The 72089-nt window shown below is 45.2% G+C and overlaps 1 protein-coding gene across 2 annotated transcripts; it reads right to left on the bottom strand.

The window, feature by feature from the left end:
- Positions 1-33548: 33548 nt before the first annotated feature.
- LOC137435190 (caveolae-associated protein 1) lies at positions 33549-49774 on the bottom strand. 2 transcript variants are annotated; one of them, XM_078785149.1, is made up of 3 exons: positions 49629-49774; positions 48623-49283; positions 33549-35429 (listed from the first exon to the last, which is right to left on the bottom strand). In XM_078785149.1, the coding sequence occupies exons 2-3, from the start codon at positions 49049-49051 to the stop codon at positions 34470-34472; spliced, it is 1389 nt and encodes a 462-aa protein (XP_078641275.1). In that variant the 5' UTR covers positions 49052-49283; positions 49629-49774; the 3' UTR covers positions 33549-34469. The 2 variants fall into 2 exon arrangements, with proteins under 2 accessions (XP_078641275.1, XP_067984862.2); XM_068128761.2 differs by lacking the exon at positions 49629-49774 and having other exon boundaries at positions 48623-49472.
- Between the last annotated feature and the right edge of the window lie 22315 nt (positions 49775-72089).

The following is a 72089-nucleotide window of genomic DNA, read 5'->3' on the forward strand; positions in this document are numbered from 1 at the left end:
TGAAAATTTTGTGTCAATCGGACCAACGGTGGCCGAGAAAGTGAATTTTAAAATGCATACATACAGTCATGTGAAAAAGTAAGTACACCCCATGTAAAGTTTTGACTTTTTCAACATATTTCAACATACAGCTATTTGATCTTCATTTAAACAATATTGATAGATAAAGGTGATATAATATAACAAATATCATGAAACATTTACATTTTGTAGTCCATTGTATAATTTAAATAAACACAAATGCAAATTTCGCATGTGGAAAAAGTAAGTACTCCCTTGGCTCTAATTGGTGGTATTGCCCCCTTTGGCAGCAACAACCTCAAGTAGGCGTTTCTTATAACTGTCTACTAGTCTCTGACATCGACTGGGAGAAATTTTTGCGCACTCCTCCATGCAGAATTCTTTCAGCTGTGCGATGTTTGAGGGGTTTCTTGCATGCACAGCTCGTTTCAAATCCACCCACAACATCTCGATGGGATTTAGATCCGGGCTTTGACTTGGCCATTCCAGAACCCTCCATTTCTTTTCAGCCATTCCTTGGTGGATTTACTGGTATGTTTAGTGTCATTGTCATGTCGCAAGGTCCACTTTTGGTTGCGCTTCAACTTTCCGACAGATGGCCTCACATTATCCTCAAGCACCCTCTGGTGCAATGAAGAATTCATCGTGGATTCTATGATGGTGAGCTGTCCAGGCCCTGATGCAGCAAAGCCACCCCAAACCATAATATTTCCACCACCATGCTTTACAGTTGGTATCAGGTTCTTGTGGTAAAATGCTGTCTTTGGTTTTCGCCAAAAATGTCTTCTGATACTGTGGCCAAATAGCTCTACCTTTGACTCATCTGTCCAGAGCACATTGTTCCAGAAGTGCTGGTCTTTGCCTAGCTGTTCATTGGCAAACTTTAGTCTTGCCCTGATTTTCTTTCTGGACAGCAAAGGTTTCCTCCTGGCACACCTCCCATGTAGATCAAATTTGTGCAGCCTCTTTCTAATGGTAGACTCGTGCACTTTGACATCAACAGTGGCAAGAGCTACCCGTAGGTCCCGTGATGACATTCTGGGGTTTTTAGAGACTTCTTTCAGCATCTTGCGGTCTGCTCTCGGGCTGAACTTGCTGGGGCGGCCTGGCTTGAGCAAGTTGGCAGTTGTTTGGAATCTTCTCCACTTGTAGATGATCTTCCGGACAGTCGAATGATTGATTTCAAATTGTTTGGAGATATTTTTAAATCCCTTCCCAGACTCGTAGGCATCTATAACCTTTTTTCTGAAGGCCTCAGAGAGCTCTTTTGATCGAGGCATGGTGACGCCGCACACTTCAACAACAAAGAGCAAACCAAACGAAATGTCTGAGGTTTAAATAAGACAGGTTCCTCCAAGATCCTCTCTAACGATGTTCTAATCATTTGCACCTGAGCTGGTGCACCTGATTCTAATTTTAGTTATTTGAAGTAGTGATAAATGTAGGTGTGTACTTACTTTTTCCACATGCGAAATTTGCATTTATGTTTATTTAAATTATACAATGGACTACAAAATGTAAATGTTTCATGATATTTGTTATATTATATCACCTTTATCTCTCAATATTGTTGAAATGAAGATCAAATAGCTGTATGTTGAAATATGTTGAAAAAGTCAAAACTTTACATGGGGTAAATTTTTTTACTTACTTTACTTACTTTTTCACGTGACTGTACATACGCACCCGATCGCTTTATCCTTCTTTTGGCTTCGCGAGCGTAGGGTAATTAATTAGACAGCCAATCAGAAGTCGTGCACTGTACACTGATCTCTGGCACTATATCGCTGTACATTTGGGCATTGCCCCGGCCTTGTTTCTAAATCCAGAGGTGGTGTTAGGGGCTTGCGAAGCAAGCTTGGTCTCGCACATGTGCTGGGGTGTGTTCCATTACTGTACATCTCAATTGTTACTAAGCTTTGAAATATTGTCCATCAGGATTCAGGATAGTTTCCTGTGTCAAATATCGAGGCTTTATTTATTTAACCTCATGGTGGTTTCAGCTATTTTTCTCCAGTGTGGTTTTAAGGGGAATTTAATTTCGCTGGAGGGCGATCCCCCGGGTCAAAACGCAATGAAACTCGCTTTAGAAGGCGCATGTTAAATAAATAATGGGGATGGGGCCACAGGAAGGAAATAGAAACCTGATCAGCACGCTTTACCCCGGATCCCAGACGTTTCCAATGGTTATCCCTAAAGGGGAACCCAAACGCAAAAATTGTTTTCCTGAAAACCATTGAAAATCATTAATCACAGTCTAATTTGAAAGGAACTCAGCATGTTTAAACTGAGCAGTGGTATTGTGAAGAAATTGGAGACAAAATTAATGATGGAAATGCTTTCGGGGGAATTGTGGAGCCGTATTGTTTTGAGCCTTGTGCGAGCGATTTAGACGAAGATGGCGTTGGTGAAGATGAAAATACAGGTCGCATGTTCACTACAGATTGGTAGGTTTTGTTTTTCCATTTAATTGAGAAATCAGTTATATTAATACTCCAGAAGAAATACGGCATGGACTCAACTCGGAACAGACTCAGCACGTACATGGCACAAATTAGCACGTACACGGCACGACTAAGCACGTACACTGCCCAGGCACACTCGGACACTGCCGACCAAATGGGCGATGAATGCTTTGTCCCACCTTCACAGGCTGACCTGGTTTCCTGTATGTTACAGGATCGTCTAGTTTCATACTTTACCAAGACGTCATTTGTGTCTGTGGTCATGTTGTGTCGATGGCCCGCGCCAGTGGAGGGGGGAGTGGTGCCATGGGGGAGCTGTGGGGTGGTCGTAGGTATTGTAAGCTATATAAGGTGACAGTTGATGGGGGGGTTGTGCGGGGATGGTGGAGGGGAGGTGTGGGTGGTCGTGGGTATTGTTAGCTCTATAAGGTGACAGTTGATGGGGGGTTGTGCGGGGATGGTGGAGGGGGATTGTGTGGGGATGGTGGAGGGGAGGTGTGGGTGGTCGTGGGTATTGTTAGCTCTATAAGGTGACAGTTGATGGGGGATTGTGTGGGGATGGTGGAGGGGGATTATGTGGGGATGGTGGAGGGGAGGTGTGGGTGGTCGTGGGTATTGTTAGCTCTATAAGGGGACAGTTGATGGGGGGTTGTGCGGGGATGGTGGAGGGGAGGTGTGGGTGGTCGTGGGTATTGCTAGCTATATAAGGTGACAGTTGATGGGGGGTTGTGCATGGATGGTGGAGGTGTGGGGTGGTGTGGGGTGGTCGTGGACTTTGATAACCCTAAATTATACGCTGTAAAGGACAATGTGTTATTTGAAGGATAGGAGAGGATGGAGGGACGAATAAGCTCCGAGAGTATGCACCAGTCAACTAGACTAGTGCCTTCTCGAAAATGGCACGTAAATTACCCGAAATGATACCAAGGAGGGTATACAAGGCGCAGCTTTGAAATCAGTGCCGAGATAACAGCAGTGCAATGTCCGACAGGTAGGTTTCATGAATAAAGGGAGTTCAGTGAAGAATACTTCACAGGGCATGATACAAGAATCTCCACAGACCAACGCACAGCGAGTTAAAGTTGATGCATCATGGTCAGGAAACACAGCCTGTCCTCACTTAACGTTGTCGTTACATTTTTTTTTTTTTTTTTTTTTTTTTGTATACAAGATCGAGGCTCGTGAAAGAGCGAACATTAATCACACAGAAAGACAAACCGACACATAAAACATATAACATCGGGAGCGGTAGACAAGATGGGGAGAGAGGGGGAAGGACACAAACACAACATTTGAGAGCAGGGACCGAGAGACATGGAGACATCGAGAGATCTGAGAGAGGGCGAGGGCTTTGGGGGGGGGGGGCATGGGAAGGGGGCGGTGGGAGAGGTATAAAACATATGGACACTGCCAGGACTTCCAGGAAAGAAGTTGGAATTTCAAACAAGGTGGATCTGGGGTGAATTAGCGGGGGTAGAAAAGATCAAGGTTTTGGATGGGGGAAGATAAGAGATGGTGGTGAACAGCTGTTTTAAAGACCTGGAGGGAGGAGTGGGATTGAAGGGAGTGAGGGAGTTTGTTCCAGAGGCGGGAGAAAAGAGGAATGAAAGAGTGAAGGTGAGCAGAGAGCCGAGATTTCGGCAGTTTAACCATCAGAGGGTTGCTGGCAGATCTTGTGCGACCTGTAGGAATATTTGGGGGACAGAGCACAGAGAGAGCTGGGGGTGCAAGGCCGGAGAGGAGTCGGTAGAAGACAGAAAGACCACCTACCTGCCTGCGGTGAGTGAGTGAAAGGCCCTCAGAGATAGCTTCATCGCGGGAGATTCCAATAATTCTGAAAGCTTTGGTTTCAACAGCGTGAAGCCGAGCTAGGTGTGAGGCAGGAGCACCGGCCCATAGGGGAGAACAGTATTCCATTGAGCTGCGGATGAAAGCCTTGTATGTGGTGAGGAGCTCAGGTGTGCCGAGGAAGGACTTCGCACGACGGAGGACGCCCAGTCGGCGACTGGCTTTGGAGGCCAGCTTGGAAATGTGGTTTTCCCAAGAAAGATCATGGCAGATAGTGAGACCCAAAATCTTGAGCGACAGAACTTCTTGGAGAGGATTGTTGAGAAAGTAGATGGGAGGGTTGTCCAGTCGATCTTTTCGGAGAGACATAGTAAGAGTGTGAGATTTGTCAGGATTGAAAGACATGTTCCACTTGTTTGACCAGTCTGTGATTTTGTCCAGGTCTTCAGAGAGTGAGGAGGCAGCAGACTGCCGATCTGAGGGAAGAGGAATGGAGCGGCAGAGAGTGGAGTCATCAGCAAAGAGATAGAGAGGATTTTCGAGAGAGTCAGAGAGATCATTGATGAAGACCAGAAAAAGCACGGGGCCCAGAACACTGCCTTGGGGAACTCCAGCCTGAACAGGAAGAGGAGATGAGAGAAACCCATTCAGGGCCACACGTTGACGACGACTAGAGAGGAAGTCCGCCAGCCATGCGTGGAGATTTCCATGGATACCAAAGGAGGAGAGTTTGGTGAGCAGAGCGGGGTGCCAGACCGTATCGAAGGCACGTGATATGTCGAGGCAGACAGCTCTAATTTCCTGTTTGGCATTGAGGACCTCCATCCATTGTTGAGACAGCAGAAGCAGCATGTCCAGAGTAGAGTGTCCAGGTCTGAAACCAAATTGATGATCAGAGATCAAGCCATTGGAGAAGAGGAAAGATTTCATATCCGAAGCAATGATGGATTCCATGACTTTGCTGATAATTGGGAGAAGGCTGATTGGTCTGTAGTTGCTAGGATCTGTTTTTGCACCTTTTTTGTGCAAAGCGGTGATGTTGGCTGATTTCCAAGCAGATGGCAGTTGACCTTGAGTAAAAGAGAGGGTGAAGAGAACAGAGAGAGGGTGAGATAGAGCAGCAGAGCAGGATTTTAGGACCCGTGGGCTGATGCCGTCGGGTCCAGTTGCAGAATCAGAGTCGAGGGTTGACAGAAACTTTTCCACTTTGTCAGGAGGAAAGGACACGGAGTCCAGGAGCAGCAGGGTACGACTGGGTATGGTGGGTACAGAGAGGGATGGGTTTGGGACACAAGATTTAGAGGCAAACACAGAGTTGAGGCATTCAGCTTTTTCACGTGCGGAGTCAGCTGTGTAGCCGTTTGAGGTGAGGGAGGGGATGGAGGGGGAACAAACACCAGAAACAGATTTGACCAGACGCCACCAGGATTTGGAAGAGGGAGACAGATAAGAGAGTTCGGTCCTGAGAACGGAGAGATATTGTTTCCTGGCTCTCCTGAGCGTGGACACACACTTGTTTCGGGCTTTGTGAAAGGAAATGAGATTTCCTTCCGTTGGATTTGCTTTCCAGGAGACGAAAGCAAGTTGTTTCTGGGCAATAGCCTCACCACAAGATTCCGTGTACCATGGACGGGAGGAAGGGTATGACAACAGAAGACGAGATGGGATAAATCTGTGCATGAGAGAGAGCAGTTTGCTTTGGAAGAATTCCCAGGAAGAATTTATGTCAGAGGCAGTAGAGATGGGAGACCAGTCCAGATGATTGATGGCTGCTTGAAGACCGTGCCAGTTGGCCTGAGTGAAATGCCAGACTCGTCGACGCTGAGGAGGCTCTCTGAGAATGGTCAGAGAGATGTCCACTTTAACAAGCACATGATCAGAAGAGCCGATTGGAGCAGAAGAAGAGCAGCAGACATTTTCAGGGAAGTTAGTCATAACCAAGTCCAGAAGAGAAGATGCTCCGTTGACTGAAATCCGGGTCGGGAAATTGACAGTTTGTGTCAGTCCCAGTGAGTCACAGAAGTCCTTTGCTGAAGAGCCATGGCTGGTGAGAGAGGTACCCACACCCAGCCAACTGGCATGGTGACAGTTGAAATCACCACATATGAGGAAGAGAGAGTTGGGATGGGTAGATAGAAGTTGGTCCATATTCTCAGACAGCGAGATGTAGATGGAGTCATCACTGTTTGGTGGACGGTACAACACACATATGAACAAAAGGTGGGAGCGAAGGGGAAGCCGTAGCCAAAGGTATTCCTGGGGGTGAGGTGGAGAGAGGGCAGTGCAGGGCGAGTGAGGAAGAGAGAGTTTTTTATAAAGATAGCAACCCCACCTCCAGGACGAGGCTCAGGTCTATCATACCGGAGTAGGGAGTAACCTGGGAGAGATACCAAGGAATCAGAGACATCGTGAAGGAGGAAAGTTTCTGTTAAGCAGATCACGTCTGGTTTGTCAGAAGCAACCTGTATGGAGAGATCAGACATGTTTGAGCGAAGGCCCCGGATGTTTGAGGTCCATACTGTTAAGGAAGAGGAAGGGGGAGCATCGGATACAGAACAGGGGGGGGGGAGCGGTAGGGTAAGATGTGGAAGAGGAGGAAGAGGTAGGGAGAGCTGTTGAAGGTGTGTCAGAGATTACAGAATAGCTCGGAGAAAGGGAAGGATGGGGCAGACAAAAGGTTGTTTTTTTTTGTTTGTTTTTTTGTTTTTTTTGTATACAAGATCGAGGCTCGTGAAAGAGCGAACATTAATCACACAGAAAGACAAACCGACACATAAAACATATAACATCGGGAGCGGTAGACAAGATGGGGAGAGAGGGGGAAGGACACAAACACAACATTTGAGAGCAGGGACCGAGAGACATGGAGACATCGAGAGATCTGAGAGAGGGCGAGGGCTTTGGGGGGGGGGGCATGGGAAGGGGGCGGTGGGAGAGGTATAAAACATATGGACACTGCCAGGACTTCCAGGAAAGAAGTTGGAATTTCAAACAAGGTGGATCTGGGGTGAATTAGCGGGGGTAGAAAAGATCAAGGTTTTGGATGGGGGAAGATAAGAGATGGTGGTGAACAGCTGTTTTAAAGACCTGGAGGGAGGAGTGGGATTGAAGGGAGTGAGGGAGTTTGTTCCAGAGGCGGGAGAAAAGAGGAATGAAAGAGTGAAGGTGAGCAGAGAGCCGAGATTTCGGCAGTTTAACCATCAGAGGGTTGCTGGCAGATCTTGTGCGACCTGTAGGAATATTTGGGGGACAGAGCACAGAGAGAGCTGGGGGTGCAAGGCCGGAGAGGAGTCGGTAGAAGACAGAAAGACCACCTACCTGCCTGCGGTGAGTGAGTGAAAGTGAGGTTTGATGGTGATTGGGAGAGGTGCAGTGAGGTGTTATTTGACGAGGGGGAAGAGCGAGGCAGAAGGTTGAGGGAGATGAAGGTGAAAGTTGGAAGGGGGAAGAAGCGGGGAGGACGCTTTGAGGGGGAGGGGTGAGAGGGGAGTCTAGGAGGGGAGGAGTGAGGGAGAGTCTCGGAGGGGAGGGGTGTGGGGGGAGATTTGAAAGGAATGGGTGATTGGGAAGATTTGGAGGGGAGGGGCAAGGGGGAAGATTTGAAAGAGATGGGTGATGGGGATGATTTGGAGGGGATGGGCAAGGGGGTAGATTTAGAGGGGAGGGGTGATGGGAAATGGGATTTTGGGGTGATGGGATTTTGAAAAATGTACGATTAATGGGAAACGAACATTTATTGCAAAATGAGTTTCTTGAGACATTCGAGTCAAAAATACGTTTGAGGACGCTGGAGGGAGGATGGAGTGCTGGAGAGTTTAGGGAATGAATGAAAGATGCACTATAAGAGATGGAATTTTTTTTTGGAATGAATGGATTTGGTGAGCAAGTCGAAAGCATCCTTTTATAGGAGAAGAAGAAAAAGGTGTTATAGAATATGACAGAATACAGGTCTTCAGGGTTCAGATGAGACATTTTTTAACAACGTGATCACAAACAGCATGGTCGAAGAATGAACGAACGAACAACTAAGAACGAATAAACGAATAAACATTCTTGAAAAATACGTCTTTAACTGAAACGACTTTACGCGAATTCTATTTCTCCATAAGAATTAATGTAAATAAGGTGGGGGGGGGGGGGGGTAAGGTTCCAGGGGAAAAAATTACCGTTAGACAAAAGGCAATATTTACATATCGAGTATAATTTTATAAGAATATTAAACAAACAGTTGAATATCATCATTATCTAGTTGCTTTTTACTCATCATCTCGAGATGCTTCAGATATTCATCGGTTATCTCTTGTGTGTGTGGTTGCGGAAGTTGTGTAACGTCAGCTTCTTCCACCTCATCAAAATCTGCTTCATTGGCCATGCCGAGGATGCCTTTCTTCATAGCGGGTACAACATCTTCAAATCCTTTCTAGTCATTGACACCTTCAGGTCACAACTTCCTCCACACACCATTCATGCACACCCGAGTAACTTCGGCCTAGGACCCACCGATGTTGTCAACGCACAGCTTGGTGCATACAAGGCCGATACTGTACGTACTCTGGGTGGGCTTGCCTATTTCATGTTACAACGGTATTTATGGTACAGCTTATACACCGGTATTCACAGTATGGTTTATACAGTAGCTTTATTAAAACGTGGAAAACCATGAGTTTGATACTAAATTAAAGGTAAAGGACTTTAAAACGGAACAGTTTACGACTTTAAATGAGTGTATTCTCCAATCGGTCAGCGACTTAATAACGAAGCAGTGTTAACTGGGACGATGTTAAGCGAGGACTGGTGGTGGTTCATATGCAGCCAGTGGCTGCTTGGCTGCATCATTTTCTGGGGATGCGTCTGTGCCTCTGATGCAACATCCCCAATCACCAGTACGTTGATACTCATTTTGCCGGCCTCAGATAGGATGACAGGCTGAGTCAACCCACCTGATGTAAATTCAACAGCATGACAGGGGCTTGAACTCAGGACCCTAAGGTCTCAAGCTAGCCACCTTAACTGTAAAGCCAACATCAGGCTGAAGCAAGGACTTACTGTGGATGGGTCACTGAATCTTCCCAGGTTTGCATCCAGAAACCACCCTCCCTCAACCCCTGATTCCTCCTTCTCTGGGTATGTCGGTTTTTAAATGATACGCACCACTTGAACAGAGCGTGGCAGCTCAAGAGGGTGTGTCCACTCCTTATCTCCTCTTCGTCCTTAACTCCTTCGCTTCCCGTTCTCAAACTCTTTGCCTTTTTCTTCTGTTGGTGTTTCTAGTGGGGTCACCCGTGGGAATCCCACGGGCATGGAGGTGTATCGTTGTGATCGGTGCAGCCGTTTTTGCGGTACCCGGGACAATAACGTTAGGCGGGAGTCCAAAGTCCAAACCCCAAAAAAGTGAGTCCAAACCTGAAAATGCTGGAGACCAAAGCTGAAATTGGAAAAACAATACAGCCTGTTTTACTCCTGGGGGTCCCAGGATTACCCACCGAAAATTTCGTTGAGATCACTTAAGCCGTTTTTGCGGTACCTGGGAATGGACGGACGGACAGACAGACAGACGGATGGACATTTGGTGAATTATAGTAAGAAGATGTGGCATTCTCTCAAGCAGGGCATTTACCACGGAGGTTAAGCAGGTCCTTGCTATTGTTACGGATCTCCGACGTCGGCTCTCCCCTTATCAAGGGGGGGGGGGGGGTGGGTTAATCCCCTTGTCCTTTGATCTGGCCGACGCGAGTCCTGGAAGTTATAATGTTCCTTCCGGTCGGTGGTAAATAGGGTTGTTGGTCGATTTTTAGTCCTATTACCTAATTACTACCACCGACCGTAAAGCAAGGGAATAACTCCCGCCCGAATCACGGATATTGTTGGAATATTGCCGAGCGGATAGCAATCCGCGACCCGAGCTGTTAACAAGTGATTAGACCCGATTGTAGCGGTCCCGAATCGTGCCACGCTTACCCAATTGAGAAAATACTAGGGCAATCGAATTAAGAGGAAACCAAGAAAATAGGAAGAACAGATGGGTTTATTAATTATGTACAAAGAAAGAAGAGGAAACGAAAGAAATGTACATGAAAGAAAGAGGAAGGAAAAGTACACAGGGCAGCCTTAGACAGTCTTACTCTATTCCCTGGACAAACGGGTCCGTCTCACACACAGTCACTCACACGGATTGCAGATGAACAGGTTGATGGTCACCAGCACGTCCAGGCTCCAGTCCAGCTCCGGTCCAGGCGATGAAAAACCCGGCAGGCAGCTCTTCGTATAGCGAAACGCGGGCGGACAATTGTAATGACTGGGGGGAAAGCTGGTATATTCGCGTACGTAATATGCGCACGACCCACGCCAAACGCCCCCTCCCCAATGTCCTGCTTTGGAATCCCAATGCCAGCGAGCCCTCTGTAATCACGACAGTCCTCAGCGCTTTCCACAACGATCAGTGCTGGACAGTCCTCTCAAGCCCTTCAAATCGCAGCAGTCCTCTCTAATCAGCGCCAGTGAGTTCTCTCCGCACAGTCCTGTCAACGGGCTTTGTGCGCCAGCTTTTATAAGTCAGCCAGCGAACCCCAAAAACCCACGCTTGTCAGGCGATGTCACTCCAGCCCTGGTTGGCTGGTTATTGCTTACCGGCCCCGCCCTGACGGCTGGGTGACGTGGCCACACCTTCTCCCTGGCGCTCCGCCCCCTTTTTCCGGGCCTCACCTCGTGGCTTATGGTGGTGTTGAGCAAGCTCAAGGGCAGCGAAGGCTGCTGCTGCTGGCCAAGGAGCGTACCAAATTGGGAGGGGCCATGGGGCACAGACTGGGGAGCGTGCTTAATGGCGTCGCTTGGAGGGAGGCTGCAAAATGGACGAAAGGGCCTACTTCTTATTTGATTGACGCAACGCAGATCGACTATGGGGAATGGCCTTATCTAACACATATTATGAAATAACTGATGTCCGATGGTGACCTACGTGTTGCTTGTGGCCTATCTATGGGGTGCTACCTTTAACCTTTAATGATGTTATATTTATTTACAGTCCTGTCAACGGGCTAACCCCCGCTCTAGCGGGGAAAATGGCCTTTAAAATGCATGTTGTTGTTGTTGTTGATGTTATATTTATTTACAAGTGTCGTTTCTCAAAACCGCAACACTATTATTTCCGACTATTTTCTCTTGAACGACTCGACCAGGGACCATATATAAAACCCGTGTCATTATGAAGGTCTTTGTTGAGGACTTCCGGGAATCTTGCAACATTGTGGAAGAAAACCTCTGTCATCATTACCTCCGCCATCGAAGGTGGACGGAGGTTATGTTTCCACACCTATCTGTTTGTTTGTCCGTTTGTCTGTGAGCAGGATATCTCAAAGTTATGCAAGGATTTGGACGAAATTTAGTGGATGCAGGATGGGAGTCTAAAAATGACAAATTCGTGAGATTTCAGTGAAGATCCGTATCCAGATACGATAATTTATTGAAAGTGATTCTTCACCTTTGAGGGAAAGGGTAAAACCGATATAATGAACCGCCTTTGGAGGCTATTTTTCCCCACAGAGCAGTGGTTGGCACTTTTTTGGGCACCGTGGTCCCCTTTTTGAAGCAATTACCTTAACCGCTAAGTCAACACCCTAACCGCTAAGCCAATACCCTAACCGCTAAGCCAATACCCTAACCGCTAAGCCAATACCCTAACCGCTAAGCCAATACCCTAACCGCTAAGCCAATACCCTAACCGCTAAGCCAATACCCTAACCTCGAAGCCAACACCCTAACCGCTAAGCCAATACCCTAACCTCCAAGCCAGCACCCTAACCGCTAAGCCAACACCCTAACCGCTAAGCCAATAACCTAACTGCTAAGCCAACACCCTAACCTCTAAGCCAACACCCTAACCGCTAAGCCAACACCCTAACCGCTAAGCCAACACCCTAACCGCTAAGCCAACACCCTAACTGCTAAGCCAACACCCTAACCGCTAAGCCAACACCCTAACCGCTAAGCCAACACCCTAACCGCTAAGCCAACACCCCAACCGCTAAGCCAACAACCTAACCGCTAAGCCAACACCCTAACCGCTAAGCCAACACCCTAACCGCTAAGCCAACACCCTAACCGCTAAGCCAACACCCTAACCGCTAAGCCAACACCCTAACCGCTAAGCCAACACCCTAACCGCTAAGCCAACACCCAACCGCTAAGCCAATCCCCTAACTGCTGAGCCAATACCCTAACCGCTAAGCCAATACCCTAACCGCTAAGCCAACACCCTAACCGCTAAGCCAACACCCTAACCGCTAAGCCAACACCCTAACCGCTAAGCCAACACCCTAACCGCTAAGCCAATACCCTAACCGCTGAGCCAATACCCTAACCGCTAAGCCAACACCCTAACCGCTAAGCCAACACCCTAACCGCTAAGCCAACACCCTAACCGCTAAGCCAACACCCTAACCGCTAAGCCAACACCATAACCGCTAAGCCAACACCCTAACCGCTAAGTCCACACCCTAACCGCTAAGCCAACACCCTAACCGCTAAGCCAACACCCTAACCGCTAAGCCAACACCCTAACCGCTAAGCCAACACCCTAGCAGCTAAGCCAATACTCTAACCGCTAAGCCAATACCCTAACTGCTAAGCCAACACCCTAGCAGCTAAGCCAATACTCTAACTGCTAAGCCAACACCCTAACCGCTAAGCCAACACCCTAACCGCTAAGCCAACACCCTAACCGCTAAGCCAACACCCTAACCGCTAAGCCAACACCCTAACCGCTAAGCCAACACCCTAACTGCTAAGCCCACACCCTAACCGCTAACCCAACACCCTAACCGCTAAGCCAACACCCTAACCGCTAAGCCAACACCCTAACCGCTAAGCCAACACCAGCCTTAAAGGGTAAAACCGATATATAGCATGATATTTCAAATCGTTGTGGATGGATTCGATAAAACTTGGTGGATGAGTTGGATAAGTGACAAGAATAAGCCGATTAGATTTTAGATCAGGTCCAGATCCAGATCCAGGTCTGACCTATCAGTGGGATGCAAAACGTAAACTGTTCAGCTTGGCGGAGGTATCCACTCTATCTAGTGCCGTCCTCGTTGTTTTTGCTTGTCTGTCTGTGAACACAATATCTCAAAATGTTATCGACGAATTTGGATGAATCTTGGTTCAAAAGTTGGGTGTGTAACAAGGACAAATTGATTAGATTTTGGTGAAGATCCGGATCCAGGTACAATTAATTTCTGAAGTGAATCTTCACCATTGGGAGATGGGACCAAAAACGATACATAGCAGGATATCTAAAAAAGTTGTGGACGGATTTTGATGAAACATGGTGGACCGGTTGGGTGTCTGACAAGGACGATTCGATTCGATTTTGGTGAAGATCTGAATATGGATTCGGATATGAGAATTTTTTTTTTAAAAGTGATTCTTCACCATTGGGAGATAGGGCCAAAACTATACATAGCGGGATATCTCAAAAAGTTATGGATGAATTTGGACGAAACTTGGACAGTTTGTTTGTGTGACAAGGAAGAATCGATTCAAATTTGGTGAAGATCCGGATCCAGCCAGTAAAAATTTTAAAATGATTCTTCACCATTGAGTGATATGGTCAACCAGGTGGAGGTATGCTCTCTACTGAGTGCCGTTCTAGTAAATTATGTATTGACTAGCAGAAGTACCCGGCATTGCCGGGCGGGGGAGGGGAGGGGAGGGGGAAGAGGTGGGGAGGGGAACGGGGGGAGGGGAGGAGAGGGGAGGGAGGGGAGAAGAGGGGGGGGGAAGTACCTGGCATTCCGTGTATAAACGTGAGGGAGAAGAGGGGGGAGGGAGAAGAGGGGGGAGGGGGAGGGGGAGGGGGGGAGGAGAGGGGGGAGGAGAGGGGGGAGGAGGAGGGGGAGGGATGGGAGAGGAGAGGGGTGGGAGGGGGGAGGGGGAGGGGTGGGAGGGGGGAGGGGGAGGGAGGGGGAGGGGGAGGGGGAAGGGGGAGGGGAGGGGGAGGGGGAAGGGGGAGGGGAGGGGGAGGGGGAAGGGGGAGGGGAGGGGGAGGGGGAGGGGAGGGGGAGGGGGAAGGGGGAGGGGAGGGGGAGGGGGGAAGGGGGAGGGGAGGGGGAGGGGGAAAAGGGAGGGGGAAGGGGAAAAGGGAGGGGGAGGGGGAAAAGGGAGGGGGAGGGGGAAAAGGGAGGGGGAGGGGGAAAAGGGAGGGGGAGGGGGAAAAGGGAGGGGGAGGGGGAAAAGGGAGGGGGAGGGGGAAAAGGGAGGGGGAGGGGGAAAAGGGAGGGGGAGGGGAGAAGGGGAGGGGGGAGGGGAGAAGGGGAGAGGGGGAGGGGGTAGGGTGGAGGGGGAAGGGAGGGGGGGATGGAGGGGGGAGGGGGAAGGGGGAGGGAAGGGGATGGCCAGTCAACAATGACGTTGCAGTTCTCATGGTCGGAGAGCAGCACAACAATCGGACATAGTCCTGCATATTCGCAACAGCACGAAGCGGATTTTGGAGACTCACCGATCCTGTGACGTCCTCCAGTACCGGCGTTGCCGGGCGAGGGAAGGGAGACCCTACATTCCCAACCCGTACATTCGCCCTCTCGACTCAAGCTCAATCGGACAAAAGCCTCGCACAAATTACACCGTGAAGGCCCAATGGTCATGTCTATGCCACAAATCACGGGCGCACTGAATTGAAAATATATAGAACGCTCATACTCCGTGAAAAGTGAAGCCGCCGTGTCGCCATCTTGGTCAGCACGACTCGACCAACTCGCGTCGCGGATCTCGTTTTGTGCGGCAAGAAACCGCTCCAATCGGTTACGGAAGGGTTGTGGAAAGACGTTTCACAGCTGTTTCAAAGACATTTAATTCATATCGCACAAAATCGATACAAAACACGATCGCATAAAAGGTGAAGTGACGTGTGACGGGATGGAATATCACGTGATCGCTCTGAGCGAATCAGTCTGGCGGCGGGAATGGAACATCACGTGATCGCTCTGAGCGAATCAGCGAGCTGCTCTGGAACCAGCTGAGATTCGCGGGTACTTCGCTGAAATGCGCTGAGGTAAATATGAATAAAAAATATGGATCGTCAAATATTTTGAGTTCGGCCATGTTCGTCCCACGCTCAATGGCCATGTCTATGTCAAATATCAAGCACGTAAGCCTCTCCGTTTAGGAGTCTATCGGTAACATTACACACACACACACAAACTGTGTTTTATATATATAGATATAATTAATGAAGTAGTTTATAGTCACTCTGCGTGCTCCGTCCTGACTCACTCATCATTTGTGAGTGTGTTGTATTGCATTTAGAATATACTTAGGCAGTTAAGACCGAAAAATAGGGCGTATCGTTCATTTTTTCAGGAAAGCACCAAATTTGGCACAGATGTAGTATGGACCTATACAATTGTTTTCCTGAGGGGCGCCAAAAAATTCAGAACCCCTGGTGGTCGCCATATTGAATTTCAACATGACCGCCCTCTGTGACCTATTTCCCTCAATAACCTCTATACTATGAGCGATAACACCACAGTTCCCGTGCCTTACCCCATCTTTTCATGGTCTCTGAATCCAATGGGATCAATTGCATAAAGATTGGCATCCATCATCTTTAATTTCAAGATGGCCGCCATGGTGTTTCCATTTTCCTTGAATCTCTCATAGTATTTTAGGTAGAATTTCAATTCCAAGTGATACACATTGTTTTATTGGTCTCAGATAACAATGGAATGGTATTAATTAATCAAAGTTACACAGTTGCAGTTTTAACTTAAAATATTGTGGGCACTTGAAAGGTGGAGGCTCTCGCACAGACACGTAGTATGACAAGCACTGTCCATCGCAGTCACACAGTGATGTGCAGGGCAGATTTGCCCTGGAGCATTTACAGTTGCCTTTACAGGCCGACTTACAATGGCAGCTTGTAAGCTCTGAACATGCCTCCTGTATCAGTGGTATTGTGGTCCAAATTGGTGTCCAAGAGGTCCCTGTTTTCATCCAGCCCCAATCAGCTGGTGATGGAAGTTCTGGGTAGGGCACAAGTGCCTGACTCCATACGTGTCCAGCCTGAAAACATGCACGTTTTGGGTGTTGTTCGAAGGCATCTGCTGTTGGGGGAATGTGATCAATTGTTCTTGCCTTCTTCGTGAACAAGTGTCGGCACATGTCATTCACTGTCTTTATCTCGGTAGTCCGGTCATAGAGGATGGCAACATATCTTTCTATGCTCTGTAGTTCCATAGTAATAGCGTCCACAGATGGCCTATAAGCGAGAGCATGAAAGGTCTGCGTGATGCTGGGGTATGCCTCCCAAGCCTTCCAGGCTGTCTTTTTCCCAATTTGGGCAAAAAATGACACTCTGTCGCAGCCAGTGAAGGCATGAAATAATGGCAAAGACTCGGACTTCCTGCGGTCAAGGCCGGTGGCAATTTTATGGATGGCAAGGTAGCGGTAGCTTTTACCAGTGCCAATGGCAATCCAGAGTTCCTCCACACCATGTGACTGGTAGGTAAAGTAGTGTGCTATTGCCAAGACCACAATACAAGACCAAGACCACTCATAGTATAGAAGTTATTGAGGGAAATAGGTCACAGAGGGTGGTCATGTTGAAATTCAATATGGCGGCCACCAGGGGTTCTGAATTTTTGGGCGCCCCTCAGGAAAACAATTGTTTAGGTCCATACTACATCTGTGCCAAATTTGGTGCTTTCCTGAAAAAATGAACGATGCTTCCTCTTAACTGCTCTGCTAATAGGAATGATATTGTTGCGGTTTTGAGTTTTGTACAATAAAGGTTAAATTTCCCCCTCATAGTTTAGTCACACAAACAACAAGTAGCCTCGCGATAGTTCAGTTATTTCATAGTATGTGTGAGAATAGTCCTTTTCCTGTGTTAGTCTTGCGTTGAGTAGAATAATGAGAGTAGGTCCTCCATTGCCTTATGCCGCTCCATTGCCTCCATTGCCTTACGCCTCCTTGTGCTGCCTTTGGCTTTTTGGCGCGAATTAACACGAGGCAGGCCTGGTAGGTCGAGTCGGGACCGAATGAGGGCGGCGAAGAAGCTGACGGTAAGCCCAAGCCGCCAATCAGGGCTCAAAGGGAGTGGCTGCGGCAATGCATCACAGGGCTTAGTTGGAACGTTTGAGAGGGCTCAGGGTGTGTCCATATAACCCGTTGCACAAAGCCCCCATGGGCAGTTGAGAAGAGCAGCGGTTCGGTAGCAGAGCATTGAGTTACGAGCAGTTGAGTGCGGCGAGTTCGGTGAGTTATGCGCTATTGGAGAGGCGCGTATTGATGAGAGTTACGAGATCGGAGAAAGACACGCATGAACCAAGTATAAGCGCTCGTATTAAAGTGATGCTCGGTTGAGCTTGAGGCTGAGCCTCTATTGCATTGGGTTACGTGAGTGAAAACACGCTGGTAACTCGACGCGCTGTGGAAAGCCGCCGAGAGACGCATACATTCCTTTCCGCCTTCCTGCCTCATCTGCTGCCTTTTGTTCGAGAGACGCGCTGCGAGGATCCTTCCCACCACCTGCTTGCCATCTTCGCAGGACGTGCTGGGACCGTGGAGAGCACGCCGGGCCGCCGATCCTGGACGACCATGGCAGCGCGTGGACACCATTCTACCTGCAATTCCCCTTTTGTGAGTGTGACCGGGCCCGTGTCTGTGAATTAAGCATAAGACTGATTAAGTTCTGCTCTGTGTCTGCTTTCTCCCAAATTGTACATACTTGTGTAAATAATAGTAATTAAATCCTGTTATTCCTTTATTCGACCGTCTCGTGTTTTCCATCATTGACTAAGCGTGGTACATATAGAACCGCACGAATCAGGTTCAAATACAGGAAAACTGCACGGACCACGTGGTACGCAATCCGCTCGGTGTACTGAAATTACACGTGGCTCGTGCGAGGCTTGCTTCCCCGCTTCCGTGGCAGCGCAGGTATTTAGTACGTGCGAGACTTGGTCCCGAAACCCTACCTTGCGTTTGCCCGGAAGGAGCGTTTCAAGCCTCGGTTACGCCGGCCCAGAAAGAACAAGGGGCTTAATCTCCCCTTGGTAAGGGTAGGAAGGGCGGCGGGAAACCGTAACAATATGTTTCATATCTGTGCGTGCATGGTTTGTGTGGTAATTAGACTGTTTAATCCACCCCTGCCTCTAACGAGTGCGTTATAGTAGTTTTCTCTATTTTGTTGAGACTATATATCTCGTGCTAGTGCATGCAAGTGTAAGGAATAACCCACCCAAAAGCTTGTCATTGCACCATTAGAGTTTCTGTAACTTCACCAATTAAACTATCCCATTTTATTCATCAATGAGGAAAAAGCCCATCAAAAATGACGGACTGGAACAGTTTATTCGATCGTGCAGCTACGTGAGCGTGCCAAAGTCTGAAGCCTCGGCCTAGTGTCAGATGTGCTTAAATATCTTCTTTATTTATGAGACATACTACAGATGTAAATGAATATCTGTTTTACTCTGTGAACTTTGCACATCATGTGCAGCGAATTTCACCTCCATGCGCCTTGGATTTTATTGTTATTTAAAAAAACCGCTTCTGTACACCGCCGTTGAGGCTCGGATTGCAAGCCACCGTCTACAGTTCCAATAGAAGAGACATAATTACCCTTCTATAGAAAATGTTTTTCGAGTTTGTTTTATCCTCAGAAATAGACCGTAGTGAACACACATTCGTGTTGAAAGATTGGCCTTTAAAACCTACCTTTATAAAGGGGAACAGACATCTGTACAAACACACAAACTAATATTGTGTTTTATATGGGAGATTGCAGAATTGATGTAAAAAAGAGAAAAATTGGGCATTGTTATGGTTACATGGCTTCATCTCTGACTTGTTTAACTTCATTGGATCTTTGATTAGTGAGCGGGTCACTTATCTTATTAATGTTCAATGCAACACAGCGGACCCTGCTGGTATAGTATGGGAATGTGTGTCTGGTTTTCATTAAAGGGCGACAACAGAACTATTATTGTGTAAATCCGGCATAATGCCATATCTCCAAGGCTGTGTCCAGGGTTCACCCAAGTATACATAGCTTGACAGCCGAAGCGAACCCACCGTGCTCCCTTCTCCCTAACAGCTGAAGCCTTTTTATAAACAGATTTGTCATCGGTTAGCTCTTGTGAAGTTTCAAACACGACGTTAAATTAAAACTACGTTTTCTACCGATAATATCACATCAACAGTCAACACGGGTGCTCGCCAAGCCAGGCGTTCCTTATCAACTGTTTCATCATGGAGTGCTTAAGCCACTTGGCGAGCGCTATACAAGCTTCTTGGTAATGGAACACACCCTGGAAGCCTCACCTATTGAGTCGAGGTGGCCTTCTTCGTGATAGGCTGAAAGACCCTTTTGAAGACTATCCAGAGGAAGAAGAAGAAGGAGAGGCCTACCAGGTTGTGTGTAGGCCTAATTAATGAAACAGGTTTGAAATGATACAACACATATGAGCAACAACATTAACGTACTTGTTGAAGTAGTTTAGGATTGCACTCTGTTTCATGGTCGGAGAGAATAATCCAGAAAACGTTGCCTTTCACAAATTAGAGCCTGAAGATATTGATGTCGTTTTCACATAAAACTCGGCAAGGGTTGGGATAGCATGATATACCAATTATTCAATCATATATGTTGTGGTGTCAAAACATCCCAGCCCCAGCTAGGTGACAAATACTTCATGTTTCTCTACAGTTGATATCACCCTACCCATGGAACACTCGGATGACAGTTTATAGCTAGGCCGAGATGCAAACCCAATTATGTGCTACTATGTCAATGTCTATAGCCGACACAATCGGCAAATAATAGCGTCTGCCATTATGACATAGAATATTTGTTTCTAACATAGAACATTTCTGACAAAGACTGGAACTTTCTATAAAAGGGTGAACCTCACCTCCATCTGAGGAGCAGCTGCAAGCGGTGCCCCCTTTTGGTCAATACTTTTGCAGCAAGTGCTGCTGTGGCACTTCAGTTTGTGGTTATGTCAGAATGAAGAGTAGGTATTTGGATATATATATATACAGTGCGTATCAAAAAAAAAGGTAATCCGAATTCAAGGGGTTAATATGCAAAGGTTATTTAGTTTGACAATTTACATGTGGTTTACCAATTAAGAGGAGATCCTCAGCTTTCCATTGATGCCTTTCATGCATCATTGCTGTCACACATGACCGAGTACATGTTCATTGAAAATGACAAGTTCAAATCGCATTTTTACAAGTTTGGCTAATCGGTGCAAGACAGTTTTAAATGGACGCATTACTTGTCGACTGCCAAGTTGATTATGTAAAATTGTTAAGCTGGTCTGGTAATCGTCAGTTGCGTCATCCTTTGTTTAAGATGGGTATTTAAGATGGGCCTACAGTGTGAGACAGTCTGAGTCATTGAAAAGATGGTTCAAGTTACGACTGAACAGCGGACCTTCATGGTTACAACCTTTCACCAAACTGGAAGTTTGCAGCGAACTCATGATGTGGTCAGGGAACGTTTCCCAGAACGGGAGCCTCCAACAGCCAAAACCATCTGGGCGAATGTTAGAAAATACCAAGAGCATGGCACTAGCCTCAACCGCAAAAAGGAGAATTGTGGTAGGAGGTGCACTGGGCGATCGGAAATGAACATTGCAGCAGTAAGGCAGCAAGTTTTGGAGCATCCTAGGGATACCAGCGCAAGACGAAATGGGACGGGATTGCCTTTGGCAACATTCAACCGAATCACAAGATTGGACCTCCACCAACATCCATATCGGATTCACATCCAGCATCAACTTACGCCAGGGAATTTTGCCAGGAGGCTGGTGCTTGCCAGATGGTTGATAGCACGTTGCAAAGCAGATGTCAATTTCCTGTGGTATTAGAGGGGTCAATATATGGTTGAACCCCCAAAAAATTGATACAAAAGGTTTTTCAATGGATTCTGGTACCAATGGGCATGCTAAATAACATACTAAAAATCTAGTAACATCTGACTTCTGGAAAGGGGTCATTTTCAAGATGGCGTCCAATATGGCCGCCGGGAGCTTAAAATGGCCATATCTCAATTATTATTCAACCTAGAAAGGTGGTTTTGGTGTCTAATCCTAGGTTTTAGGGCCCAATGAATCCAATTGAATCAATAAAATTACCATCAGTTAATTATTTACTGACAAGTCCAAGATGGCATCCCAAGGTGACATCCTGATCCACTAAAATGGCTCTGTCGAATAGTAGTCAACCTAGAGAGATATTTTCAGTGTGTATACCTAGGATTAAGGCACCCAGGAAATCATCAAAATTACTTAAATAAGCACAAAGTAATCAGGTAATCCAGTAAGCCAGGTTTACCAGCCCATTAGGCATTTGTTGTCTTATACAGTTAGTCGCTATTCATCGTCATCCTCCGACTCACCAGCTAATGAACCAAGTGTGTGTTTCAGATTGGAGATAAGAGTGTAATGTGTCTACACCACTGCCACCTGTGACTCCAGTCCACAGTATTCAGTGATCATTACAGACAAAGGTTTGTACAAAGCTTGAGAGGTTATGGCAAGGGACAGACTATTTTATATTGGGGAGGGGAGGGGACTGAAAAATCTGACAAACAATTTATTTTCATCTCAAAAGGAATAAGTATATTATTTGGTACATGTATGTATAAACAAAATCCATATTATCAGCCTTCAAAATGACATTCAGTTGAAACTTAAGGCAATCTGTCACAAATTTCTGGAGTCTCATGGATACCGAAAAGTATAGAGGGGTCAATATATGGTTGAACCCCCAAAAAATTGATACAAAAGGTTTTTCAATGGATTCTGGTACCATTGGGCATGCTAAAGAAGAATGTGACAATCTACATAACAAGTTTCTTCCAGAGGAGTCGGAGGATGATGATGAATAGCGACTAACTGTATAAGACAACAAATGCCTAATGGGCTGGTAAACCTGGCTTACTGGATTACCTGATTACTTTGTGCTTATTTAAGTAATTTTGATGATTTCCTGGGTGCCTTAAACCTAGATATACACACTGAAAAAATCTCTCTCGTTGACTACTATTCGACAGAGCCATTTTAGTGGATCAGGATGTCACCTTGGGATGCCATCTTGGACTTGTCAATAAATAATTAACTGATGGTAATTTTATTGATTCAATTGGATTCCTTGGGCCCTAAAACCTAGGGTTAGACACCAAAACCACCTTTCTAGGTTGAATAATAATTGAGATATGGCCACTTTAAGCTCCCGGCGGCCATCTTGGACGCCACCTTGAAAATGACCCCTTTCCGGAAGTCAGATGTTACTAGATTTTTAGTATGTTATTTAGCATGCCCAATGGTACCAGAATCCATTGAAAAACCTTTTGTATCAATTTTTTGGGGGTTAGGTGAGTTTTTTTCGTATATTGACCCTACTATATCTCGTTATCGGCGACGAAGCTGCTTTCGCCATGGATGGCAAGGTCAATACCCATAAAGTTCTTGAATATGCACCGACAGGACAACCCCCGGAATTAAATTTTGACACCAACGTGAATCGACAAAAGTGGACTGTTTGGTTGGGACTTTGTGGAAGTGGTCAGGTGATCAGACAATTTTTCTTTCAAAGGAATGTCAATGGTAACACGTATCTGCAGATGATCAATGATGAAGTTTTACCGCAGCTGGAGGAGAACTTTAAGCGACAGGATCGTGGTGATCCAACTCAACATTCAACTCAAGATCCAACTCAACATTTCCTCCATCTGCAGCTCCCTCTAGGCACACCTTACACTTGAATGTAGCTGCCACACTGGTTAATGACCCTCTCAAACCACTACATTTTTGATGAACCCACTCAGCGCACATTGTACATTGAATGGAATTCACTACGACACCCTTCCTGCACACAGCACACGGCCACTTCCCAGTTCTTTCCACCTCACCACATGCTTTACCACTTGCCATCACCTTCGTCTTTCCGATATTCACCTTCAGTCCTTTTGTCTCCATACATTCCTTCCACTTGTTCATCTTCTCCTTCAGTCCATCCATACTTTCTGCAATCAACACCAGATCATCTGCATACAATAACTCCCACGGTAAACCCTCCTTTATGTTCCGAACCAGCACCTCCATCACAGCGACAAATAGTAGTGGACTTAGTACCGACCCCTGATGCACTCCCACCTTCACCTCAAACTCAGCACTGTTCCGGTCCTTCATCCTTACAGCTGTGCACGCTCTTTTGTACAATGCCATCACTACTCTGATCAACCATTCCTCCACTCCTAACTTCCTCAATGCCCATGTCACTACTTCACGTGGAACCCTATTGAATGCTTTCTCCAGATCAACAAACCCAAGAAACAACTTCTTCCTCTTCTCCATGTACTTCTCCTGCAACTGTCTCACAATAAAAAGCACATCAGTCGTTCCTCTTCCTGGCATAAATCCAAACTGCATTTCATCAATCTTCACTTTCTTCCTTATCCTCCTCTCCAACACCCTTTCCAATACCTTCATTCCATGCTCCAATAACTTTATCACTCGATACGAGCCACAGTCCAGAGGGTCACCTTTCCCCTTGTAGAGAGGGACGAGGGTACTCAGTTCCCAATCCACCGGAATGCGGCCTTCTTTCACCACCAGATTACAGATCTCTGTCATTCTCTTCACACCCCAATTTCCCGCTGCCTTCAACATATCTCCCACAACTCCCGTCGGCCCTCCCGCTCTTCGTCGGCACCTCCTGGTGTTGGCTTAGCTTAGCGGTTATGGTGCCAGCTTGGGATCCTAGGATCTGAATCCCGGTCGATCGCTGAATTAACGCCAGGGGGGTTGACTCAGCCTGTCATCCTTCCGAGGTCGGCAAATTGAGTACCAGCCTGCTGGGATGAATGATCCCGGGGTGTACCCTGATTTAGAATAGGTACACCGTATCCCTGCACATCGTAAGAGGTGACCAAGGGTTGGCGTCAGGAAGGGCATCCGGCCATAAAAATATTGCCTCAAACAGGGAACCATGATTGTCATGGGGCCCGCAAGGCCAACCCCCGCTCTAGCAGGGAAAATGGCCTTTAAAACGATCATTCATTCATTCATTCATTCATTGCTTTTATCGCTTCCTCAATTTCCTTCTCAGTTATCTTCTCTGCCGGTCCTAAAACTGGGTTACTCTCTTTGTTGCCATCCCATTCATTCTCTGCATTCAACAGTATTTCCATATATCTCTTCCATCTTCCTTTAAAAAAAAAAAAAAAAAAATTCTATGTATTCTAATAAGGAAGTCTGCATGAAGCAACCAGGAAAAGCTACACAAGGTAAGCCCTTTTCTGTTTCAAACCCTACCTTGGTTCCTCTACAGTCGACATTACCTTGCATGTGAAACATTGGGATGACAGTTTATAGCTGGGCCGAGATTCAAACCCAAGTTTGTGCTACTTGTGAATGTCAACCTTCGAGGAACACGGGTCTGGATTTTTGTCAGTTATTGCTGTATTATCTCAACTAGTGAGATCACCCGTGGGAATCCCACGGGCATGGAGGTGTATTGTTGCGCTCGATGCAGCCGTTTTTGCGGTACCCGGGACAATAACGTTAGGCGGGAGTCCAAACCTGAAAATGCTGGAGACCAAAGCTGAAATTGGAAAAACAATACAGCCTGTTTTACTCCAGGGGGTCCCAGGATTACCCACCCAAAATTTCTTTGCGTTCGGTTCAGCCGTTTTTGCGGTACCTGGGAACGGACGGACGGACAGACAGACGGACATTTGGTGAATTATAGTAAGATACAGCAATAATTAACAAAATACATTCATCTGCAAGTGGAAGCTGAACATGTGAGTAACAAACAATTTTGCTCGTTGAATCCAAGTGTGCCTGCAGCGTAGTGGTGGACATCGGGAGCATGTACTCTAACCTCAATCAAATCTATGACATTAAATACATCCATCTGGAACTTTCCATCATGATCATGCATCAGGTGAAACAAATGTGAAGCAAAGAACGTATCCTTATAAAAACAAAGTTCTATTAAATTGTATGGGTACCGTTTTTCTTTTTGATCACATTGTGAATACCAGATGTTTTCCTTTTCCCCTGTAATCATTACTTTGCTCTTTTTGACATTTATTTTGACACCGTTTGTTGCAGAAGTTCCTTCTCTAATGTTAAATCTATCAATTGTTCTCCTTGATAGCACAATCAAATCGATGTCATTCACATATCTGAAGCTATAATTTTTTCCTTCTGCCAATAGATAGAGTAAGTTTAAAAAAAATTTTTGGACATCTCCCATAAGTTGTCCCATAAGTTTGAGCATCTCCATTTGGGCATAAGTTGTTCAAAGTAGCATATGACGTTTGTCTCTCCTGGAAGCTGTGGACTCTTAAACTCTGAGCATTATTGAAATCTCCGGCGATGAGGCCGAAGCACAGGGTCAATTGCTCTCACATCACAGGCAGGTCAGTGGGCCCTCTGTTTTACTGCTTCTCCAGTCAAACTCCTTTGATCTCTCAGCCTTTATTTAACTTGTGCATTTTTCATCCTGGTTAAACTTCCAAATCCAGGCTTTCTACTCACCTCCACTCTTTTTTGTTTCTTTTTTTCTCCCACTTGTGGAACTGCCTTATGGACATGGGGCAATCGCAATCCTTCCACTAGGGCTGCAAGCAAGCAGTGCACCCACCAGCCACCATGTCGCCATCTCCCATCCCTACTCACGATAGTTTTTACCCCCATTAATAGTACCGAACCTAACCAACTCTTTCTTTCGGGTTGCTTCGTCTCATCTCTTCCTTTCATATTTTCCAATTTTTCCATTACCTTGCTTGCTGTTTCCAAATGTGGTCCAGCTGCCCCCACTGTATCATTACATTGGCTTTTTATCCATCGTGTCCTCACTCTTCCATGAGCCTAGATGTTGTATAAAAAAGGGTATATTGAAGAGAGATGGTGAGAGTAACCATCCTTGTCGCATGCAAACTGTAGAGTAGAGTACGTCATTTTAAACCAGTTGCTAAATGTGTTCTGCATGTGCAATGCACTTCTTGAATTGTTGAAGAGAGATACTGTGGTTTATACTATTCTTGAGTTTACGACAAATTTTCTCATTATTGCATGTGCACCTTGCTGCCAAACTAAAGAGTTTCTTAAAGTTAACAACTCTAACTCTAATCCTAATACTATATACAGCATAGCATTCATGAATTTCCTTACTAATTAGATATACTTTATTGAAATTAAAATAACGTTCGTTTTTTGGACTATTGCAAATATTTCATTTGTATAACCATTTGAACACCTGGCACCCCTCATACTGTTAGTTGTTTTTCTTAATCCTTTAACATGTATCTTGTAAAATATGTAACTTTTTTTGTATACAAGATTAAGGCTCGTTTAAGAGCGAGCACACCAAACACATATGAGCACATAAAACACAAAAAACATAAACGGACTCATAAAACAATAAAGGGAGGGGGAGACAATATGGGGAGAGAGATGGAAGCACACAAGCACAACAGTAGAGAACAGGGACATCGGGAGATCTGTGGGAGGGAGTGGCTGGGGGGAGGGGTGGGGAGACGGGGAGGGAAGGGGTACACGGTACAAAACAAATTGACACGACAAGGGATTTCAGGAATGACGTCGGAGATTGAAAGATGTGGATTTGGGGTGTATTTCTACAGGGGTAGAAAAGATCAAGGTTTTGGATGGGGGAAGATAGGAGATGGTGGTGAACAGCTGTTTTAAAGACCTGGAGGGAGGAGTGGGATTGAAGAGAGTGAGGGAGTTTGTTCCAGAGGCAGGAGAAAAGGGGAATAAAAGAGTGAAGGTGAGCAGAGAGTCTTGATTTTGGCAGTTTCGCCAGAAGAGGGTTTCTGGCAGTTCTTGTGCGTCCTGCAGGAATATTTGGGGGGGTGGGGGGGGGGGGACAGCACAGACAGAGCTGGGAGAGCTGGGCCGAAGAGGATTCGGTAGAAGACAGAAAGACCACCAACCTGCCTGCGGTGAGAGAGTGAAAGGCCCTCAGAATGAGCTTCATCGAGGGAGATTCCAATGATTCCGAAAGCTTTGGTTTCTACAACGTGAAGCCGAGCTCGGTGTGAGGCAGGAGCACCAGCCCAGAGGGGATAGCAGTACTCAATTGACCTGCGGATGAAAGCCTTGTATGTGGTGAGGAGCTCAGGTGTGCCAAGGAAGGACTTCGCACGACGGAGGATGCCCAGTCGGCAACTGGCTTTGGAGGCCAGCTTGGAGATGTGGTTAAATTATGTAATTTCTTCCTCATCAATATTTAAAAAGAGGATTTGGCATATTCTGATGTCACCATATTCTGCAACAGAGCACAGGTGCTGCCGAAGCAGCTTCTTGGCAAGGGTGATACTGGGTGGTTTACCAATGCATCCGCACCAGTAGGAATTTTAATATTTAATGAATAAATATTTAATTATTTATTAAATACAATAATAATTTATTTAATAAATTCAATAATATTAAATAAATAATAATCCTCATTGTCATCATCATCAAAGCCAACATTAGTCGGATTAGTTAAAAACAAATTCACGCATTCACACAAACAATGAAAACTTCAGAAATGACCATCTAATTGCATAGCGCATCACGTAGTTCATAAAAATATAGTCACTCATAAAAAAAAAAAACCCCGTCAAAAATGACGGGTTGGAACAGTTTATTTGACAATGCAGCCTCGTGAGCATGCCAAAGTCTGAAGCCTGGGCCTAGTGTAAGATGTGCTGATATCTTCTTTATTTATTAGATATCTTACAGATGTAAATGAATACTTGTTTTACTCTGCGGCGTTGCACATCATGTGCAGCGAATTTCACCTCCCTGCACCTTGTATTTATTAGCGCTGAGGAAGCGCCTCTAGCGAATGACTTCCAGCCAGTGTAACGCGAATTCCTGTCACAGGAATTCTGAGATCATATAAGTGTGACGTGGCAGTTCCTGATTGGTTCGTGTTGGGGAACCCCTTCTCGCTGCCGACGTGACGTAAATTCGCGCACGCGCACTGGTGAAGCGCGAGATTCGGCCCAAGGTTCTTATTATTATTTATTATTATTATTTTTGTATACAAGATCGAGGCTCGAACCATGATCGAGGCTCGAAATTCCATGCCCGAACCTCAGCGCAATCCAAGAGGATTCACTTGTTATTTTCAAAAATGCTTCTGTACATGATTCAGACGATGCTCATGATGCAGACGATGGGGGAGATGTGAATTCTAATTAGTATGTTCATGATGCAGACGATGGGGAGAAGGAGATGTGGATTCTAATCAGCATGTTTATGATGCAGACGATGGGGAGAAGGAGATGTGGATTCAAATCAGTATGTTCATGATGCAGATGATGGGGAGAGGGAGATGTGGATTCTATTGAGGCTCAGTTTCTAAGCCACCATCTACAATTCCAATAGAAGAGACGTAATTACTCTTTTATGGAAAATGTTTTTCGAGTTAGTTTTATTCTCAAAAATAAACCATAGTGAACACACATTCATGTTAAAAGATTGGCCTTTAAAACCTGTACAATTTTGAAGGTGGCCAGACATCTGTACAAACACATAAACTTGAAGGTTGCGACTTCGATGTCTGCACGGCATCAAAGTTTTAAGTATTTTTCCAATTTTTGTCTTTGTCAAATTTCTGCTCGTTATTTTATTGCGTAATGTGTTACTGTGTGTTTCTAGTTAATCTTGGTTTGCAATTCGCAAACCTGTGTATAATTAAATCGTTTTCTTCTCGGACCACGTGTGTGGCCTGGTATCTTGAGGCTTCCCTCACCCAGGTGGTGTTTTGTGTATTTAAGTTCTTTCCTTTGCTGTATTGCTTATTTCTTAGATTTCATTTTCTCCCCCTAACTTCCCCGAACATCTATCCTTTGTTTAACGTTCTGTATATAACAACAAACAAAAAAAATTAAAAAATTAAAAAATTATTATTTCCTTCGCTCCTCGCCCCCCCCCCCCCCCCGCCTTTATCTGCTTCTTTTCCACCTCTTCCTTCCATCTCCAGCCGTAACTTGCCCTTCCAATTCTAGTTTCCTTCACCTCATTTAACCCTTTCTCCTTTCTCTGATCCATGCCCTTACTTCAGGGACTTTTCCCAAATAGGTTTTCACGGTTTTGTTTAAATATGTTTAAACTTCCCCCTGCAGCGTTTTATTCAGTGGTTGATTACAACACGCTGTTTTTCTTCCTATTTAAAAGGCATTTGTCAATTTCCTCTTCAAATCATCCACTTCAAAAAAAAATTCAATCTCTTAGAGTCATTCCTCCCTACATTCTCTAAACTCACCTTCATTCCACCCCTCCTCGATCGTTCTCAAACAGATCTCTGACTTGAAAATCACAATAAACCCAGGTTGTAATAAATGTTTGTTTTTCATCAATCGCCCACTTTCTAAACTCCCCCCTCACCCCTCCCCTCACCTCTCCCCTCTTAAACTCCCCCCTCACCCCTCCCCTTCAAAACTCCCCCCTCCCCTTCAAAACTCCCCACTCCCCTTCAAAACTCCCCCCCTCCCCTTCAAAACTCCCCCCCTCCCCTTCAAAACTCCCCCCTCCCCTTCAAAACTCCCCCCTCCCCTTCAAAACTCCCCCCTCACCCTTCAAAACTCCCCCCTCACCCATCCCCTTCAAAACTCGCCCCTCACCCCTCCCCTTCAAAACTCCCTCCTCACCCCTCCTCTTCTAATCTCCCCCCCTACAATCTCTCTCCAAATCTCCCCCCAACCACCTCCTCCTCAAAGCTGCGTCCTCCCCACTTCCTCTCCCTTCCATCACATACCTCCACCTCCTACAACCTTCGACTATGCTCTGCCCCCCCTGAAACAACACCTCTCTGTGCCTCTTCCCATCACCGTCAAACCTTTTGTCCTCCTCATCCTTCCTTTTCTCCTTACTCTTCTGCAATCTCTGACACACTATCAACAGCTCTCCCTACCTGCCCCTCTCACCCCTCATCTACCCTACCCCTCCCCTGTCATGTACCCAATGCTCCCCCTCCTTCTTCCTTAACGGTATGGACCTCAAACATCCGGGGCCTTCACTCAAACCTGACTGATCTCTCCATACAGGTTGCTTCTGACAAACCAGATGTAATCTGCTTAACAGAAACTTTCCTCCTTCAAGATGTCTCTGATTCTTTAATATCTCTTCCTGGTTACTCCCTCCTCTGGTATGATATACCTGAGCGTCGTCCTGGAGGTGGGGTTGCTATCTTTATCAAAAACTCTCTTCATCACTCTCCTTGCACTGCCCTGTCTCCACCCCACCCCCAGGAGAACCTCTAGCTACGGCTTCCTCTCCGCTCCCACCTTTTGTTCATATGTGTTCTGTACTGTCCTCCAAACAGTGATGACTCCATTTACATCTCCATGTCTGACAACATGGACCAACTTCTATCCACTCATCCCAACTCTATCTTCCTCATATGTGGCAACTTCAACTGTCATCATGCCAGCTGGCTGGGTGTGGGTTCCTCGCACACCAGCCATGGCACCACAGCAAAGGACTTCTGCAACTCACTGGGACTGACACAATCTGTCAATTTCCCGACCCAGATCTCAGTCAATGGAGTATATTCTCTTCTAGACTTGCTTATGACTAACTTCCCTGCAAACGATTGCTGCTCTTCTTCTGCTTCAATCGGTTCTTCTGATCATTTACTTGTCAAAGTGGATATCTCTCTGACCATTCTCAGAGAGCCTCCTCAGCGCCGACGAGTCTGGCATTTCACTCAGGCTTACTGGCACGGTCTTCAAGCAGCCATCAATCATCTGGACTGGTCTCCCATCTCTACTGCCTCTGACATCAACCCTTCCTGGTAATTCTTCCAAAGTAAACTGCTCTCTCTCATGCACAGATTTATCCCATCTTGTCTTCAGTTTTCATACCCTTCTTCCCGTCCATGGTACACTGAAGCTTGTGGTAAGGCAGTTGCCATGAAGCAACTTCCCTTCACCTCATGGAAGGCTAATACAACTGAAGGAAATCTCAGTTCCTTTCACAAAGCTCGGAACAAGTGTGTGCCTACTCTCAGGAGAGCCAGGAAACAATATCTCTCCACTCTCTACTCTCAAGACTCAACTCTCAAACCTGTCTCCCTCCTCCAAATCTTGGTGGCGTCTGGTCAAATCTGTTTCTGGTGTTTGTTCCCCTTCGATCCCCTCCCTTACCTCAAATGGCTACACAGCTGACTCCGCACGTGAAAAAGCTGAATGCCTCAACTCTGTGTTTGCCTCAAAATCTTGTGTCCCAAACCCGTCCCTCTCTGTACCCACTGTACCCAACCGTACCCAGCTGCTCCTGTACTCTGTGTCCTTTTCTCCTGACAAGGTGGAGAAGTCTCTGTCAATCCTCGACGATGATTCTGCAACTGGACCAGACGGCATCAGCCCACGGGTCCTAAAATCCTGCTCTGCTGCTCTATCTCACCCTCTCTCTGTTCTCTTCACCCTCTCTTTTGCTCAAGGTCATCTGCCATCAGCTTGGAAATCAGCCAACATTACCGCTTTACACAAAAAATGTGCAAAAACAGATCCTTGTAACTACAGACCAATCAGCCTTCTCCAAATTATCAGCAAAGTCATGGAATCCATCATTGCTTCGAATATCAAATCCTTCCTCTTCTCCAATGGCTTGATCTCTGATCATCAATTTGGTTTCAGACCAGGTCACTCTACTCTGGATATGCTGCTTCTGCTGTCTCAACAATGGATGGAGGTCCTCAATGCCAAACAGGAAATTAGAGCTGTCTCCCTTGACATATCACGTGCCTTCGATACGTTTTGGCACCCCGCTCTGCTCACCAAACCCTCCTCCTATGGTATCCATGGAAATCTCCACGCATGGCTTGCGGACTTCCTCTCTGGTCGTAGTCAACGTGTGGCCCTGAATGGATTTCTCTCATCTCCCCCTTTCTGTTCAGGCTGGAGTTCCCCAAGGTAGTGTTTTGGGTCCTGTGCTGTTTCTGGTCTTCATCAATGATCTCTCTGACTCTCTTGAAAATCCTCTCTATCTCTTTACTGATGACTCCACACTCTGCCGCTCCTTTCTCATATCTCAGATCGGCCGTCTGCAGCCTCCTCACTCTCTGCAGACCTGGACAAAAATCACAGACTGGTCAAACAAGTGGAACATGTCTTTCAATCCTGACAAATCTCACACTCTTACTATGTCTCTCCGAAAAGACCAACTGGCCAACCCTCCCATCTACTTTCTGAACTATCCTCTCCAAGAAGTTCTGTCACTCAAGCTTTTGGGTCTCACTATCTGCCATGATCTTTCCTGGGAAAACCACATTTCCAAGGTGGCCTCCAAAGCCAGTCGCCGACTGGGCATCCTCCGTCAGGCTAGGTTCTTCCTTGGCACACCTGAGCTCCTCACCACATACAAGGCTTTCATCCACAGCTCAATGGAATACTGTTCTCCCCTCTAGGCCGGTGCTCCTGCCTCACGCCTAGCTCGTCTTCACGCTGTTGAAACCAAAGCTTTCAGAATCATTGGAATCTCCTTCAATGAAGCTAACTCCAAGGGCCTTTCACTCACTCACCGCAGGCAGGTTGGTGGTCTTTCTGTGTTCTACCGACTCCTATCCGGCCTAGCTCCCCCAGCTATATCTGTGCTCTGTCCCCCAAATATTCCCACAGGTCGCACAAGATCTGCCAGTAACCCTCTTCTGGTGAAATTACCAAAATCAAGATGATTTGCTCACCTTCACTCCCGCCTCTGGAACAAACTCCCTCATTCTCTTCAATCCCACTCCTCCATCCAGGTCTTTAAAACAGCTGTTCACCACCATCTCTTATCTTCCCCCATCCAAAACCTTGATCTTTTCTTCCCCCGTTAATTCACCCCAAATCCACTTTTTTTTTGAAATACCGGCTTTTTTCTTTCCTGGAAGTTCCAGCAGTGTCCATGTGTTTCATACCCTTCCATTCCCCTCCCTCCCCCCCCCCCGCCTTTCCATGCGTCCCCACCCCAAGCACCCCCTCCCTCACACAGATCTTCCATTGTCCCTGTTCTCTGCTGTTGTACTTGTGTGCTTCCCTCTCTCTCCCCATCTTGCCTCCCGCTCCCTTTTTTGTATGTTTTGTGTGTCCGTTTTTTTGTTGTGATTGATGTTAGCTTTTTCACGAGCCTCGATATTGTATTTTAAAAAAACAAAAAAAAAACTGACTGTTTTATATGGTAGATCATACCCAATTGGAGTGTTATTGAGGACAATGCTCAAGAGTGGTAATGAAACTCATTACAAACACACCAGCGCTGCCTGTTTCTTTGGCTTTTATTTGTTTCATAACACAATGCATAACTAGTTTTTGTCAAATTTATTGTTAAAGAACAACAAGGAACTCTTGACCAGCAGCACGTTGTGTGCAATTACTTAGTTGTGTAATTATGTGCATAGACCAATAACCTGATGAGCCAATAACATTACCAAGGAATGAAAGAATGTCTGAAATAACATCATTTTGCATGCAAAGGAGAATTCTTTCTATTACCTCTTTAAAAACCGCGCAGCACGCCACAAGAGCTATAAATATGGCTCTTTTCCTTCTCAAGAGAGTATAAGGGATACAAATTCAAACTTTTCTTTGCGATTTCCTATCTGTTTCGAGGCAATCTTGTCTCATCTTGACCCCTTTGCACTTCAAATTTTCCACTTCAATATCCAGATGAAATAAAACATTCTATATGTAAAAGGTATTAGAGTCCCAGTAGAAGAATCATCCCTGAAATAGGAATTAGCATAAGGCATTATTGTGAATCATTTTGCTAACATTTTGCATCACTTCTCTGACTGAATGCAAAAATCCCACCAAATGCAGTGGTATGAAAACTTTCCCCAATTCAGCACCGACCCACCCCCCACCTTCCCCCAATGAAAAAGCATTACATATTGCAGTTTCCCAAACAATAAACCCCCAATCTTGTTCACAAACACTCGACCACATCTTTGTAGCAGCATGGATTCTCTATGCTATTAGCCACCATTATTTGCCTCCCTCTCCATCCCCCGCTCTCCTCCCAGCCCCATCTACAATCCCTCGACTTCCTCCACAGTCCCTCCACAGTCCCATTTTCTCAGCACCGTGTTGACGGTCCTCACCACCATTTCTCAACAAACACACAATTAGACTTTGCTGTTTCAAACAGCGTCGTGCCTCCAACATGGCTGAGCAATGCTTCAGGCTTTTTGATCCAGATGTACTCCACCTGCTGCATCCTCACTTGATTCAACATTGTGCTCCTTGCCAGATTGCTTACTACCAGCCTTTTCCAAAGTTGTACCTGACTCAGCTTCATTTTCGCCAGCGTGATTACTATGCCCAGCATCTTGTGAGGCTGCCTCAACAGTCGTCGGATCGATTTGATACTCTTCGGTGCCAACAACATCTCCCTCACGCACCTTCTTGACCGTGAACTTGAATGGTGGTACCTTGAACGTGGAGTCTTCGTGCGGCGATGAAGCGGCAGATGTTGCTTCTCCAACGCCCGCTGCCTGCTTGTGTTCTGGTGTCAGGCTCTTCTTGATGCGCTCTCTTTTTTCAGTTGGCACAATTCGCTTGCCTAGCTTGTCCAGCTTTTCTACCTGCTTTTCAAGAGCTTGCCGAGAAAAGGTTTTCTTGAAGCTTTCCATACGTCGTGGCTTTTGATCTCCAGCCGTCGCACCTCCTTCAGCCTTTTTCTCACTGGATGCAGCTGCGACAGGTGTCTTGCTTTCTATCACCTCTGCAGAATCACTGTGAGATGTCTTACCTTCACCAACTTCAGCACGAGCCTCTTCTACCCCTTCCTGCGTGTCCGATTCTGTTTTTCGAGGAGCAGGTGCAAATGAGTGACGGATTTTATCCCTGCGTTCTGGAGACACTATCTGATTTACCCGCTTCCCGAGGTTCTCCTTGGTGAAGGCCCGTCGAAAACTCTCAACACGCTTCTTGCCTGTGCGCTTGAACTTCTCTGCCTTGCTCTCAACCTCCTCAATCATCTCCGCATCCTCATCTGATGACAAGTTCAGTCCATCAGCTTCATCTACAGGGTGAGTATCTTCCGGTGTTGCATGCACCTCAGCGTCTCCTGTCGTTGACAATTCAGCTTTGGATCTCTTCCGTGTAGTTACCGTAGCTAGAGGGGTATCCAAGGCTTCCTTTGAGAAATGTAAACAGAAAAATGGAAGAAAGGAGAGAGGGATTAAAGAGGATTGGCAACACATTTCATAGATCAAATTAAGTCAATGTAATAATTTGGTGGCAGCTACTTTCTGATTTTAAGTCCAAATGATAAAAACTACTTATAAGGTGTGCAATATTTTAGTAGCACAGGATTTGAACACCTACATAAAAATTATAAGCTCAATTGTGAATTAAAATATGTAATTCACCCAATTAACCAAGCCATTTCATCAACGCCTACCAAAAGTGATTGAACAAACAACATTCATGTTTTTTTGTTTTTTTGACTTATTGTAATGTCTCATACATTAAGTTGTTGGCTCGTCCGCTCCATGATACAAGGTACAACAATTATAGGATGTTTGAGGACCTTTCCTACCATTACCCCATCTGTAGAGGATGATATATGGACCGTTACATTGCGTAGACAACACACCACACAAAGGAAACGCAGTCACTAACTGTGCTGCGAAGTGAAAGGCGGCGTTAAGCAATTGATTCACTTTGTCTGTCTGCCTGTCTGTCTGTCTGTCCACAAACGTCAGTTAATGATCGTGAAACAATTTAATTTCAATTAAATGTTATAATTTGAACACGAATCAGAACATTAATCGGAAAACGAACCTGTAGTTTAGCAGTACCTGAATTTGTCCTGATCGTGCATGAACAGAGAAGTCTGAGATAAGTTTTTGTCGTCTGTCTGCCTGTCTGGCATTCAAACAAAATTGAAAATCATTCCAATCAGCTTGCCGTTTTTAAGGATGTTATAAAGGAAACAAACAACAGTCACGAAGAACTAGTGTAACGTGTTAAATAAGGTGGTGTAATAGACGCTGCATCAACAGCGGTAAACTTCCTAAAAACGTTTTTTTTTCTCTCCAGCCTTTAAAACCCTTATTTTACTTCAAATGAATTATATATTTAACACAGTAGAACACAAATTGCGTTATTGGCACTTTCAAACATCTGTCATTTAGCAGTACTTGGACAAAATTTACAGCTTTTAACATCGTTTGGACCAATCAAATTTTCCGCTTGCAGAACCACCTGTGTCCTTTTTTTTCTCAAGACAGCGCAGGGTAAGCAGACCATCATTTCTGAGGAATGACATCACGCTCCATCGCGCTTCTCATTTGAATTTGCGTGTGCGACGGATCACTTTTCACGAATACTTGGTCATTGTCATGGAAATCTCGGCAGAATTCAGTCAAATTGCCTAAACTTCATAGACTCTACCAAACATGAATCAACCGGTAAACCTCATCATACGTGGCAAGTTGGAGGTGACGAAAAACGGATTGGTAGGCATCAAAAGTGGAGTTTTATTTTATTACTTGCAGAAATCGAAAATTTTTCAAGTACGTCTATTGGTTGGTCTTGTGCGTTATTCTGTCTGTCTGTTTGTCTGTATGTCAGTCGCCTACAGATCACAATTTTCAACCGATCTTCACGAAACCTCATCAAATGGTAGAGTTGGTCATAAGCAAGAAGCCTATTGCTTTTGGGGTCAAGAGATCAATAGGTCAACATAGGCCAAAGGTCACCAACTTTGTCAAATTTCTAAAATCCTCAATTTTCATCTGATTGACTTGAAATTTTAAGAGGTTTTGCATATCTGGACACTGAATTCAACCACTAAGTATTTTTGAGGTCAACATAGGCCGAATTTATAAAATCCTCAATTTTTATCCGATTAACTTGAAATTTGAAGAGTACTTGCATATCACTGAATTCAACCACCAAGACTGCTTCCGGTCTTGCCGGTGAGGTTTTCGTTTATTCGCAGCTGTGCACACTCTCCATCGAAATCGAAGTTAAGTAATTGTTCCCATTTGTATTTTCGTTATAACTGTATTTATTTTATGGTGTTGTACGTATCGTGTGTCCCGAGGAAGATTTTCGGTGCAAATCTTTCGTACCTGAATAGAAAATCGTGTTAAATCGTGCCGTGTCTTTTGAGGCCTTGTACAGTGTACAACCTTGAGGCTTCGTTTTCCTCTCAGCGGTCCGTCTTTTGTGCTCCAATAACTTTCGTTCTCTGCTTTTCCCCCCATAGCCTACTTCCTTGTTTAAAATCAACTCAAAAAAAGAAGAAAAAAATACATTTCCTTCTCTGTTCTTATTCTTTGTTCTCATTCGTTTATTCGTTCTTATTCATTCGTTCGTTCTTCGAACGACGTTCACTGTTATTACTGTTACTGTAATAACAGTTATTACTGTTCACTGTTAACGTTCACTGTTATTAACCTTATAATGTTTACACTTTCCCCTCAAGTTCTGTGTTCCGTCATATATTATAACACCTTTTTCTTCTTCTTCTTTAAAAGGTTGCTTTCGACTTGCTCACCAAATCTATCCATCCCAAAAAAAAATTCCATCTCTTTCAGTGCCTCTTTTCGACATTCCCTAAACTCTCCTGCACTCCATCCTCCCTCCAGCGTCCTTAAACGTATTTTTGACTCGAAGATCACAAGAAACTAATTTTGCAATAAATGTTCGTTTCCCATTAATCGTACACTTTCTAAAATCCAATCTCACCCCTCCCCTCCAAATCTTCCCCCTTGCCACTCCCCTCCTAATCCTCCCCATCACCCATCCCTTTCAAATCTCCCCCCTTTCCCCTTCTCTCCTAAACTCCCCCCACACCCCTCCCCTCCAAGACTCCCCCTCGCCGCTCCCCTCCTTGACTGCCCCCTCACCCCTCCCCTCCAAATCTCCCCCATATCCCATCCCTTTCAAATCCCTCCCCTTGTCCCTTCCCTCCTAAACTCCCCCCTCGCCCCTCCCCTTCAAATCTCCCCACCCTCATTTCTTCTCAATTTCCCCCCTCTCACTCCCCCTCCTCAAAGTATCCTCCCCACTTCTTCCCTCTTCCAACTCTCACCTCCATCTCCCCAAACCTTCTCCCTCGCTCTTCCCCCTCCTCAAATAACACCTCATTGTGCCTCACCCAATCACCATCAAACCTTTTGTCCGCCACATCCTTCCCTTTCTCCGAGCTATTCTGAAATCTCTGACACACCTTCAACAGCTCTCCCTACCTCTTCCACCTCTTCCACCTCTTCCACATCTTACCCTACCCCTCCTCCCCCCTGTTCTGGATCCGATGCTCCCCCTTCCTCTTCATTAACGGTATGGACCTCAAACATCCGGGGCCTTCGTTCAAACTCAACTGATCTCTCCATACAGGTTGCTTCTGTCAAACCAGACGTAATCTGCTTAACAGAAACTTTCCTCCTTCATGATGTCTCTGATTCCTTAGTATCTCTCCCGGGTTACTCCCTCCTCCGGTATGATAGACCTGAGCCTCATCCTGGAGGTGGGGTTGCTATCTTTATCAAAAACTCTCTCCCTCACTCGCCCTGCACTGCACTCTCTCCACCTCACCCCCAGGAATACCTCTGGCTACGGCTTCCCCTTCGCTCCCACCTCTTGTTCATATGTGTGTTGTACCATCCACCAAACAGTGATGACTCCATCTACATCTCGCTGTCTGATAATATGGACCAACTTCTGTCTACTCATCCTAACTCTCTCTTCCTCATATGTGGTGATTTCAATTGTCACCATGCCAGTTGGCTGGGTGTGGGTACCTCTCTCACCAGCCATGGCTCCTCAGCAAAGGACTTCTGCAACTCACTGGGACTGACACAATCTGTCAATTTCCCGATCCGGATCTCAGTCAACGGAGCATCTTCTCTTCTGGACTTGGTTATGACTAACTTCCCTGAAAATGTCTGCTGCTCTTCTTCTGCTCCAATCGGCTCATCTGATCATGTGCTTGTTAAAGTGGACATCTCTCTGACCATTCTCAGGGAGCGTCCTCAGCGTCGACGAGTCTGGCATTTCACTCAGGCCAACTGGCACGGTCTTCAAGCAGCCATCAATCATCTGGACTGGTCTCCCATCTCTACCACCTCTGACATCAACTCATCCTGGGAATTCTTCCAAAGTAAATTGCTCTCTCTCATGCACAGATTTATCCCATCTCGTCTTCAGTTGTCATACCCTTCCTCCCGTCCATGGTACACGCAATATTGTGGTGAGGCTGTTGCCCAGAAACAACTTGCCTTCGTCTCCTGGAAAGCAAATCCAACGGAAGGAAATCTCATTTCCTTTCACAAAGCCCGAAACAAGTGTGTGTCCACCCTCAGGAGAGCCAGGAAACAATATCTCTCCGTTCTCACGACCGAACTCTCTTATCTGTCTCCCTCTTCCAAATCCTGGTGGCGTCTGGTCAAATCTGTTTCTGGTGTTTGTTCCCCCTCCATCCCCTCCCTTACCTCAAACGGCTACACAGCTGACTCCGCACGTGAAAAAGCTGAATGCCTCAACTCTGTGTTTGCCTCTAAATCTTGGGTCCCAAACCCATCCCTCTCTGTACCCAGTCGTACCCAGCTGCTCCTGGACTCCGTGTCCTTTCCTCCTGACAAGGTGGAAAAGTTTCTGTCAACCCTCGACTCTGATTCTGCAACTGGACCTGACGGCATCAGCCCACGGGTCCTAAAATCCTGTTCTTCCACTCTTTTACTCCCTCTCTCTGTTCTCTTCACCCTCTCTTTTGCTCAAGGTCAACTGCCATCTGCTTGGAAATCAGCCAACATCACCGCTTTGCACAACAAAGGTGCAAAAATAGATCCGAGCAACTACAGACCAATCAGCCTTCTCCCAATTATCAGCAAAGTCATGGAATCCATCATTGCTTCGGATATGAAATCTTTCCTCTTCTCCAATGGCTTGATCTCTGATCATCAATTTGGTTTCAGACCAGGTCACTCTACTCGGGACATGCTGCTTCTGCTGTCTTAACAATGGATGGAGGTCCTCAATGCCAAACAGGAAATTAGAGCTGTCTCCCTCGACATATCACGTGCCTTCGATACAGTCTGGCACCCCGCTCTGCTCAGCAAACTCTCCTCCTTTGGTATCCATGGAAATCTCCACGAATGGCTGGCGGACTTCCTCTCTCGTCGTAGTCAACGTGTGGCCCTGAATGGGTTTCTCTCATCTCCTCTTCCTGTTCAGGCTGGAGTTCCCCAAGACAGTGTTCTGGGCCCTGTGCTTTTTCTGGTCTTCATCAATGATCTCTCTGACTCTCTTGAAAATCCTCTCTATCTCTTTGCTGATGACTCCAATCTCTGCCGCTCCATTCCTCATCCCTCAGATCGGCAGTCTGCAGCCTCCTCACTCTCTGCAGACCTGGACAAAATCACAGACTGGGCAAACAAGTGGAACATGTCTTTCAATCCTGACAAATCTCACACTCTTACGATGTCTCTCCGAAAAGACCGACTGGACAACCCTCCCATCTACTTTCTGAATAATCCTCTCCAAGAAGTTCTGTCACTCAAGCTTTTGGGTCTCACTATCTGCCATGATCTTTCCTGGGAAAACCACATTTCCAAGCTGGCCTCCAAAGCCAGTCGCCGACTGGGCATCCTCCGTCGTGCGAAGTCCTTCCTTGGCACACCTGAGCTCCTCACCACATACAAGGCTTTCACCCACAGCTCAATGGAATACTGCTCTCCCCTCTGGGGTGGTGCTCCTGCCTCTCACCTAGCTCGTCTTCACGCTGTTGAAACCAAAGCGTTCAGAATCATTGGAATCTCCCGCGATGACGCTATCTCCGAGGGCCTTTCACTTACTCACCGCAGGCAGGTTGGTGGTCTTTCCTTCTTATACCGACTCCTCTCCGGCCTTGCTCCCCCAGCTCTCTCTGGGTTCTGTCCCCCAAATATTCCTGCAGGTCGCACAAGATCTGCCTGCAACCCTCTTATGGTTAAACTACAAAAATCAAGACTCTCTGCTCACCTTCACTCCTTCATTCCTCTTTTCTCCCGCCTCTGGAACAAACTCCCTCACTCTCTTCAATCCCACTCCTCCCTCCAGGTCTTTAAAACGGCTGTTCACCACCATCTCTTATCTTCCCCAATCCAAAACCTTGATCTTTTCTACCCCCGCTAATTTCACCCCAAATCCACTTTTTTGAGGTGACTTTTGTCTTCTTTCCTGGAAGTCCTTGGTGTCCTTGTGTTTTATACCTATCCTGCCTCCCCCCAGGCCCTCTGCCTCCCACACATCTCCCGATGTCCCTACCCTCAAATGTTGTGTTTGTGTGCTTCCTCCCCTTCTCTCCCCACCTTGTCGACCGCTCCCACTTTTATATACTTTGTTTACTTGTTTGTTTGATTTGTTTGTTTGATAAATGTTAGTTCTTTCACGAGCCTCGACTCTGTATACAAAAAAACAAAACAAAAAAAAAACAAGTATTTTTGAGGTCAACATGGGCCAAACTTCTAAAATCCTCAATTTTCATCTGATTGATTGAAATTTGAAGAGGATTTGCATATCTGGACACTGAACTCAAACACCAAGTATTTTTGAGGTCAACATAGGCCAAATTTATAAAATCCTCAATTTTTATTCGATTAACTTGAAATTTGAAGAGGACTTGCATACAGTCACGTGAAAAAGTAAGTACACCCCATGTAAAGTTTTGACTTTTTCAAAATATTTCAACATACAGCTATTTGATCTTCATTTCAACAATAATGACAGATAAAGGTGGTATAATATAACAAATATCATGAAACATTTACATTTTGTAGTCCATTGTGTAATTTAAATAAACATAATGCAAATTTCGCATGTGGAAAAAGTAAGTACACCCTTGGCTCTAATAGGTGGTATTGCCCCCTTTGGCAGAAACAACCTCAAGTAGGCGTTTCTTATAACTGTCTACCAGTCTCTGACATCGACTGGGAGAAATTTTTGTCCACTGCTCCATGCAGAATTCTTTCAGCTGTGCGATGTTTGAGGGGTTTCTTGCATGCACAGTTCGTTTCAAATCCCCCCACAACATCTCGATGGGATTTAGATCCGGGCTTTGACTTGGCCATTCCAGAACCCTCCATTTCTTTCTTTTCAGCCATTCCTTGGTCGATTTACTGGTATGTTTAGGGTCATTGTCATGTTGCAAGGTCCACCTTCGGTTGAGCTTCAACTTTCCGACAGATGGCCTCACATTATCCTCAAGCACCCTCTGGTGCAATGAAGAATTCATAGTGGATTCTATGATGGTGAGCTGCCCCGGCCCTGATGCAGCAAAGCTGCCCCAAACAATAATATTTCCACCACCATGCTTTACAGTTGGTATCAACTTCTTGTGGTCAAATGCTGTCTTTGGTTTTCGCCAAACATGGCTTCTGGTACTGTGGCCAAATAGCTCTACCTTTGACTCATCTGTCCAGAGCACATTGTTCCAGAAGTGCTGGTCTTTGCCTAGGTGTTCATTGGCAAACTTTAGTCTTGCCCTGATGTTCTTTCTGGACAGCAATGGTTTCCTCCTGGCACACCTCCCATGTAGATCAAATTTGTGCAGCCTCTTTCTCATGGTAGACTCATGCACTTTGACATCAACAGTGGCAAGAGCTACCTGAAGGTCCCGTGATGACATTCTGGGGTTCTTAGAGACTTCTTTCAGCATCTTGCAGTCTGCTCTCTGGCTGAACTTGCTGGGGTGGCCTGGCCTGAACCAGTTGGCAGTTGTTTGGAATCTTCTCCACTTGTAGATGATCTTCCGGACAGTCGAATGATTGATTTCAAATTGTTTGGAGATCCTTTTAAATCCCTTCCCAGACTCGTAGGCATCTATAACCTTCTTTCTGAAGGCCTCAGAGAGCTCTTTTGATCTAGGCATGGTGACGCCGCACACTTCAACAACAAAGAGCAAACCAAACTAAATGTCTGAGGTTTAAATAAGACAGGTTCCTCCAAGATCCTCTCTAACGATGTTCTAATCATTTTCACCTGAGCTGGTGCACCTGATTCTAATTTTAGGTATTTGAAGTAGTGATAAATGTAGTGGTGTACTTACTTTTTCCACATGCGAAATTTGCATTTATGTTTATTTAAATTATACAATGGACTACAAAATGTAAATGTTTCGTGATATTTGTTGTATTATATCACCTTTATCTATCAATATTGTTGAAATGAAGATCAAATAGCTGTATGTTGAAATATGTTGAAAAAGTCAAAACTTTACATGGGGTGTACTTACTTTTTCACGTGACTGTATCACTGAATTCAACCACCAAGTATTTTTGAGGTCAACATGGGCCAAATTTCTAAAATCCTCAATTTTCATCTGATTGATTGAAATTTGAAGAGGATTTGCATATCTCGACACTGAATTCAACCCGCTCACTTATACTTGCCTACAGGTCACAATTTTAAACCGATGTTCACGAAACTTCACCAAATGGTAGAGTTCGTGGTCCAACAAAATCCTATATATGTTTGTTGTCAAAAGGTCAACATAGGCCAAAAGGTCAACATCGGCCTGATTTATAAAATCCTCAATTTTCATCCGATTGATTTGAAATTTTAAGAGGATTTGCATATCTGGACACTTAATTCAACCACCAAGTATTATTGAGGTCAACATAGGCCAAAAGGTCAACATAGGCCAGATTTCTAAAATCCTTAATTTTCATCCGAGTGACTTGAAATTTTCAGAGGATTTGCATATCAGGTCACTGAATTCAACCACCCATTATATTTGAGGTCATCATAGGCCAACAACTTATTTTAGGGATTTTGCAAGTATCGTGCTATGCACGACATATTTCTTGTTTATTTATGTATTTATTTATTAGACGTAGTCGGAACTCGGAAGTGAAGTGATATCCTTTTCGGTGAGGGAAAGCTCATGACATCACACAGCCAATTGATTAGAATGATACCTTGCCACAAGTCGCTCCAGTTATATCGATCTGTGTATCAATCCTTTGGAGTGGAATTTAAGGGAAACATTAACAAGGAAAAACAGGGAAACTCGACAGAGGAGGAGGCCATTCAGCCCATCATTATACCTGCGCCAAAACATTGCGTTTTTAAAATTGATCGTACTTTCCATGCAATACCTGTTTTGATGATACCAAGGCAGGTCTGCAGGTTTTCAAAAATAAAACGGGCCAAATCCGTGAATGATAAATCCATCACGACGCCCAAACCACTGCCAAGTTTCGCCAAATTTGAGGCGCTTGTGAAACCTCGGCCTCGGTTTTCAATTAACCTCCTCTAGTGTGATGTAAAGAGTTTCAAATTTGAACAGACATTTGTGGGAGCCCAACAGAGACTTTTGGATAATTCAATGATTATTATCGGTGATCCAAAGAAAGTCAAGAATAGCTAAAATGATCATTCGAAACAGGAAACTTACCGTTTTTAAGGATGTTATAAAGGACACAAACAACAGTCATGATGAACTAGAGTAACGTGTTAAATAAGGTGGTGGAAACAAGTAAGAATAGTACATCGAATAGATGCGCTCGCGGAATAGTAAGGTGGTAAAAAAAACAAAAACAGACCATCTACAATTAGAACAGATTGGAAGCGATGTACAATACAAATAAGAACATCCAATGCGCTTGAGAAATATGTAGAAGTTGTGATTTTAACACTTTTGCAGTTTTATAGTCCACGTGGACAATCTGGGAGGTTTCCGTTGATAACTAATGAACAGAATCCCTTGTGTTGTGACAAAGTGGCTGATAGTAGATGTCAACATGCACGTCTTACTGCCAACTGGGGAGTCAAAAGGAGCTCCTGTCATAATTTAGAAGGTAAAAACGTGTGGTGTACTTAACGTAAATTTTGGTCACTGCATTTCAAGTTGGTAGTAGGTGCTAAGCCTTGTGCAACAACAGATAGTGGCGTTTACAATTCAAAAACCTGGCAATTGAACACCTGTAAAAGGGCAATGTCTGACTGCACAGAGGTAGCGCACTTGCCACTGAGCTTTCTTGTCTGGATTTGATTTTCTACCTTATCAAGAACTGTCTGATTGTTACTCGTAGGCAGACGTTGTATCGAGTGCGCTATACCTCGGATGGACGTTCATCTGGGGACCAATCTGCTCGCATCGATTGTTGTTACATGTTCTCGGTGTTAAGCATCTCTCGGTGTCTTTTGACGATGAGTATGCCAGTTGTCAACGGCATGCTGACAAAATTACAAATTCCTGTCCTAACTTGGCCGGAGAGGAGATGGGCGACACCGTGTATCGAAAACACCGTGTATCGATGCCCATGGAAACGCTGGCATGCCACCGCAACAATCTGTGAGGTCATGGTATAAATGTTGATGATGACCAGGGGCAATAAGAAGTACTTTGTCGTAAGATTTGGCACAAATAGTGCATTCAAAATTATGAGTGCAACAGCTCTTTCTTTGGAGCTAGCTGTATTGATATTGCTGGATTTTTTTCAGGAAAGCTCAAATTTGGTCCTGGCTGATGCCAGAAAGTAGAGGATGATTTATGTGGTGGCTTATTCATCACAGGACAAACGGTGTACTGTCTATAACATTTTGGTATTCTGGGTTTCATTAAATGTTGTGCCGAACCGTGAATTGAAACAAATTGGACGATTTTCCAAACTATGATCCACATTTATTTTCGAGTTTATATTTTAATTTAGGACTGGCAGGATGGCCTACTGGTATGTACGCTCAGCTCTAATCTGTCTAGCCTGGGTTGAAATCCTGACCCAGCTATAAATTATCATCCCGGTGTTTCACAGACAGGGTGATTCACCAATGTGTGCACTGCCCTCGGATGGATGTTAAACTGGGTGTCCTGCCCCAACTACTGCTCGGAGGGCAATGACAAACCTCCCAGTATAACCCAGGCAAAAACCTATAGACTCAGAGAGGATGTGCACGCGAACTATTATGCCACCAAGTCTGGTTCCTAAGACCCCCAAATAAAAGGAAGCATCTTTCATCACTAAAATACAGTGGCCCATGTTGGTGATTTTTTGTTTTGTTTTTTTGTTACGCAGTTCTGACAATCAACGCTGTCCAGATCAAATTTTCCAACATTTAACCAAACGATGTCACCGAACCAAGATTACATATTTTGGACAAATAACGCAATACTAAATGGTACATTGCATTGGACTGCCCAAGCTAGGTAGTTAAAGGTTACTAAGATGACCTTTATCGACATGGCTTCTTACTTAGATATGACTGTCATTATAACAGTCAGACCTTGTTACCCTGCGCTCGTGAAGCGAAAAGCGGTTTTCACCATAGGAGGGCCTCTTCCTGTAGAATATTTTAATGATTATTATGACGTCATAGGTCACGTTGTACAGGCGCCATCTTGGAAAAACTTCGCACCTCTATATCTCTGAAACCACTCCATGGAAAAAATTGAGAACTGGCTCATTGTCAACTATTCCCCTTGGGGAGTAAGATATGTTAATGATGATGTCATCGGTGCCTTCGTTATGACGTCATAATTCGACAAATACAACACATCCATCCGATCATTATTTTAAAAAATTTCAGCAACTGTTGGCGGATGGACACCAAATTTTCACCATAGGAGCGCCTCTTCCTTTAGAATATTTTAATGATAATCATGACATCATCGGTCATGTGGTACAGGCGCCATCTTGGAAAAACTAAAAAATGTTGCACCTCTATATCTCCAAAACAGCCGCATGGGAAAAAATTGAAACATGGCTCATTGTAAAGAACTCCATATGGGGAATAAGTGTTGTTAATGATGACGTCATTGGTGCCATAATTATGACGTCATAATTCGACAGGGAAAACGCTTCGGCGGATCAGTTTGAAATGTATTGGGCGTGCTCTATGCAACAATTACATTAGAGAATATAAATTTATGATGTAATCTCTCACGTGGACTGGCAGCCACGTGAGAGATTACACGTGGAAAGATGTTTTCACGTGGACGTTTCTCACGTGGAAAGAAAAAAAATGTTCAAAAACAGAAGAGTTGGCTCGCAATAAGTTGACTGCGCAGGGTAAGTATTCTATGAATACCATCTAGTTTAAATGATGTTGTGCTGCTTTGCAACACTAGATGTCTCTCCTCGAATGCAAAACTACCCACATGCACAATTTTTTTTTTAATCACAGTATATTTCATATCAAACTTCAGGACAAGTTTACTCTCAGGATACCAATTTACTAATTCCAGTGTATGCTTTTGCATGCTGATACACCCAAAAAAGAACTATGTCGATCTCTCTTATGCACTGCCGGTTTGCATCATTGCAAGGGAGCACCGCCATGCTGCTGATGCAGTGCCTCCCTGAATTTTCGATTTGCTTAGAGTCACCTACACTTCTTCGAAAGATACCGTGGCATCTTTTAACATCCACCAGCTAATGGCGGCAGACGGAACGCTCAGTTTAACGACCATCCGAGGGACGGCACACACATCGATGAATGGTCCTGCGCAGAGTAACACGAGGGTGACAGTTTATAGACGGGACGCGAATCAAATCCACAGCAGTCAGCTCGAAGGTAAGTGCGCTACCTCTGCCCCATCCTACATCAGGACGAAAATAGCCATCATACACCAGTGGTATATTGAATGCGTACTCGTAGCTATATTGAGCATTCTTATGGTGCGAGCCATCATTTCCAAACGATCTCGTTGTGGAGAAAAACAAGAGGACAATATACAATCAAACATCGGTGTTACAGAGAGCGTGGGTATAATATTCCCCCCCTGTGCCTTTTTAAGGTCGTGTTTTAAACCCACTTTCGCGCGCCTCCTCCATCTCATCTCGCTCGGCCTAGAGCGTCGAGACAGCAGATTTCATGTGGCAGTCTTGGTTCTCGCGTTATATATAGCTCGCCGGTCCTCAACCACCACGGACGGTCTTATGTGTTTGTGTTGTACTTCGCTGTGAAAGTTTCTTGGTGGAAGAGCGGTAAGTGTGACAATAAGGCGCGTTTTTGTGCTCAAGTGAACTTGTCAAAATCCATATGTGACGTTTGTGACCCATTGCACGCTGCTCCTTTCGGATGGTGGTCCATAGCAATACTCGGTGTTGATCTCTTTACGAATTGTCACGTTAGCGGGGTCACACGCGCACGAAGCATTCAAAAATCAGAATCAAAGGGTCATGATCATGAACGACCATTGCGTAATGGGTTATTCTTATTTCGGTCGCTATGACGGATTAGTTTGAGGTTCAAGTCGTTTCGGCTGCCAATTGTCACCTTAGTCCCAAAATGTATTTTTTTCCTAATATAATCTTACCAACCTGCATGGCATTCCCCTATTCGTGTTTTTTCCTGTGATAAAGAAGATTATTGAGATAAAGGTGCTCTCTCGTACCTGATAGACCATGATGCGAAAATTATTGCGCTTGAGCAACTCTCCATGGTTGCCCTCCAACTTGCGGATCTCGTGTGTCTGCTTGTCGATCTGTTGGCGCACGTCCTTCACGTTGGCATTAACCTTGCGCGCTTTCTCAAGAACCTGTTTCACGCTCATGGCCGTCCCTGCCTGCGCCTTGGCAAGTTCGGCCAGCTCGCTCTCGATACACCGTACCGACGTCTCCATCTCACCCTGGCGTTCCTCCAGGTGCTGTTGCGACTCCTGCACAACCTCCATCATCTCAAGAAGGCGCTCGAGCGTGCCGAGTACTGCCGCCATAGGGTCCTCTGCCGCCAGATCTTCTGCGTCTCTCGCCATCTCTTCCATTTCATTTGCCCTTCGCCCGACCTCAGCCATGGCTGTGTCAGTGCCTCGCCCGGACGCCATCCAGCTCCAAAAAGCAGCTCGAGCTCCTCGTTCCCGACCCCCAAGTTAGGGAGCCACAAGGGGGAGGGTTGGCGGACAGTGTCCAACACGCGTCCCCTAGCCAGAGCCCTGCCTCGATCCGTCGTGCAGCCCCGCCTGGATGGGGCACTCGGATTACTGGAAAGAGGGTCTATGGAAGTCTGGCATCACCATTCCTTGAACGGTTTTTTCCGATGTACAGAAACATTCTCCACTGTAAGTGGGAGATGGGAGGGAGAGAGGGGAGGGAGAGAGAGGAGGTAGAGGGGAAATCGAGTGGGAGAGAGAGAGAGAGAGAGCGAGAGAGATAGAGAGAGAGAGAGAGAGCGAGAGAGATAGAGAGAGAGAGAGAGCGAGAGAGAGAGCGAGGGAGAGACAAAGCTTTCTCCACTCGCCAATCTCTGTTGACGCAGCGTTTAACGTCATCACCTCATTTTATTACCTCATTGGTAAATTAAAATGCATACGTCTGCGTGATACAGTATTTTTGCTCCACGCATGTTATGCATGATTACGAAATAAAACACCTTGGATTTACTCGCTATATACCTGTACATACCTATGGGATATTCTGGTCTCTAAATCCCTTGAAAGCCATGCATGGAATATGCATCAGCATCGCCACGTAAGCAACAACAAACACCTGGTGCTCTGATATTGCAACACGGCCGAGCTGCAGCTGCAAGTCGCAGCAAACTTCACAGTGACGTTATAATGCTATGGACAGGAAAAAACAAATGCTATGCTGTTCGTCATCGCTGACACATTCTATTTTATGCTACCTTGGCTGCACTGAAATAAGACAGAGATCCAATTGGTCGAGAAGAAGAAGAAGAAGAAGAAGAGGAAGAAGAAGAAGCTCCGACAGAAAACAATTCCCTATGGAATTAAGAGACTGATCTCATGGATTTAAGAAGTTCCAAGCAGTTGCCTTTCTCCTCCATATAATTTGTTGCACAGTATTATGGCTGGAACTGGGCAGGATAGCCTACAGCCAGAGACCTGGGCACACTAGCGCACACTAGCACCCCTCTGAGCTGGCTAGCCTGGGTTCGAATCTCGACCCAGCTTTACAAACTGTCGTTGTTGTGTTTCGCAAGAAGGGCGATTGTGCGTCCCTCATCGGATGGACGTTAAAGTGGACGTATACGAGTACACTATCTGCCAGCATGAGTATTACATTACCTCACACGTAGCACAATACAGTGGTGGCCAAAAATATTGTTTGAAATCTAACTATTTCTAACAACTTCTAAAAGGTGCCCATAATATTGTCCGAGAGAAAGGTAACACAGAGGAGTAAGGTAATTATTTTATTTTGTCTGCCAGACAAACAACATTGGAAATCATTCCAAACAGGAAACGAAACTAAGCCATAAAGGACACAGACAACAGGCACGAATAACTAATAGTCAGATTCACTACGTTAACAAATATAATATCGTTCAAAATTTTGGGAGATTAGCAAACCTGGACATTCTTGGAATCATCAGAGCATGGAGAATCCGAAAATCAATGTTGACATTTGCACAGACACCTGCATGGCCGCCATTTTGGATTTTCAAAATGGCCGCCATAAAATACATATTTTGCGCTATGTCGGCTTCGAGTCAACCAAGAAACATAAATAAATATGCTAATCCTATGTTTTCTGGGTCAAGGAATCCAATAAAGGCCTCAAAATAGTGCTCAGGATTATAGAAAAGCAACAAACAAAGGTAATTGAAAACCATTGTCTTGATATTTGTGATATAACTGTATTACATAATACATGATATTGCAAGTCCTTTGAAGTTATAGGTTGTTATAGGAAGTTATAGGTAGTATCAGATTGAACTATAAGTCCTATACACAGGATCTACTGGGTCTACACCGTTCAGGAATATGCTTTTACAGATCTTCATCAGTGATCACTGTCCTGAGTGTCATTTTCCCAAAGGTGTCTACGCAAATGTAAACATTAATTTTTGGAATCCTCATGCTCTGAATATTCCAAAAATGTATAGTTTTGCTAATCTCCAAAAATTTTGAACGAAAAAACATGGTGAACCTGATTATAATTTAACATGTTAAATATGGTGGTGTAAAAGACGCTGCATCAGCACCAGTAACTTTCCAAAAACATTTTTTCTACAACCTTTAAAATTCCTATTTTATTTTAATTTAATTATAAGTACTTGAACACTGTAGAACACAAATCGCCTCTTTGCCACTTTCAAAACCCTTCTGCTTAGCAGTATTTAGACAAAATATTACGGCTTGTTACGTCATCACGACCAATCAAATTTGCCACTCGGAGACTCCAGCCATGTCCTTGTTTCTCAAGACTGTGTGGAGTTTGGTGTTCTATGAACTCTCTAGTGTTGAATGCTTTGCACCAACTTTGTTGAAATCAAATGATAAGAATAATCCAGTGTGTGTGGAGAACTCATGCAATTTATCATTATGATTGCAATATAGTATAACCCGTTATCTTTTATGGACAACAAAGGGGGCTGTTTAGGACATTTGGGGTTCATCTATCTATAATTCCAGTAATCTCTGTACGTTTGTACGTTTGTACGTTTGTCTGTCTGTGACCGCTGTTTCTCGACAACCACGGGTCCGATATACTTTTAACTTGCCAGGTATATTGCTGGGGACCCGAGGATGTGCCTTTTCAAGGTTTCATATTAATCGGACACTTACTTACCGAGCTATGTACAAAAAACGATTCAACCAATCAGAGAGCAGCGAACGATCGCGTGTGCCGGCGTTGCGAATGGACCAAACCATTCCATGTAAATAGAGGGGGGGGTTCTGTGGTCGTTGCGAATGGACGAAACCATTTCATGTAAATAGAGGGGGGGGATTGTCACTGTACTCGCAAGCCGTTCGCCGTTCGCTTTGGCGTTGCGAATGGACCAAACCATTTCATGTAAATAGAGGGGGGGGATATAATTTTAGATAGATATATAGTACGGGCATATATATAGTACGGGCATGCCCTAGTCTATCTATAATTCCAGTAATCTCTGTACGTTTGTACGTTTGTACGTTTGTCTGTCTGTGACCGCTGTTTCTCGACAACCACGGGTCCGATATACTTTTAACTTGCCAGGTATATTGCTGGGGACCCGAGGATGTGCCTTTTCAAGGTTTCATATTAATCGGACAATTACTTACCGAGCTATGTCCAAAAAACGATTCAACCAATCAGAGAGCAGCGAACGATCGCGTGTGCCGAACGTGGCGGACACACTCTGCCTCGGATGGCACATTTGAGAGCGTATTCATTTATTTCACGTTTGCAAACTATGTTGGCGTTAAACTATGTTTTAATAAAGTTTTAAAACTAATAAAAACGAATTTGCGATTCATTCGCTTTCCTGCGCGTTTGTGCACGCGATGGCGATTGCTTTACCAAACTCCGGAAGCCGTTCGCTTTGGACCAAACCATTGCATGTAAATAGAGGGGGGGGGTTCTGTGGTCGTTGCGAATGGACCAAACCATTCATGTAAATAGAGGGGGGGGATTGTCACTGTACTCGCAAGCCGTTCGCCGTTCGCTTTGGCGTTGCGAATGAACCAAACCATTTCATGTAAATAGAGGGGGGGGGGGATATAATTTTAGATAGATATATAGTACGGGCATATATATAGTACGGGCATATTCATAAAACACAGGTTCATCTGACAAATTGCAAGTTCATTAATGGTATCTGGCCACAGTACGATATGTGACTGTAAAAAAGCAAGTTGATTGCCGGTTCAGGAACGGTATTATAGCCACAAAACACAGATGAGTGTTTTCTATCCTTTTCTTTTTCATAATATTAGCTGCCTGGTATGGAATTCGATTCTCGGTGGAATTGGATCCCACTAAAAGTACAGTCCAGTACAGTGCCAGACTGCCAGCACTGAATCGTAGAGCTCGCCAGCATCCGAAGGGTACGTGATGCAGCCGCCCAGTCTACAATGCGTGCGTCAAAGGTCACATGGTGTATCCTTTGCGTGACTAGACCTTTGCGTGACTAGACCTTTACGCCAAATTCCCTGTGTGGGTCGAGCAGATCGTTGATGCCCTTGTTTTAGAAGCTCCAACAATTGTTCCTCTTCTAATGGGTGATCACATCAGATATAGATCAGAAAACCTGGAATTAATGAACCATACAGACAGGATAAAAGGTTATAACGTAGAGGTTGAATGAGCCTCAAATCATGGAGCATTTGACTAAAAAGTCAGGCATGTGAGGACTGAAGCAATAGCTAAATAAAGAGGCATTTGGAGCCGCGTGTCGTGCCAACCTGCGCAGTCCATCCCCACCACAGTCCAAGCCGCCCTCTCCATCGTGCCTCCCCCAGCCACCCATAAATAGCGGGATGTGGTGGGAAGCAAATGGGCCTCGGCCCGTGTAAGGGAAACTAGGGAGAGATGGACAGGGCTGTCATGGCCACAGGGGATGTAGCCAGGCTACCTGGACCTGCAAGCAAAGCCGCGATTATGCCGTTACTACAATAAGCCACAGGGTTTCCTCCAGGCCACACTGCCTTTGGCAATGCAAAGTAGGAACAGGAAATAAAACATCCCCTGTATGTCATTCCAGGCCTTGTGGAGCTGTGGCTAAATGGAAATTTATTCACAACAAGCCCCTTTTTGTCATATTAAATGAAAGAATCAAAATTACAATTCATCACCATGCTGCTTGTATACCACACATTACTGGAGGACTCCTACAAAGTATGCTCAATGTTCCGTACACATACAGATTACAACTAAGACTAGTATGATAGATTTTAAATTTCGAAAAACACGAAAAACATCAGATATTTAGGTAAATTCATTCTCTAAAATATGATCCAAAATAAAAGTGATGTATGACCCAGCAGTAGGTCTACTGCAAATTTGTGTACCAAAGCAAGTATGAATAGCGTTTCATCAACTCACACATCCAACATTAGTTATGGGGTGAACTGCTATCGTTAGAGAGTTTCCATTTATAAAATAAGCTGAACAACCATTCTGAGTATTGCACTGCAATACATGTCCCCTACCAAAGTTCAAAGTGCCATAACTTTGTCAAAAATGATCGAATATGCAAATTTATGCACGGTTGATGCTGGTTTTCAAACTTCATCTGAGGTATGCTGAGACACGTGTGTCACGCCTCGCCTCGTTGATAAGCCCGCAAGGTCGCTCCGTGGAGCGGCCTGCACGTATTGCACTGTGTGAATTATATAATTTATTACCAACTCACGGTCTGAGGTACGAGCGATTCAAGAGATATCCATTTTTTTATGGCACATTGGAGAAGCCAATGCGAGGTTTCTTCTTCCTCAGCTTGTCACAACTCTGTCAAATGCGATCGAGTTAAAAAAGTCAGAATTTGACCAAATCTGTTTTATTCGTTTGTTAATATACCTCAGCTATTGACAAATCTTAAATTAGAATTTTATTTGAGGTTAAAATGACCGCGACAGGTCGTGTCCAACGATGCTTTCAGTCTGTACATGTGATAAATAATAAAATCCGCACACTTGACGCCTCTTCTTCTTCACGCAATAACAACTTCTAGCTTCCAGACTGTACATCCAATCATCTTGAAATTTTGCACACTTGTTACTCTTCATGACGTCTACTATAGTATGAAGTTTCACGTCGATCAATAAAGCGATTAAAGAGATATCCATTTTTTAAATATTTTAGTTTAATTAACGATATCTGCCAAACCACGTGAGCTATCGCAAATTCCAAAAGGACATTTTAGTAGACGGACATGCGGAACAGATCTGTGAAGTTTCCCCTCGATTGGATCAAAAATGAGGGAGGGGCTCGGTTTTAAAGGTTCATGCTTAAAAACGTCATAACTCTGAAACCATGTGACGCATGACGTCATGCTCGCTGACTTTTTTGTTCGTCATGGGTATGCGATTCTGCCTGCAAAGTTTGGCCTCGATCTGTTCAGCCGCTGCAGAGAAAAAGGGGTTTTCGTGTTTTCACGAAAAACAATATGGCGCCCGAACCACGTGACCTGTGACGTCATAATTACCATTAAAGTATTCTACAGACCGAGTCCATCATATGGTGAAAATTTTATCTCAATCGGTCCTATAATTGCGGAGAAATTGGTTTTTAAAGGAAATTAAAACTTAAAATGGCACTGAGTTAAGGATGATCAGAATTATCAGAATTACCAAAGTTCAAAGTGCCATAACTTTGTCAAAAATGATCGAAACGTCGTGAAGTTCGAACCTGATCCGTAACTTATCATGAGGAAACCATGTGCCAAGTTTGAAATCATTAGCATTAAGAGTTTAGAAAAAAAGTCCGGAAAACTGCTCTTTGCGTGACGGACTGACGGACTGACGGACGGAGGGACGGCGTGCAAACCTATAGTCCCCTCCGGTGTACACCGGTAGGGGACTAATAACTGAGTGCATATATAATATAAAGGTTGGTGAAGCAGCTTCCACATTGGGATAAGTGTCATGGGTGCACTGGCTTTTTCAGCACACTGCAACAAAATGTGTCATTACTTTTATTATCAGCTTTGTATGTAGTCATTGGGCGAGCAGCGATAGCCAAGGGGTATGGGCACCGACTCTGAGCTGTCTAGCTTGGGTTGGAATCTTGGCACATCTATAAACTGCCGTCCTGGTGCTTCACATGCAGGGCAATTCATCATTGTGCGTGTGCACGAGTCGTCGGTGGGCGTGAAAGATTCCACGGTGTCTTTCTCAGAGTGGACGAGATAACCTGAACAAATTACAAATTCCTGACACTTCAGTTGAGTGGTAATCATGATGATGGAGATGGAGTGGAATCATGATGGAGTGGTAATCTGTCTGGGACTGTTTCTCGCCTTCAAACGTATTTTTTATATACAAGGTTAAGATCGTGGAAGAGCTAGAACACAGAACGGATCAGGACGCAATAGGTCAAAAGGATCAGTAGAAAGAGAGGGGGTGACACCATCAGGGGTTGAGGGTCAACTAGACTAGAGGGAAACTGATGAATAAGGGATGTGTCATGTGGGAAGGAATGAGGGGTAGGGGAAGGGAGGACGCACAGGTTGGACAAGATGGATACAATAGCAAGCTCTCAGGAAGGGAAAATTGGAAATTTTGAAAGAGGTGGGCTGGGAGTGTTCTTAATGGGGGTTTCTCAACTTATCATGCTCCATTAATGGCATGGGCCTCCAATCCCCTCCATTAATTGGATGTATAGTCATTACAGAGTGAGCGGACAATTACCTTTGAGTTGTTAGCCTAGCTGTGTTGGATTCACTACTTAACTATAAACTGTCAGACTCGAGCTTGACCTTGACAGCTTTGCATCACTAAGAACGTTATGCTAGGTATCCCATCTGTATAGCATTAGATGGTGGATGTGAAATATCCCACAGTGTCTTTCGATGAAGAGTTGGCAGGTTATCGCCAGCATGCTGAAGCAATTATAAATTCCTGTCCGGACTATCACTGGGAAGCCAACGCTAAAATAACCAGTGCAGTCCTTACCATGAAACTGCTTTCACAGCTCCAACGAGGGTGAGAGTGAGAGAGACAGAGACAGAGAGACAGACAGAGACAGAGACTTTTTAGACTTTTAATGTCTTTTTATTACAAAAGTATAAAAACCAATAAATGATGATTCAAAGGAAACAATCACAACAGATGCACAAACCTTTACATGACAAATAAACAAAATATAAGCAAACAAACAAGAGAGTATTAAGGAAATCAACTACGTAGTAAATATTAACTGACCCTCAGCAATTTTACAAAAAGCATTTTATATACACCACTGCTTCTCAAAGAGTTGTACTTCAGAACAACAACAAAATTCCAGCTTAATTCTTGAAACACAGAGAGCTTTAAACATTTCCAAAACATCTGTACTATAAGATTCATTGCGTATCTTTGATTTTCTGGTCTTATATCATCGCCAACTCGGCTTGCGAAAGAAAGAAATGAATTAAAATTGTTGTTGGGGAATTGAAACACCCACTAGGGCCAAAAATAAAGGCAGGAAAAAAAACAAAAACAAAGGAAAACCATGCAGGTAACATTTTAAAGAAAACAAATAAAGGAGTTAAACAGTCACAGCGTACATACGCATGGGGCAAGGTTTCAGTTTGTCCACAAAATGGACATTGCTCACTTATCGCTTGCGAGAAGCGGTGAATTAGGGAATTTGTGGGTAGGATCCAATGAGCAATTCTCCATTGAAGATCCCCAACAAGTTTCGGCACAGGCTGCTTATAGTACCACCCCCAAATAGGGTAAAGGGGAGGGGTATTCGGCAGGACTGCAGACCATCTACAGGGTACAGGGGAGGACAACGAAGGAAAAAGGACTTTTAAGCATTGCACATACAGTGTGTCTTTCGATTGCTCCCAGAAAAGGATAGAGAGCGGCCAAAACTAATCAGTTCCAAACTTAGAGAACCAGATAGACAAAGATTGGGGAAGGGTGGAGAAGATTCAGAGTTGGGTACGTGAAGGTTGTTTGCCCAAACTTGTGAGGCACAGTAGATGCGAAGTACCGATTTCAAAAAGGTGTCCACTCTGCGACACAATCTAATGCCAACGGTCGAAGCCAGAGCGGTAGCACTTATCTACCTGTCATTGGTGGCGTTTCTCAAATGACACACTTTTGTTACGTAGGCATTTGTAAACTGTTGAATGAAGGTGCTTTCATTCACACACTCACAAAATAAAGAGTTGTGAAATAATGGTTCGTTGAAGAACATGGATCAAACACAAGTCGAGGGGTCACGGAGACAGGTAATGGCTTGCCATGCATTCAGTAGGCTTTGGCAAAAGGCAGGTAGCATGGATAGGTCTATCTTGGTCGGATCCATCAGGAACAGCTCCTGTGCAACGTCCAACTTTCCCGCTTGACGTAAGATGCAACTGGTAAGCTGTCTCCAGGCCAAACATGGTTCAAACAAGAAGCGTCATGCTGTTCGTAGGCAGAAAGCCATGATGCGGCACTTGAAATTGACCAGCCCTTGGCCACCCTCTGCAGTTGGTAAGTTTAGAATCTCTGGTCTCAGCCAATGCTTTCCAGACCAGAATAAATGGGTGATGCCCTTTTTGTATGTCCTCCACCAGAGTTTTTGGCGGCTGGAGGGAAAGAACCTTGTACCATAACGTAGAGGTGACTAGACTGTTGATCACTAGTACCCTACCTTGGTAGGACAGTTGGCAGAGCAAGTTCTTCCATTACAGTAAAAGTACTTCAATGTGTGCCAACAAGCCTTCCCAGTTATGCCTCACAAAATTTCCGGGGCCAAGGAACACCCCCAGGAACTTAATCCCATCTCTTCTCATCAACTCTTCTTCCAAGGTGGGTGGTCTTTCTGTCTTCTACCGACTCCTCTCCGGCCTTGCTCCCCCAGCTCTATCTGTGCTCTGTCCCCCAAATATTCCTACAGGTCGCACAAGATCTGCCAGCAACCCTCTTCTGATGAAATTGACCAAGATCAAAACTCTCGATTCACCTTCACTCTTTCATTCCTCTATACTCCCGCCTCTGGAACAAACTCCCTCACTCTCTTCAATCCCACTCCTCCCTCCAGGTCTTTAAAACAGCTGTTCACCACCATCTCTTATCTTTCCCCATCCAAAACCTTGATCCTTTCTACCCCCGTTAATTCACCCCAGATCCACTTTTTTGAAATACTAACTTCTATCCTGGAAGTCCTGGCAGTGTCCATGTGTTTTTTTACCTCTTCCCCCCCCCCCCTTTCCCAAGCCTCCTCCCCCCAAGCCCTCTCCCTCCCACAGATCTCCCGACGTCCCTGTTCTCTACTGTTGTACTTGTGTGCTTCCATCTCTCTCCCCATCTTGTCTCCTGCTCCCTTTATTTTATGTTTTATGTGTCCATTGTTTTTTGTGATTAATGTTAGCTCAGAAGTTGGAGATCTCGTTGAAGATCTTGTTGGAATGTTGGAGATCTCGCGAGATCTTGCCGGCTAAGGCACGGTTTTTCGAAGCTGTACACGCTCTCCACGCTTTCCAAGTTAAGTAATTGTTCACAATTGTATTTTTGTCGAAACTGTATTTATCTTTCGGTGTGGGTACCTATAGTGTGTCCCTCGGAAGATTCTCGGTGTTAATCTTTCATACCTGTATAAAAAATCGTCGGTTATTTCGTGCCGCGAATTTTGCGGCCTATTACCTTGTTTCCTACCTTGAGGCTTTGTTTTCTCTCAGCGGTCGATTGTGGTCCATTTACTTTCGTTCTCTCAGTTTCTCCCAGTCTTTTCACGCCATACTTCCTTGTTTAAAATCTCAACTCAAACAAACAAAGAAAAAAAAAACATTTCCTTCTTTGTTACTTCTCCGACTCCCCCCCCCCCCCCCCCCCCCCTTCCCACGCCTCCTCCCCCAAAGCCCTCTCCCTCACACAGATCTCCCGATGTCCCTGCTCTCAAATGTTGTGTTTGTGTGCTTCCCCTTCTCTCCCCATCTTGTCTACCGCTCCCCTTATTATATACTTTGTGTCTGTTTGATTTTTTGTGTGATAAATGTTAGCTCTTTCACGAGCCTCGATCCTGGATACAAAAAAAAAACGAAAAAAGAAAAAAGAAAGATTGGCAAGGAGAGGAGTGGGGAGAGGGAATATAGGGGCAGGTAGGGGATAGGTAGAGGGAAAAAGCCACAGCGCTTCTGTTTTTGTCCAATTGATATTGGCTGATGATGCCCTGCTGAAGAGATCCAACGCATTCATCATCAAAACAACGTCTCCTGATGCAGACACAGATGCCATCTACATAGCAATGCTTTTTAAGGGGTGGGTTCCAATAGTAACACCAGACAAGGACTTATGAAAGGTATTTAAGAGGGGCTCAAGGGATAAAGTATACAAAATTCCTGAAAGAGGGCAGCCCTGCCTTACCCCTCTCCCAACACAAAAGGGAGGTACAAGTTCATTATTTATCTTTAAAATAGCCGATATGTTTGAGTAACATAACTGTATATGGGATAGAAAAAGAGGTCCAAAACCAAAACATTTTAGCACTTTAAAAGGTATGTATGAGAAACACAGTCAAAGCTTTCTCCTGGTCTAGGAAGATCAAGCCACAACTTTCATAGTTAATCTCACAGATTTCAATTACATCTCGAACAACAGAGATATTATCCTGAATATTGCGACCAGGAACACAACAAGTCTGGTCCATGTGTAAAACGTCTCCTAGTAGGGGTGAGAGACGCAAGGCCAAAGCCTTTGAGAAAATTTTATAGTCCATACACAATAAGGACAATGGCCTCCACTGTGATATGAGCAATGAATTCCCTTTTTTATGAAGCAAAGTAAGCACGGCTCTCCTGCAGCTCAGTGGAAGTTCACCCTTCTTCAAGCTCTCCAGGAAAACCAGAAGAAATACAGGTCCGATGAAGTCCCAAATTTTTTCGAAGAACTCCACTGGCAGACCATGTAAGCCAGGTGATTTCCCTCTATCCAGGCTTTTAAGGACAACAGAAAGTTCCTCAAGCGTGAGCGGTGACTCCAAATCCGTTCTTTACTTTGGGGTTCGTGTACAGACACCATCAACCAAAATGGGAACAAGTTCTGCATCGACATCTGTTGCCTGGTAAAGTGTAGAGAAGAAGAGTCTTGCCTCCTTCTTAATTTCTACAGGGTTAGTCGTGATCGAATTATCAGGGCGTTTCAAAGCAGTAATTTGGGAATGAGGAAATTTTGATTCAAAATCAAAGAAAAACCGGGTCAGGGAATCCAGGAGGTAAATGTGCTGAAAGCATAATCTCGTTAGCGCTCCTTGGATTTGATTAGAAATTATATTATTAAGAAGGGACTTATTCTCACATAGTCTTAGTTTCTGTTGGGAGGTAGGATGGGTTTTTTTCAATTGGTTTGAATCTGGATAATTTCCTTCTCCAGCTCCACCTTTATCCTGCGTTCTACTTGCATGTTTAGAAAACAGAATTGCTGACAGAAACTTCAAATTTGGACCTTTGTGTTGTCCCACCACAATCGCTGGTCCTTAAAACTGGATTTGGAGCTCATCAGACTGGACCACACCCTTTCGAAGGCATTCCTAAAGGAGGGGTTATCTAATATGGAAATGTTTTGTTTCCAAAAAGAGTGGCGATTTGGAGATGACCCTACGCGGTAACTCATGGTAATGAGGTGATGGTCGGAGAAACCAGTTGGGGAAATTTCAGTGGTGGGGGAGAGGTTGGTAAATGGCAAATTTGTATAAAATCTATCAAGTCTGGCAAGGGCCACTTGATTATTGGCAACCTTACACCAAATAAATTGATGGGTACCTGGATTTCTCCGCCAGATATCTTGAAAACCAAAATCTCTTATTATTTTAGATAACAGTCTGGCTGGTCCGGGGTGAGGTTCTGCGCCATTCCGATCGCACTCAGGTTGCAGGGTGCAATTAAAATCACCTCCTATTATAATGCACTTCTGCAAGTCTAACTGCATCATGTGGAGTCGTAACCTGTCATAGAAGGTTCGTCGGTCTGTGCCCTTTGAAGGGGCGTCGACATTTAGTAAAGTAAAAATAATGTCTCCATCAACAAAATCCAGTGAAGCCAAGTGACCTGGGATTATTTCCTGAAATGAGTTGGAGCGGGCAAAAATGGGGATTAATTAGAAAGGCAACTCCCTCCTGCTGTACGAGAGGTTGAATCGCTAAAGTAGCCGGCCTTTTTCATCATTCGATTCCATATAGCGTGAGACGATGGAGTAGAGTGGGTTTCTTGTAAGAAAGCCGCATCTAGTTTCCGTTGCTTTCCAAGGTTGACCACTTGGAGCATCGTTAGACTGGCTCACACCACCATTTATATTGAGGCTACCAAAGATAGTCATAGAGATGTAAGAGAGGTAAGGAAAGGGAAATATGCGCATCATCCTTTTAGTTCATTTTTAGCTTTAGCAATGTGTTTCTTAAGCCTACTGCATTGGGGTTCCGTAAAATTGTGGTCACTGGGTCGGCGAATAATACACCTTGCCGTTTCAATAAACCCATGTAGATCAGAAAAATGATCTTTTATTTCAATATATCTTTTTCTAAAAGTCTGGTTCAGAAACTTGAGTTTTGCGATGGTAAAACGTTGAATCACTGTATGTGGGGAATTCCTCAATGTCATAGGATTCCTTCTCAGACATGTCGGAAGCACTATCTGAGACCACTAGCTCTTGAAACACCAGAATACTCTGTGGTGTGCAGGTGTCATCCTGCCCTGTCTCTCTAGGAACAGGTTGTGGCAGAGGTTCCACCAGAACCCCGGGTAATGTGGGGGGGGGGGGGGGGGGGCGATTCTGCAACATGTTGCACAATTTGAGGTTCTTCCTCGGGACAATCATTGTGCTCAGGTATGTTTTCTAAAATGGCCGGCACAACGACTATTTGGTTTGAAAGGTCGCCATCAGGTGCGTTGGAACACTGTGGGGTCGAATTTTGATCTTTTTGCCCCCCAGTCGGGCCTAGACCCGACTTGTCCTAATCGGCACAAGGATTTGATGTAGTTTGAACTCCAACCTTATCTGGAGGTAGCACATGCAACTCCTCCACATTAAGCTGAGGGTCGATATCGGCTGCAGAGGATCTGCATTCACGGGGTGGAGGGACATTCCGAGGTGTTTTCCTCTTTCTCAAAGAAGAGACGAGTGTAAAACCCTCCAAACGTTTTCTTTTTCGGAGGTTTTCGATGTCGATGGTACGTTTTCTGTCACAGTATCAGGGGGTGTTGTCTGCTCGGCCACTGCGGGAGCAATTTGTGGACAAAACCGTTTTAGATGCTCAAAGTTCCCACAGCCGAAACATTTTAACGTTTCCGTGGACGCATATACCTGGTACTCGTGATTATCCACAAGAAACGTAAATACCGCGTTGAGCACCTTGTCCACATTGGATGCAGGAAATAGTGTTTAGCCTGCTCGTTGCGACAACCCAAAGATAACATCGTGATCTCCGACACCACTGTACCATACCGAGTACCACACCACACCACTGTACCATGCCGAGTACCACACCACACCACTGTACCATACCGAGAAAGCTCTTTTAAAATTCAATCGTTTTTCAGTAATGGGGGACCATTTGATATCAAGACTTTCACGGCTGGGGTGTCCAGTGGGGAGACCAGGACAAAGTGTCCATTCTCTGTAGACAAACCGGTCGCCACAATTTCATGCACGAGCTGCTCTTCAGCCACGAATATTACCAGGCGTTTGTTCATCCGTGAAGCTGCACGGATTTTCTCGAGCCCGATTATGTTACCCAACCGCAATAACGATGTCTACCACGGTGCCTCGTTAGGGGGAACGCAAACCACGCCATGTTTCCGCGTCAAGCCCTCAACGGCCGCTAAGCGGAACGTGCCGACATTACTACGATCGGAAAACCCTCGGCCTGAGCCGAGATGGATTTGGGGAGGGTGGAGGGGCAGGGGGTACAGCTTTGTGTGCAAGCAGGGAAAAAGGGAGAGCGCTACTCGGCATACACCAGCACGAGCGAAACTATCGCGACCGCGAGGAAACACACCTCTCAATGAGGGGAAGCGCGAGAAACCACAACAACCCGTCAGAGTGCCATGGACTCACCCCTCGATCTCACCGAAAAGCGTGGTCTCTGTCTCTGTCTCTCTGTGTCTCTCAGAGGAAGAAAAACGAAAGTGGAGAAAAAAACGAAAATAGAGATAGCAACACAACACAAGCGAGGAGTACAATTGGGGGGGGGGGGGGTGGTGGTGGTTGGAGGGAACGAGTGGGGGTGGGGTGAGGGGAACGAGTGGGGGTGGGGTGAGGGGAACGAGTGGGGGTGGGTGAGGGGAACGAGTGGGGGTGGGGTGAGGGGAACGAGTGGGGGTGGGGTGAGGGGAACGAGTGGGGGTGGGGTGAGGAGATCGAGTAGGGGGGGCGAGGGGAAAGAGTGGGGGTGGGTGAGGGGAACGAGTGGGGGTGGGGTGAGGGGAACGAGTGGGGGTGGGGTGAGGGGAACGAGTGGGGGTGGGGTGAGGGGAACGAGTGGGGGTGAGGGGAACGAGTGGGGGTGGGGTGAAGAGATCGAGTGGGGGGGGGGCGAGGGGAAAGAGTGGGAGGGGGGGTGAGGGGAAAGAGTGGGGGAGGGTGAGGGGAAAGAGTGGGGGAGGGGTGAGGGGAAAGAGTGGGGGAGGGGTGAGTGGAACGAGTGGGGTGGGTGGGGGGTAACGGTCAGAGGAAGGGGAGAATGTGCGGGGAACTGGGAGGTGGGGGGAGAAAAATCGGAGGAGAGGATGAGGGTTGTCGTATCGGGTTTGATGATCAGTGGTGGGGACAGTCGGAGAATAGACAATGTGAAGATAAACAAACATGGGAAAGAAAGGGTGAAAACGACGAGAAAAAGGGGTAGAAAGATCGACTGTCAGAGCAGCTCGTACCTCATCACACATGCACAGCCGCAATCTTGCCACAGCCACACACAAACACACCGGGAGAGAGAGAGAGGGAGAGAGAGAGGGAGAGAGAGAGAGAGAGGGAGAGAGAGAGAACGAGAGAACGAGAGAGAGAGAGAACGAGAACGAGAGAGAGAGAGAACGAGAACGAGAGAGAGAGAGAACGAGAACGAGAGAGAGAGAACGAGAGAACGAGAGAGAGAGAGAACGAGAGAACGAGAGAGAGAGAACGAGAGAACGAGAGAGAGAGAGAGAGAGAGAGAGAACGAGAGAACGAGAGAGAGAGAGAACGAGAGAGAGAACGAGAGAACGAGAGAGAGAGAACGAGAGAACGAGAAAGAGAAAGAGAAAGAGAAAGAGAAAGAGAAAGAGAACGAGAACGAGAACGAGAACTAGTGAACCAGTGAACCAGTGAAGGTAAATGCCTCTCCTTCCTTCAGAGCGAATGCCAAACCAAAACACGTTCAAGCTTTGTTGCATCAGCTTTTAATCACCACACTCATTACCACACGGATGACGAGGCAAGAGGCAACCGCACACCAAGATGGACAAGACACCAGAACCGCCGGGCCGCGCATGCGCAAAAGAGATGATGCATATGCCTACATCACCAACAGTAACCACATTAACATATAATGGCGTAACTACTTTTTTGTCTTGCTGATCACCATACTGCATACAACCGGATACACAATTTTACACGAGATTGGAATCAAGGAAATGTACAACAATTAACGAGAGCCAATACGTGTGGTTATAGAGTTAGGGTTGTCAACTCGGTCCAGAACACAGAAGCAGGGACACACGACGGCCAACAGCAACACCTAGCTGCAGTCAACCCAACCACCATATACAGTGCATATCAAAAAAAAGGTAATCCGAATTCAAGGGGTTAATATGCAAAGGTTATTTAGTTTGACAATTTACATGTGGTTTACCAATTAAGAGGAGATCCTCAGCTTTCCATTGATGCCTTTCATGCATCATTGCTGTCACACATGACCGAGTACATGTTCATTGAAAATGACAAGTTCAAATCGCATTTTTACAAGTTTGGCTAATCGGTGCAAGACAGTTTTAAATGGACGCATTACTTGTCGACTGCCAAGTTGATTATGTAAAATTGTTGAGCTGGTCTGGTAATCGTCGGTTGCGTCATCCTTTGTTTAAGATGGGTATTTAAGATGGGCCTACAGTGTATGGGTTTAGAGACAGTCTGAGTCATTGAAAAGCTGGTTCAACTTACGACTGAACAGCGGACCTTCGTGGTTACAACCTTTCATTAAACTGGGAGTTTGCAGCGAACTTGTGATGCGTTCAGGGAACATTTCCCAGAACGGGAGCCTCCAGCAGCCAAAACCATCTGGGCGAATGTTAGAAAATACCAAGAGCATGGCACTAGCCTCAACCGCAACAAGGAGAATTCTGGTAGGAGGCGCACTGGGCGATCGGAAATGAACATTGCAGCAGTAAGGCAGCAAGTTTTGGAGCATCCTAGGGATACCAGCGCAAGACAAAATGGGACGGGATTGCCTTCGGCAACATTCAATCGAATCACAAGACTGGATCTCCACCAACATCCATATCAGATTCACATCCGGCATCAACATATGTCAGGGGCTTTTGCCAGGAGGCTGGTGCTTGCCAGATGGTTGATAGCACGTTGCGAAGCAGATGTCAATTTCCTGCGGTATCTCGTTATCGGCGACGAAGCTGCTTTCGCCATGGACGGCAAGGTCAATACCCATAATGTTCTTGAATATGCACCGACAGCACAACCCCCGGAATTTAATTTTGACACCAACATGAATCGACAAAAGTGGCCTGTTTGGTTGGGATTTTGTGGAAGTGGTCAGGTGATCGGACCATTTTTCTTTCAAAGGGATGTCAATGGTAACAGGTATCTGCAGATGATCAATGATGAAGTTTTACCGCAGCTTGAGGAGAACTTTGAGCGACAGGTTCGTGGTGTCTTCAGATATCTCTGGTGGGCCCAAGACGGCGCCCCAGCACATCGTCTTTGGTGTGTCCGTCTTATCGCTGTCCGAGATCGACTGAGGGAACTCTTTGGAGACCGAGTCATCACCCTCAACAATGTAGTGGAATGGCCACCAAGATCACCTGACCACACACCATGTGATTATTTCCTTTGGGGACATTTAAAGAACAAGGTGTTCGTAACTCCTCCAAGTGATCTTGACGAATTGCAGGGCCGTATTAGACATGAAGTGGATGCTTTGCGCAATGACCCGGCTACGGTGAGACTAGCAGTTCAGGGCATGCTCCGCCACTGTGAGGTTTTTGTTGAAAGGGGAGGTGGACATGTTGAAGGTGTGGGTACATAAAGGCCAATCATTCCTGAGGAAAGTTCACATCTGACGTTCATTTTGCACCAATTATCCTGACTTGCATCGATTAGCCAAACTTGTAAAAATGCGATTTGAACTTGTCATTTTCAATGAACATGTACTCGGTCATGTGTGACAGCAATGATGCATGACAGGTATCATTGTTAAGCTGAGGATCTCCTCTTAATTAGTAAACCACATGTAAATTGTCAAAATAAATAACCTTTGCATATTAACCCCTTGAATTCGGATTTGTTTTTTTTTGATACGCACTGTATAGAAATACAAACAATGGTGAGATCATATTTCCCTTTGACTTCTGTTTCAACTCCCACACACTATAAACAAATGAGTACGTATTAGTCAGGAGAGTTCAATAGCAGATAACCATATTATACATTGCAGTTGAGATGTTATTCATTATCTTTCATATTACACTACACCTTGCCCAGTAGTACCCAGACTCTGAATAAATCACTGATGGATGTCATGGGTTAGTATAGCATGTGGGCATCAACAACATACATGTAGATTAAACCTAATGAACATAGCACCCAGACTCAAAACAAATCACTGATGGATGTCATGTGTCAGTATAACATGTAAGCATCAACATATATGTGGATTTAAATCAAACGACAATAGCACCCAGACTCTGAATAAATCACTGGTAGATGTCATGGGTTAGTACATCATGTCATATATGAAGATGGAATTGAACTAAAACCACCAATAGGGTGGAAACAACTCAGGGGAAAGTTATCACATGCATAGACGTCAATCAACAATTAGCACTAACTGAAAATATTACTGTAGATATGAGCCTTTACAATATCAACACAATCAGGATAAGACGGCAATCGTGCAGACGACTAGGTGTTCGCCAAGCGTGACTGGAGCCACGCAGGTCGGGTGCAGGTGATAGCTGAGGACCGGCCAGTTGTAGCACAGAAGCACGGATGACTGATTGACTCGCTGACTGGATGACTGGCTGAATAGCTGACTGGCTGACCCAGCTGACTGGCTGACTGGATGAATAGAAGACTGGCTGACTGGCTGACTGGTTGACTGGCTAAACACAGCGTGTAAGGTAGCGATCCATATACAGTCACGTGAAATAGTAAGTACACCCCATGTAAAGTTTTGACTTTTTCAACATATTTCAACATACAGCTATTTGATCTTCATTTCAACAATATTGATAGATAAAGGTGATATAATGTAACAAATATCATGAAACATTTACATTTTGTAGTCCATTGTATAATTGAAATAAACATAAATGCAAATTTCGCATGTGGAAAAAGTAAGTACACCCCGACATTTATCACTACTTCAAATACCTAAAATTAGAATCTGGTGCACCAGCTCAGGTGCAAATGATTAGAACATCGTTAGAGAGGATCTTGGAGGAACCTGTCTTATTTAAACCTCAGACATTTAGTTTGGTTTGCTCTTTGTTGTTGAAGTGTGCGGCGTCACCATGTCTAGATCAAAAGAGCTCTCTGAGGCCTTCAGAAAGAAGGTTATAGATGCCTACGAGTCTGGGAAGGGATTTAAAAAGCCCTCCAAACAATTAGAAATCAATGATTTGACTGTCCGGAAGATCATCTACAAGTGGAGAAGATTCCAAACAACTGCCAACCAGGCCAGGCCGCCCCAGCAAGTTCAGCCCGAGAGCAGACCGCAAGATGCTGAAAGAAGTCTCTAAGAACCCCAGAATGTCATCACGGGACCTACAGGTAGCTCTTGCCACTGTTGATGTCAAAGTGCATGAGTTTACCATTAGAAAGAGGCTGCACAAATTTGATCTACATGGGAGGTGTGCCAGGAGGAAACCTTTGCTGTCCAGAAAGAACATCAGGGCAAGACTAAAGTTTGCCAATGAACACCTAGGCAAAGGCCAGCACTTCTGGAACAATGTGCTCTGGACAGATGAGTCAAAGGTAGAGCTATTTGGTCACAGTACCAGAAGACATGTTTGGCGAAAACCAAAGACAGCATTTGACCACAGGAACCTGATACGAACTGTAAAGCATGGTGGTGGAAATATTATGGTTTGGGGCAGCTTTGCTGCATCAGGGCCTGGGCAGCTCACCATCATAGAATCCACTATGAATTCTTCATTGTACCAGAGGGTGCTTGAGGATAATGTGAGGCCATCTGTCGGAAAGTTGAAGCTCAACCGAAGGTGAACCTTGCAACATGACAATGACCCTAAACATACCAGTAAATCCACCAAGGAATGGCTGAAAATAAAGAAATGGAGGGTTCTGGAATGGCCAAGTGAAAGCCTGGATCTAAATCCCATCGAGATGTTGTGGGGGGATTTGAAACGAGCTGTGCATGCAATTGTGCATGCTGTGCAAACAATTTTTTGTTGAATGAATTATTGCAAAGTCAATTGTTCATTGTTTTTTGTTCAATTAGATCACCTTTAACTTTAGATACTGTTTAAATGAAGATCAAATATTGATATGTCCACATATGTTAAATAGATAAAAAATATTACATGGGGTGTACTTACTTTTTCCACATGCGAAATTTGCATTTATGTATATTGAAATTATACAATGCACTACAAAATGTAAATGTTTCATGATATTTGTTATATTATATCACCTTTATCTATCAATATTGTTGAAATGAAGATCAAATAGCTGTATGTTGAAATATGTTGAAAAAGTCAAAACTTTACATGGGGTGTACTTACTTTTTCACGTGACTAAGTCTGTACGGCTGTGGCAATTTCCCAAGGGACCTCCGTAACCCGGAGAGGCACAGGCGGCAGAAGTGGTATAGGTGGTGAAACAGGGGGTGGTGGTGTCAAACAAACCCCGGTATACTACAGGTCGCAATCAGACTCACAATGATAGGGTTGGAAGATCGTGCCGGCAGGGGAAGGATGGACGTGAGCCGGAACCCGCCAACATTCGTCCTGACGAACCCCAGGCGGATGAATGCACCTGTCTGCCAAGGATTCCGTGGACGGAACACCACCAAAGGTCCAGTGATGCCACAATGTGTCGGTGTCGTTTCGAGGACACGCCATGATCCACATTGAGGCAAACGAGGCCACCAACAAGAGGCAGATCCACACACAAACGAGTCAGAGCATTGAGCAGTGTCACCCTATGCCCGTCGTTGACAATGCAGGCGGAAGTGAAGGAAGCGACAGTCCCCCGAAGAACAAGGAACAACCGGCGGTAGTATTTAAGGATGTCGGCAGCAAAGGAAACTGCTACTATGTCCGGGCAGCTTACAGTTGTCTGCTCAATAACCAGGTAAGGAAAGTATGCACCGAGCTTTATGGGGAGGTCTGTGGTGCTAGAATTTCTGCCCTGATCAGCCACAGAGTGAACAAAGCAAGGTTCAGGCCAAAATCACGTAGGTGGCTCTTCATCGTAAACCTGTTCAATGTCAGAGGTTGTCATGAGTTGCGAAGCTTGATGCAGGCTGATATCATTTGCAATCACCCATAGGGTTCCTGTGAGTACATTCCCATCCACACATCTCAGAGCCAACTTGGGGTTGGGAGGCTCAGGTCTCACATCAATGTTGTCTTCTTCTTCAGAACAGTGGTTAAACCACACGTGCCGAGCACTCACCTCATAGACATGAGGCACAACATCAAGGTTGTCTTCCTGCTCTTCTTCTACATTGCAATCATTAATGGTTAATGGGTAGTTGTTAATCCCCATGCCACAAGCACTGACCTCGAAGGCACGATGCTCAGGTTTCACGTTAAAGTTGTGTTCTTCTTCTTATTCCTCATTGGAACAGTCGGTAACCCACAGTCTGTTGTATTCTTCTTCTTCACTATCGTAGTTGTTAATCCCCATGTGACGAGTACCAGCCATAAAGCGATGGTCAGGCTTGGAAAGAAACGGCTGAGATGTGTGAAATCTGTAATGGAGCCGAATTGATTGCCAAATGGAGGCCAAAGATGTAGAGGCCTTCACGATAGAGCCTCTGGAGATGATGGGACAATAAATAGCGATTTGATTCAGCATGAAGTCCAAGTGCAGCACCTTCTGTTGTGCATTGTGTCGCACGGCAGCAGGGACGTCCTCTCCGTCATCTGAAAGGCCTCAAATGGGCAAAGGGTTTGTTTTCTGTCCCCATGTGATGCCGTCGCTAAGAAAATATGAAAAGTTTGGATCGAGAGAAAAGTTATACTGGACATTTTGTCGCCAGTTCTCGAAAGACCTACATGTTTCCTGCTTTGTCAGACTCCATTGTTTGGGAGCCCAATGTGCCGCCACCATATTGGGAGTGCGGAGTTCTTCGATTGTTTCGTGGAGGCGGTCGGACATATACGCACGACCTCTTCGGTCAAGGAATTGTCCTGGTTCCCGATGTATATTTGCCATGTTTTACACTGTGTGCTGACAAAATGACAAAGCCCGTGCTATCCAGATTAGTATTCCTCTGCCTGATTGGTCACGTTTGTGTGAAAACGCTCCTGTGGAATGAGGCGGGAATTTACCAGTTCGTTCTTCGTCGGTTGTTGAATCAGCGGGCGAATGGGTTCAAAGACGCTGCCACCACGCCAGCGAAGGTAAACGCCTCTCCTTCCTTCAGAGCAAATGCCCAAACAAACCATGTTCAAGCTTTGTTACATCAGCTTTTAATCATCGGATGATGAAGAAAGAGGCAACCGCACAACAAGATGGACAAGACATCGGAACCGCCGGGTCACGCATGCGCAATAGAGATGATGCATATGCCTACGTCACCAACAGTAACCACATTAACATATAATGGCGCAGAGACAGATAGAGACAGAGATAGAGACAGAGAGACAGAGACAGAGACAGAGAGACAGAGACAGAGACAGAGAGATCAATAATATCTATCTGGTAGAGTGGCTGCTCAATTCTGCTGATGAATAGATTATTCCAAGTCAACAAACAGGAAACCAGCAATTCACACCGGTTCCTAAGCAATATACGCGTCATGGCGTCACCATGTATCAACTCTGTATTATAATTCACGATATAATTCACACCTGTTTTTGGAAATTTGCTAGGTAGGTTAGGGATGCCTTTTCTGGCTTGCTGTTCTGGCATGTGTGTGTCCATTCGTCTGTCAGTTTACTGTGTATAGAATAAAAAATGGTACCATTGGAAAGCTGGTCATGTTCAAAAAAAATGGTCATGTTCAGCATATGTAAGAAGAAGAAGAGGAAGGGGAAACCACAAAAACGTTTCCAGAATTACCACAAAGGAAATAAATTGGCGAAACACGGAAATAAATACACGACGAGAAACC

This window comes from Myxine glutinosa, chromosome 1, assembly GCF_964187855.1.
Source record: "Myxine glutinosa chromosome 1, kmMyxGlut1.1, whole genome shotgun sequence".
Lineage (NCBI taxonomy): Eukaryota > Metazoa > Chordata > Myxini > Myxiniformes > Myxinidae > Myxine > Myxine glutinosa.

Coding starts and splice junctions, on each gene's coding strand:
- LOC137435190 (XM_078785149.1), bottom strand. CDS start 49,051: ATGGCGTCCGGGCGAGGCACTGACACAGCCATGGCTGAGGTCGGGCGA. Junction 35,430..48,622: donor TTCGCATCATGGTCTATCAG/GTACGAGAGAGC, acceptor CATTTCTCAAAG/GAAGCCTTGGATACCCCTCT.